The 60,948-nt window shown below is 42.7% G+C and overlaps 1 pseudogene; it reads right to left on the minus strand.

The window, feature by feature from the left end:
* Positions 1-19,136: 19,136 nt before the first annotated feature.
* On the minus strand, positions 19,137-60,525 carry LOC147420478 (uncharacterized; annotated as a pseudogene).
* Between the last annotated feature and the right edge of the window lie 423 nt (positions 60,526-60,948).

The raw sequence follows: 60,948 nt of genomic DNA on the forward strand, positions 1-60,948 counted from the left end.
TCTGCAACCCTAATTGCAACAAAGCCATGGAAGAGGTCTGTTCTAGTGCTACTGAAACAAAAGATGTACTCTCAAAGATCAGATCTTTCGTGCGATCAAGCCATGGTAGAGGTCTGTTCTAGTGCTACTGAAACAGAAGATATTAGATATTTTGTGCAGGGAGAGCGTCCCGTTGCTTTAGTGAGAGAGTGCAATGGACACAAACAAAGTGATGAACACTGTGAATGAAGGTGCATGAGATTGAGAGATAGAGAGAGAAGAGAATACGACACCAGAGATGTTGTCAAACCCTCCTCCCAAGGCCCCACTCTCTATGGCGAGAGCCGTCTACTTATGATTGCACAAATCTCTACAATGCTTGGACTTGTCGACGATGTCGACGACGATGAGGACGACGACGAGACGGGCTGAAATCTGAAAATGCTAAGGGCTGAAATCTACAAATATTTATCTGCTGAATTTTGACTCTATGTCGGTGACGATGTCGATGATGACAATGCGACGATGACGCGCTGAAAACGCAGATGCTGAAATCTGCGTTTTCCGGACTGAAACTGTAAACCTGACCGTGCAGCGAGGAACCGCTACAGGAAGGTGATATCTACGAGGTTCGGGACTTGATCTGCGGTGTCTAAGGGTTGAAAGCTGAAAACCCTAATGGTTCTTGAGGATGTGGACGCACCTTGCCAGAACACTTCTAAATCTAAACTGACTGGATTGACTAAACCCTTGTCGTGCTTTAGCTTGTCCACGGACACATAGGGTTGGATGTGTCACGTGACAATCAGATAAAGGTAGACTAGAAAATCGACATCATGCTTAGGTAATACAAATTCAGGGCATCAGTAAAGTTGCACATTCCATCCAACAGGTCAACACGAGACTTACTCAAAAGTTCAATCAAGTTACAGCGAGAAAATCAAGGTCAACTTGGCAACATTACATTTGCACAATTTGAACAATAGTGTAGGGTCTGCGGATGCACATACACATTGAACACTATGAATGGAATTCTAATGGTTAAAGTTGATAGCAAGACATTTGAATTTTATACACATTCTCATTCAATGCCACTGACTGCGACCTTTGCATGGTGGACGTTTACTGGAACTTCCGGGGCAAGGAGGGGACTAGGAATTACTAGAGGTCCCACTACAATGATGGCCATATTGAAGGGGACATAGTGCGTCACTATACTGCCCACCTCTGTCAAGATTGGCCCAACCAGAGCAAGTGTAGGAAGAAGAGTAGTTACGACGATATGAGGAGAAGGATTCCAAACCGGAGTAACTGCTAGATCCACGTCCCCCAAGCTGGAAGCCCAATCTATAAATAGTCCCCATGCGGGAGAGTCTACTTCTGTTCACCTAATCCTTACCTCAAACTTTTTCTCCCATATATCCTCCCCTCACCATCTCAGAAATCACAGAAGGTGGAAATCTCACTTGACAAGTTCTCACCATCTAAGAAATCACTGACGAGCTTCTCTGTGGAACCCCTCTCACTAACTCTTCTGTGATTTCTGAGAAGCGAGGACTTGTCAAGTGAGAATTCCACCTTCTGTGATTTCTAAGATGGTGAGGGCAGGCTATACGCGAGAAAAAGTTTGAGGTGAGGATTTGATCATTTTGAGAACAAAAGTAGACTCTCTGACGTGGGAACTATTTGCAAGTTGGGCTTCCAACTTGGGGGACGTGGATCCAGCAGCTCTCTTACACGACATGTGGATAAATTATGAAAACGTGGTTTAGGACCTTTTGTGATAAAAAGACATATTCAAAAGTGGAGCGCTTAATCTAGCTAACCTTGATTGCGAGGAAATGCCCAACTGGATTAGTGGATGCCGAGTAAAGAAGTATCGTGAACCACTAACCACGGATATGCTTGAGGGAATGCATGCAGGATTGATCTAGGAAAACAACTAGTGCAAGAGATCAAACCACAGGTTGGAGATGATGAGGACAGTGAAGGTGGACTAGATCTATATGTTCTTGTCCAGCTTGGCACAAACAAAAGATCTCAATACGCACTACTAGATTCAAGTGCTCATCCACAACTCCATGGCTTACAAACATTCAAATACATTGATGGAGTTCAACTCGTTGTAGCTAACGTGACATTAGTGGGCTTCTCACGTGAGAAGGTCTATGGGTTATGCAGACATCCCAATGTCTATAAATGACGTTGAGTGCAGTCACAACATCCACATGTTTCATATCCTGCCACCACATAGTAGTTGCAGAAAGTATTTTAGGAAAGTTGTAGGAGAGAAAGCATCATGCATACCTTGATTGGGAGGATGACAATGTATATTTTAGCAGTGGATCTCAAAGTTTTATCTTGAATTATCTCCCAAACACATGTATGAGATGCTGGAAAAATTAGAGGAAGAAGACAATATTCAAGCTGAAGAAAAAGACACTCTTTTACCACATTATTGTGACTAACAGGACGTAGTGGAAGCACAAAAAGACCCAGCCATGCCGACATCCAAAGCAACCACACCAGCCAAGGTTTCACAAATATGGATACCAAAGCGGTCGTCCATAGAACCCACGACAACCTTGCCTCCATCAATAACAACCTCTTCACAATCTGAAGCTCCAAACAAGGTGGTGAAGCAAATTTGGACGCAAAAAATCAAAGCCAATAAGCAAAATACACACAAAGCTTCAACCACCACCTCATTGCAAGGACCGAGGAAAGCAACAACTCTAAAACAGGTATGGATAGATAAACAGATGCTAGCAGAGAAACCTAAGTAGATTTGGATTCCCAGATCTATCCACATTCCAAACCAACCTATGAAGAAACCACACATAAGTTATTGCAAATCAACTTCAAAGAAACAGTCACGATGCCAGAAGCATAAGGCAAATCACAAGCGCACACGTACCAAACAAAATATTCAAAGGAAGCCCATCATTTGGGTCCCGACAAAGGTTGTTCAAGCACAAGAAGGACAAGGTACGATTTGGATTCCGAAACGGGATCATACACAAGTCAATGAAGTCCCACCTTCTTGCAACAAGTTTTCAACAAAGACTTGGAAACTGTCCAACAAGAACCCGCCAATCGCAACCACAAAGCTTTGGGTTCCTAGAAAATTGATAAACACTCAAGCAAGCAATGAGTAGTTGTGGATCCGTAAATGTCGTCGTATGCCACCAACTCGCTCACGGAATCCAAAACTCAAGACATCTTCTATTGCTAAGAAGCTGCCAACTAAGAACCCACAGGTTATACAAGTTTGGAGGCCCAAGCAAACGAAAATAGCATCTCCAAAGATGATTTAAAAAAAAAGGGTACCCAAACTGGTGTTCTCTGTAGGGAATAAAGGCATTTTGGCCTATTTTCAGTGTGCGACCGTGTGAACGGGGATTTAAATTAAAAAGTCAAAAGTCATTTCATGCGTATAATACTAAGGCTGCCCCAAAGACTCATGAATCGTGGGCTTCCAAAAAATCTCAACGAGCTCTCTCTCTCTCTCTCTCTCTCTCTCTCTCTCTCTCTCTCTCTCTCTCTCTCTCTCTCTCTCTCTCTCTCTCTCTCTCTCTCTCTCTCTCTCTCTCTCTCTCTCTCTCAGCAAGCGCTGCCTCTTCTGCTGATCTTCACCTCCGCTACCTCCTTTCTCTCAGCGCTCCTTCTCCTTCTCCTCCTATTGCGCTAAGAGCCTACAGTCATCGCCCTTTCTTTCTCCTCTTCCTCACGCGAAAAGATCACAGTCGGACCAATTGGTATCAGAGCTTGGCTTCATCGCGAGAAAAGCAGGAATTGTGCACTTCTACGCGTGCGTAGTGATCATAGACGTGTGCACGCAAAAAGAGGGATATTTCGAAAGTTGCAGAGCTGAAAACATGAAATTCAGCGTGCAAATCGAGCGGACATCAATGAATTAAAGGTCTACGACAGTGGAAAATCAACAAATACAGGTTTCTACGCAAGTTCTCACTCAATTCGAGTGGTTTTGGTGCCGATTAAAAATCAGAAATTGGGGTTTTTGCTGAAATTTCTGAAATCCAGAAATTCTGGAATTAATTTCAGCAAATTAAGCGAGTTTGATCCCGTTCGCATTTGGGGGTTTTGCTGAATTTTGATAATTCACGCAAAATTGGCCCTAGCAATGCATTAGCAGGCAATTTTTGATGCGATTTGTGGCACATTGAACCATAAATTTGGGGGTTTTGCATTTCGAAGCAAAATTAATGCAATTTCTTATCGTCGAATGAGAAATTGATGCTGAATTTTCAGGACTGTTTCTGAAATTGATGTATTGACACTGTGGAATTGGCAAATTGATGACATTTTGGGTCTTTTAGCATATGTATGATCAGCTTAGGTGCTGAATTTGTGTCATTATAGGTTAATTTCAATGTTTACTGCTTGTATTTGAGTGCTTTATTGGTCTTTCGTGGTAACACATGGCCTCCAACAGTGATAGTAGCAATCTGTTTCACATCAAAAAGTTGGAAGGCGCCCATAACTTTGCTATATGGAAGAAGTTGTGCTACAATGTTCTCTTACAGAAGAGGCAGGCGAGACCGATTAAGGAAAAGGGAGTTAAACCAACAGTCATTGATGATGAAGAATGGGAAGAGATGGATGAGCTTGCCCGCTCCACAATTATGCTTTCCGTGTTGGATTCTCTTTCTTTCAATATCGAGAAAGAAGAGAATGCATGGAATATGTGGAAGAGGCTCGATGAGTTGTATGCTCAACAAAGTGCTACTAGCAAAGTATATTGGTTGAAAAGGATCATGGACCTTTGTATGAAGGAAGGCACTTTAATGTCGGTGCATTTGAATGAGCTCAATTCAATTTTCAGCCAGCTGAAAAATTTGAATTTCAACATCGATTATGAATTCAAAGCTACATTTTTGCTATGCACATTGCCTGAAAGTTGGGACACTTTTAGGACAGCTTTGAGCAACTTGAATGCCACACTTGCATGTGCCGATGTGCAAAGTTCCCTTCTTATGGAAGAGATTAACATGAAGAATACTATTGCGAATAGTTCTTCCAGTGCTTTGAATGCAAGAGGTAGGTCCCAACACAGGGGAAAACCTGAAAATAGAAAGGCACGCAGTAAATTTCGTTCTAGAAAGGATGTAGAGTGCCATCATTGTGGCAAGAAGGGACACTATAAGCGGGAATGCTATGAATGGAAGAAAGAGAAGAACAAGAACATTGATGACAGCAACAAGGATAAAGATAAAGGCAAAAGTAGTGTGAAGATAGAGGAACTCAATGTAGTCAGCTATGACAGTGACGCAAGTGAGATTCTCTATGCTTCTTCTTTTGATGCGCACTTCTTGGTTGCTGATTCCGATGTTGACATGAATAATTGGATACTTGATTCTGGTGCCTCATTTCATGTAACACCTCACAAAGAGTGGTTCTTTGAGTATAGATGTGGAAAACTTGGCACTGTCTACCTTGGTGACAACTATGCATGTAACATTGATGGAATTGGCAGTGTGCAATTGTCCTTTACTGATGGTTCGATGTTTATGTTACATAATGTACGAAATGTACCACAAATGAGGAAGAGTTTGATTAGCACATGTTAACTAGATGAAGCGGGCTATCACACAAGTTTTTGTGATCGCAAATGGAAGATATGTAAGGGGTCAAGGATTGTAGCAAAATGGTCTAAATCTGACACCTTATATCCTTCGTATGTATCTAGTTCATGTAATCATGTGTGATGACCATAACTGAGCAGCCAAGTGTTTCCTTGTGGCATGGCCGGTTAGGACACATGAGTATGAAAGGAATGCAAACTCTGTCTCGTTTTGGTTATGTGCCGTGTTTGAGGTTTTCAGATTTTTCTCATTTGAACATTGTGTTTATGGGAAACATGCTCAAACACCGCACAACAAGTGTGTCTTTGAAGTCATCACCTTTAGATTTGGTACATTATGATGTATGTGAAATCCCACAGCTATCTTTAGGTGGTAGAAAGTATTTTGTCACTTTTATTGATGATACTTCATGTAAAGTGTGGGTGTATGCAATCCGTTTGAAAAGTGATGTTTTGGCATTGTTCAAAAAGTTTCTTGCATATGTTGAAAATCAGACTGGCAAGACACTTAAATGCTTACTCTCAGACAATGGTGGCGAGTACACATCAAACGCATTTAATGCATTTTGTGACTCGAAGGGAATTAAGAGAGAGTTGAGTGCTCCTTATAATCCTTCCCAATACGGTGTTGCAAAGCGCTTGAATCGCACTATTCAAGAGAAAGTGCGAAGTATGCTGTCACATGCTGCATTATCCCATGGTTTTTGGGCAGAAGCTGTGCAAATAGCTGTTCACCTTATTAATCGCTCACCAAATAGGGTTTTGGATGGAAAAGTGCCCAAGGAAGTGTGGTCCGGCAAGCCACCTTCATATTTGCACTTGAGAGTGTTTGGTTGCTAAGCTTATGTGCACGTGCGGCGAGAAGATCACAACAAACTTGAACCAAAGTCATGTAAATGTATTTTCCTAGCAAGGTAGGACCAATACCTATATATGGTACGGATCCGTATGGACGTTTCGTTCACAATGTATTGTGTACATACAGATCGTACCGTACGTGCATCATTTTTTTTTTTTTTTGGGGATTTTTTCAGCTGGTTGTCTTCGCTTGGGGCCCATATGTTCATGCGTGGCCTAAATTTGCCTACCTTAGGCCCGAATCCCAAAACGCTTAAATTTTAAGAAACCAGAGACTTACTGTCTTGACTGATGGAGACATGCCTTCTTCAGTTTCCTCATCCTCTGCCTCTGATGATGAGTTTTGAGGTCACCATTTGCTAGACATTTTAGTTGGCAGCAGCCAACTAGTTATTTTCATTTGATGTATGCTCTATTAGGAGCTATCTTGACTATTGACTCCACATTTGTGATTTGTGACTTGTAGCTGAGTCGTGACAGCCGTTGTCAGTTGTGACATTCACATTAGTATGGACTCTGTTTGTTCATTGTCTTGTGACTGTCCAGTTGTCTTAACTCATAATTGTCTTGCTCTTTTGGTGTCATGACTCATGATAGCAGTCTATAAGTGATGAGTCTAATAGGTAAATAGGTACACCATACAAGTTCAAACTTCAGTGCCCGCAGGCGCATATCGCATGTCAGGTATGCGATTCTTGAGTCTCTAACTGTTGTATATAGAATTTAGACATAATCAAAGTTGTAAAACATCAAATTGACAAATTCTATAGCTTTGTCTCTGAATTTGACAGTTATTTTTGTGGTTTCTATTCTTTTTTACCAATGCCACGTATGTTTCCGTACATAAAAAATTTACCCATATGGGACTACGTACAGTACGTACTTCCATGTACCGTACAACACGTATGGTTCCACCTTGTTTCCTAGGATATGGTGAGGATGGTGAAATGGGGTATAGGTTGTGGGATACCGAAAAAAGACAGGTTATTCACAGCAATGATGTAATCTTCTGTGAGGATCACATGCACAAGCGACCTACTTCTATTGAGGAATTAAAAAGGCTTGTTTTCAGGGAAGATATACCGATTGGATAGCCGAGAATTCCCGCTGAACAGCAGCCTGTTGAGCTGAAAATGATGACCCAAATGGGGGAAATGAAGTTGCCATTGATGCACCACATGTTGAGGAACATAATGGGCAAGTAGAGCAACCTTTACAGGTGGAAAGAATGGTTGGACATCCAGCTGTTCATCATGATTTGCAGGCTGAACAGTCTCTAGATGTTGATCATTGGGTGAAAAGGTCTACCCGGGTCACTCGACTACCTGACAGGTTTGTTCCAGGCACGGATTATGTAATGTTAATTGATTGTGGTGAGCCTTCTTGCTATAAAGAAGCTATGAAACGCAAAGATAGCAAGAAATGGCATGGAGACATGGTATTTGAAATGGATTATTTGGACAAAAATTGCAGATGGAAGTTGGTACCATTGCCACCCGGGCAAAAGGTGTTTCCATGTAAATGGGTATACAAGATGAAAGTCACTTCTAATACCTCTCCTAAGTACAAAGCACGTTTGGTTGCTAAAGGGTACAAGAAGAAGAAAGGAATTAACTTTGATGAAATCTTCTCCCCAGTTGTGAAATTGACTACGTTGCGACTTCTTCTTGCTTTGGTTGGTAGTGAAGACATGGAACTCATGCAAATGGATGTAAAAACAGCGTTCTTACATGGTGATTTGCATGTAACCATTTATATGTAGCAGCCCAAGGGTTTTGTAGTTGCCGGAAAAGAGCAGATGGTATGTGAGCTTAATAAAAGCTTGTATGGATTGAAACAGGAATCACGTGAGTGGTATCATAAGTTTGATGCATTTATGAGGTCTCAAGGTTTCAAGAGATGTCATGCAGATCACTGCTTATACACTAAAAAGGCTAAAGAAGGGAGTCTTTTATTGTTGGCATTGTATCTCGATGATATGCTTCTTGCTGGCCGAAATGTCAATGAGCTGAATATGTTGAAGCAAAGCTTACATAAGCGCTTTGAAATTGTTATATCCCGCTCTTGGGAGAGGGGATCTAGCCCAGACGCCGTCGAGATGGGCGTCCACTGTCCGGGTGGACGTAGTGTGAACATGGCCAGTGTGGTCGGCCATTATTATAAAAGGGAGGCCAAGGCCTCATTTGGAATTATCGACCCCCACTGGCAGAGTGCCAGTGGTTAGCCCGCGAGGGTAGGAGTGCGCGAGGTCAACTCGAGGAGGTAAGGCCGGGTGGTATGGGACGCTCGGTCTTACAGGTGCATGTCTACGTCCTTAGACGTTGGCCCCAACACAGGGGAGTTGCTGGATGGTGGCTATGGTCGGGTGGTTCGTCTGACACGTGTCTGTAGGAGGTCCGTGTAGCCGGGAGGTCCACTCTCCTTGATCGTTTCATGGTATGAGAGCAGGCTTGGCTGCACGATGGAGTATGTGCATACCTACGAGTTGGTTAAAGTCGGATAATTACTATTTCATGCAGTTTTTGATGAATTAACTGTTTAATCGATTATTTTCTTCTCATAAGCTTATGTGCAGGAGAAATTTAATGTGCTGCTCGCTGATTTTTGATAAAATTCAGCAATCTAGCAAGTGCAAGTGCTAAAAATCAAAGGATTTTTGTCAACCTTGCTCATTTTTGATGAAAATCAGTCATTTATTCATTGATTTGCTGATTTGAGACTGAAAATTCAGCTTACTGTACTCTTTTTCAATCTCTCTGTAATGTTCTCTGTACGAAGCACACACACACACACACAGAGAGAGAGAGAGTACCTCTCTCTATTGAGTAGAGAGCGAGGCCGTTGCTATTTCTTCTGACGTGGAGAGAATTCTCCAACGTGGGAGTTTTTTTTTGCAGCGCTGGCTCTTACTTGGCATCCTTTTCGCGTGTTGGACACAGGCTTCCACAAGTCAAAGGTTCTCCCTTGATTCTTACGCGTGCGCTCTTCTCCCTCTTCCACGCGGCATGGACCAACGCTCGTTTCTTTTCCTTCATTGAAACTTGCGTTGAGTTTTTTTACGCCATGTGCTCTAATTTATTAAGGGTGACCTTTTTTTTAAAAGGCCTGGTCACTTTGGGGTTTTTAGAAAATAAGTGTGAAACCTGCTGGTTGATAAACACTTTTTGAGCTCCCTGCTCCTCTCCTGCCACTCCTCTCTCCCACCTGCTCGCACTCCTACGCTCCCGCCATCACGTGCTTGCCTTCGAACGCATACGCCGATGCATAGCGCTCTTCGGAGTTCGACTTTTCGAGATCGAAAAGTACAGAAAAGGTCTAGTTTTACGTGATACCTTCAATTTTTCACGCACTTTGCCATGGATTCCTCTAGTTCAGATGTGCAACGTGATGACGCGCGAGGTAATGTTCAAATTCCATTCACGCATGCTCTCTACACATGGATTACAAGTACTTTCCAGAGTTTTGACCAGCGTGTTACCGCTCTGGAAAATGCGAACGTTCATACGAACATTCGCTTGGCCTCTCTCGAAGGGGTCGTGCAAGGGCTTAGTTCCCGACTTACCGCTCTAGAAAATATGGCTCAGTCGACGACTACGCGTATTTTCAAGGGTGAAACCCATCTCCAGCAATTGCGGACGCAAATTGCTGCTTTTGGGCGTTCATAGGGTGGTCCAAATGCCACGATTCCGTATAAAACTACAAATTTTTCAGGGGAGGAGAAAGAATGTACGGAATTGGCTGTAAATAACTGGCTGCATCAGTAGACCACGTATTTTGATCTCCATGGGGAGCATGATGAATGGAGGATTCATACGATTCCTCTCTATCTGTGCAGTAAGGTGCTTACCTGGTGGCGCGACATGACAGAGAAGCCTACGACGTGGGCTGATTTCTGTGTGAAATTCAAGAGGGATTCCGCCAAAATTGATCCTTTGAAAGCTTACGCCAAACTGCAGAGTCTTTCTATGAAAGCTCTATCTTTTGATAAGTATACGATAGCTTTCAAAGAGGCGCTCACCTTCTGCAAGGTGGATTCTACGCACGTTGTGCACATGTACTTGCTAGGATTACATGAGGATTACCATTGGGCCTTAATCAAGGACAAAGCCCCGACTGACGCCGAGGATGCAGTGGCAAAGGCCAGGACGTTCCATTTGATAAATGGAGCGAATTATGAGAAGAAAAGAACTGCGGACTATCAATTCGGTGAGGGCGCTTCGAGGAAGCGACCCAAATTCCAGCATAAGTCCAAATCACCGCCGAGATCTTCTCAAGAGAAGAAGAAAACCAAAAATGCTTCAGTTGCTGATGTAGTGAAGAAGGAGGCTTGCTTTGAATGTGGCTAGACGGGTCACCAAATCAAGGATTGTCCCAAGAAGAAGAAGACACAGAAACCGCAAGGTCGTCCTTTGGTTCAGATTCACGAGATCTCAGGTAACTCTGATGTCATTCAAGTTGAAATCCATCATTTAGCGCACAGTCCATGTACTAATTGTACTTTTAGCACCAAAGTGTTTGGTAAGCACGATCTTCTTCGTTTCCCCGGGAAGATCAATGGTCACGACGTGACCATACTCCTTGATAATGGAAGCTCACACAATTTTGTGGATGCAAAATTGGTGCAGAAACTGAGCCTGCGGCGGACGTGGGATAGTGACCATCAGTATCGCGTGAAGATGGATCGTGGCGAGCACACGGATGTATGGAATCGGATGGTTTTAGATTTGTCGCTAGAGCTGGATGATTACAAAGAGAACCTGGATTTCCACATCATGCGCTTGGATAGAGCAAATGTTATTTTAGGAATTCCATGGTTTTATGATAAACAAGACTCATTGTATATAGACTATGTACATCACTCTCTTGTTTTTGTTAAGCAGGACATGTCTCATGTATCTGTGTCACTTTATAATCAGAAGTCTGTAAATAATGGTTTTGTAATACCAGTTATTACTGCTTTGAAAATCTATAAAGATACAAAGTCTTCTGATGTTGATTTTTATCAATGTGTACCATTTGCTTGGTTTGACTAATTAGTGCTTGGTACTTTCGTCACTGAATTTCGTAAAAATGTTACATGTTCTTCTGTTGAACTTGGGGATTCCGACGAATATGACCTTATCCGAGAAATCATGACTAATTTCAAGGATGTTTTTCCTAATGATCTACCTCCTGGCTTGCCGTCTTCTAGAGGAGTAGATCATGGCATTGAGTTGGTGGCTGGTAGTCATCCCTTCTCAAAGCAACCCTATCGGTTTAGTAAAACCGAGGAAGACGAGATTTAGCGGGGCAGCTGAAAGATTATCTCGACAGGGGTTTTGTTCGGCCAAGTAAATCCCCATGGGGAGCACTAGTGTTACTTTCGCTAAAGAAGGATAACACTATACGCTTTTGCGCATGGCTGACAAACACTTTTGAAGTGGATGTGATGACAGAATGGCACGAGTTGAATGCTAAACAGTGTGCGAATCTGGAAGAGTACAATAAACAGCTTTGGGCCGCACTGTTGCCAGTCACCTCTTACAGGTTTGTGCCATTGTCAAAACAGATTGAGAAGTACTGTTGCAGATTGCCCAAGAAAATCAGGGACTATTGCACAAAGACTACTGTCATGAATATGTTTCAGTTGATAGAGAATGCAAGAGTGGCCAGCAATGTGTCGAAGGGAGATTCCGATGGATTTAATAGCCACAAGAAAGGGTCCCAGGGCAAACAATTTTCAGCCAAGGGCAATGTTGCAACAAATCCTTCTGAGCCTCCCACAAAGAAGCCCTCCACTGAAGAAGGTGATACGTCCAAGAAGCAGTCTAAATCTTCTTCGGGATGAGGACAAGGGCAAAAAAGGCATTTTTCGAGCCAAAATTTTGAAGAAAGGAAAGCTCTTAAGGAGGCCAAGAAATGCTACATTTGTGAATAGGAAGGATATTTTGCAAATGAATGCCCACAGAAGAAGTCACAGGATAAGGATGACAAGTCAGACCATAAAGGGAAGAAGCCAAAGCCAAGTGCAAGACTTGTTCTAGATTTGGTTGGAGACCAGCCAAACACAGATGCAACGGAGCTGCGCAGAGCTTGGAGTAAAGTTAGAGACAAGACAATGCTGATTTTCTTTGATCGAGGAGCCCATGAAAATTTCATATCACCAGAATTGGCATCAAAGTGGGCATTCTTGTAGAGGAGATGGGTATGGCAGGGGAAGCAGGTTTGGCATGCCCAGGTCATTCAAAGCCTGCTACTCCCATTTTGGGAAAGCTTCGTCTGCACATTCAGAGCTATGTGGATGTGGAAGAATTTCATATTATGCCACTTGAGGGCTGTGATGTGTTACTGGGTATCCCATGATGTTACAAGTTGCATGCTATGGTGGATACTTACAACAAAAAGATTACCCTTGTACATAGAGGAAAGACTCATGTCCTTGATGTAAAGCTTAAAGGCGAGTCTGTTCCAGTTGTTTTTGCTTCTGCTATTTCATATGTAATAAAGAATCATCTTTCTACGTACTTGATCTTTGCAAGTTGTATCTAATTTTTCTACCTTAGATAAAGACATGTCAACTTTTTTGAGTGGTTTCAGTGATTGTTTTTCGGACTCTTTGCCAGGGGAGTTACCTCCAGAGAGACCTGAGGATCATTCTATAGATCTTGTGCCAAGTTCTAGTCCACCGAATAGACCACCATACAGGGTTAGTGCAGCCCATCAGAAAGAGATTATGAGTCAGGTCAACGAGCTTTTAGAGAAGGGGCTGATTCAGCCCAGTTCATCCCCTTTTTGTTCGCCTATACTCTTAGTGCAGAAGAAGGATGGTTCATGGCGCGTGTGCATTGACTATCGCGCCTTGAAAAACTTTTTCTTTCTACGAGAGGGCTTGCGATAAGGAGCTTGCGCATCTTCAAGCCCAGTGCCCACCATGTGCTCTGACTGGCCCTTCAACTCCATCGTGCGCTCCAACTGGCTCGTCTTCTACATCCTCAAAATCCTCTACATTCAGTAACCCATGATCACGTCTAGGCTCATCTGACGGCAGATCTCCCAAGCCACATGGCAATGTCTTCCTAGCCGGGACTCGATGATTGCTTGGGATCTCCTGTCCGCTCCATGGTGGGCTTGGTGCTTCGCTGTTCATCTCAGTTTCAGTGTCTGAAGTCACTACCCGTTTCTTCTTGCGTAAAGGTTGTCCATCTTGTTGCTCTTCACCTAACCATTCCCGCTCCATCTCTGCTAGGAGCTCTTGTTCGTGTATCCAAGGTGGTTTTTGAGCACCTTGGACGGATGAGAGAGGGTGAGCAAAAAAAGGTTGATCTTTCTTGTTGTTTGCTTTGTGCATGCCATTGTGTAAGAAGGGGAAATATTGAAAATGAGACTCCCTCTTCTCTAAAAGCCCCCTATTTAAAAAAAAATAGGTCTCTTCACACTTGACCAGGCCACTTAAAAAAACTCTTAATATTATCAAAATATAAAAACAAAAAATGGATAAATGGAGAAGTATTATATGCAACTTAACAAAGACAGCTACAAACATAAACATTACATTGCATAGCATCATTTGTTTTACATGTTGGGTAACCAACGTTTGCCCACTCTATGGCGATTTTCACGCCACCTAGCATGATTAAGGGGTCCGGTGGAGTTTCTCTATTTCTCTTTAGCATTAAGTCAAGATTGTCTCCTAGCCTCCTTGGCAAGACTTTACTTTCGCGCTCGCTCTATGGCATGACATCTCCCCAAAGAACAACGAAAGAACCAATCAAACATCTCCTTCATGTAGTTGGATCTCGTAGTTCCACCACCGTGATGTGTATTTTTAAAGTAAACACCTTTGGCTTGATAATGTGATTTCTCCATTCCTTGAGTGCTCCACATGTCTAATGAACCATATTTTGACATAAAGAATGCTCAATGCGCATACAAAATATGTTGCATCAAGAAAAAATGCTTAGATCAAATAAATGTTTATGTATAGCATCAAAATTTGAACTGAACAAAGTAACTTACCATGTAGTGTGTGATATTTCTCTCTCCCCACGCTTGCACAAATGCTTTAGTGGAATTAGAAATGTGATCTTTGAAAAAAATTTGTTGCTTGCTTGTGGTTTGGGGTTTCCACATAATTTGAAGCGCTAACTCGAAGTGGTGCCACACTTGCCTACGCAAATTTACAAGCACGGGATTTGAATCTTGATCGGTCGTACACTTGCAAAGTGCTTTCCATAGCTCCCATGGAGCATCCTCCTCACCCCTCTCCTTTCGCATCTCTGGTTTCTTGAAAAACCTACATGCTTTCACACCATTCATAGATACTTTTTGTGGCACTTCATGCATATTTTCCACCTCACCGATGATAGAAACATTGCCACCAAGACATCCAATCAAATTTAGAATTGCTTCAACATTCCAATGGCTTCCACGGATCTGGAAAGTAGTTTCATTGTGAAAGCGTACTCTATATGAAGCTTTAACAAGCGATCAAATATACGCATGAAGGTATGCAAAGTGCAAAAGTGTACATTTGTAAGTGGAAAATTGATAATGGGATGCCATGTTCTATCTTTTGTCGACCGATTGCGGACCTCCATCATAGGACACTTCAACACCGAGCAGACCCATTCCCTTGCATCATCATCCATTGACCCTGTTGCCTGACTTCCCTTGACACTTTTCTTTGAAGACGTGGAGCCACGAGTACTCTCCTTGTATCCTCGTACACAATATGGACAAGGAAGAAGTGATGAAGCACCTTGTTTACACCCAAGTATACATTTGATTGTTTTTAAATCACCTCCTAAGTGCCACTCAACATCAAATGTACCTACTCCATCTACTTCTAGCTTTTCTCCCTCTAGTTGTGCCTTAATAACCTCTGTGATCCACGGGATCATAGAGAAGACCCATGCCAACACCTCATGAGTCTCTTTCGGAACTTCAAAATCTCCTAACCACCATATTTCCTTTTCCGATTGTACACTAAATGATGGTTTCTAAGAATGGTCACTGATAGCATCGACTTTTGCAAAAAAACATTGCCTCATTCATGAGTGTCACACTCATACGTTCCAATCTCTGTCTTTTGACAATTTGACATTCATCTAGCTTAAGAATAAATATGAGCTTCTCTCCAAGTACTGAAACAACACAGGAATTGAATTGTTATACTAAATGATATTCAATATAGATAAAAAATGACATTACAATTTGTATTACCTTGTGGAGATAATGCATAAAATTTAACCATAGCTCGTTGTAGTCGTTTCAAGTCAACAAAAATATTATTGAATTGATGATAACAAAAAGACTTTGCCCATTAGGAATAGTATTGCCCCCCTTTGTATTACCACATGACTTGGCACTTGTGGAAGAGTACATCATGGATCCTTCAATGTGTTTGTATTCGCCAAGGGATTCTTGAACAAGATCATTGTTTGCTTTTTTTGCAAGTCGGACCCTATGTGGAATAGGAAACAAATTCTCGGTGATGCCTTGCTCTCGTAATGCATATTTCATCAATCCATGAAGTGCATGGTATGCATTTGTGCTGATCCCAACCTCATCACAAGCTCTCTGGACATCATCCTCAGACACAAGGTAGAGATCTTTTTTAGGATCTCCTTTATGATGGCATCTTTCATGTGTTTGGCCTTTTCGCAACCTATGATGTAAAGTATATCTTCCTTTGAGATGCATCCTAGGAGAATATTGCAACGGTCCTCTTGTCTAACACTTCCACACACATCTTGTATATATGTCCTATTTCAAAAGGTGAACCGAGTTACAAATTGATGGAAATTATTATAAGTGATGAACACTGTGAATTAAAGAAAATACCTGGTTGACGTGATCCGCTTCTTACGTGCCCCTCCATTAGAGGCTAAGTTTTCAATGGAAGAGAACTCCCTCTTATACTCACGCATGCCAAATGGAGTGGCTTTTAGGTGCATCATTGCAATCTGTAGCTTAGTTACCTCTGTTTCTGTAACTTTCATCTCCTCTTTAAGATCTTTGAGTTGTTTCTCTGTGGAATGTAGTTGTTGTTGGAGATTTGTGGAATGAATGTGTAACACTTGACATTGTTGTCGGAACCATGCGGACGCACCTGCGTGATTGGAGGCCAATTTCTTACAATACCCAAGAAGACCACGTTCTCCTTCTCCCACATATTTGATTAAGCTTGGGAGTGTACGGAATATCGGATGACAGCCCACGAGCGGATCTTTTGGATACAACCCTCCATCAAGCCACAAGTCAACATTGGTTTCTCCTCAAAACCGTCGTACGGATGCCGGTTGAGATGCTTTCTCATCATTTTTTTTGTGGGAGCAAATTCGATCGGTAGACGCAGACTGACATTAGTTGACCTAGTAGATGACGGCACAGGTGATTCATTGGTTATGTCATGAAGAGACATGGTGGAAAAATATGATGGGGGAAAAAATAGATAAGATATACTTTTTGTGATAAACAGACAATTTTTGGGATAAAAAGACTTAAAAATATATTTTTTCATATGTAGATATATATAGGTTCAATTTTTGAGCTCAAAGGAGGGAATTTTAAATTTTTCAATTTTTAGGCTTTATTAGATGGACGTTTTGATGATGTGGAATTATCTATTTATTCTTGGAATTAATGTAGAGAGGGACCCAAGGAATTTTAGATTTGGAGCTTATAAAAGCTAGATTCTTCTAAAAAAATAATGTTTTATATATATGTATATATATAGGGACCTTTTTAAAGCTTAAAAGATCCATTCTGAAGATTTTATAAAAAAATCATTTTTTGGGGTGAATTGATGCACGAGCTGAAAAGGGGATTTTGTCATAACTACTTACTCTTTTTGTTTGGTGATAGGTAGAGAGAGAATGGTTCTTCTCTCTACTTTTACTCCTCTCTCTCTTTTTACCCCCCTCTCTCCCCTACTTTACCCCCTCTCTTCCTCCTACTTTACCACCCTCATTCCCTACTTTCCCCCCCTCTCCTATCTAGAGAGAAGTTAGAGAGAGCTAGCTACAAAAGTAGCCCTATTTATTGTCTTTGTTCCCTCCATCCCCTACAAAATTAGCCTTAATCCCTTAAAATTAGGAATCCTTACATGGCCCCAAGGGGGTCCAATTTTTTCCTAATGTATGATCTGTCTGCTCAGCCTTCTCACGAGGTGATACATGCACTTTATCAGAGAATCATGTTTTTGCCTCCGTATCACCTCCAGGCTTTTGAAGAAGCCTTCTACACCGGCTTCTTCACCATCAACACAGATATATTCGGCCCGACATTACTGGCTCATCATGCGCGATATGAGTCCCTTGTAAAGATGCGCGAAAGCCTCCACTAAAGAAGCAGCTCTACTGCCATGTCAGGGACGACATGAACTAGGAGGGGGGGAGTGTTAGCAGCTGGACACACCCAACAGAGAATGATTGCTTGGCAGGATATTATTTTTTGTAATTATTCTTTAATTGAGAAAAACCATCATTTTACCTTTGTAAATAGTGGGGCTTGCAGAAGCTTCTAGATTGTATCCCATTTTTGACATTTAGTTTGAGTGGATGGTTAAATTGGAACCTTAGGGTTTGAGATTGTAAGGTATTTATATCACTTTTGACCTTAATAAAAAAACCTTTGTCATTTTTAAAAAGTTTTGTCTGTGTGAGTGAGCGTACTCTATGTACGAGAGAGAGTGAGAGTTTTATCTTGACGCTACGCGCACACCGGTGGTCGGAATCGAGTGTGGAGAAGTGCAACGCGTTGCCCCCAAAGAGAGCTACAGACCAATACCTACATTGCGTGTGTACAACCTGGGTTTGCGAGCTCGATCCACGAGCTGCATCTGGTGATTCAGTGAGCATACGTTGTCTGTTTTCGCATTTCAGCATATCCACGCGTTCGCAATGAATAGAGCTACACATTAGGCACTTTAGTTTTCGAAAACGACGACCTGCAAATTTTGACCAGACATCCTACGTGATTTTGCACCAGGTGTTTAGGGTTGGGGTTTTGGTTCATGGACCTTAGGGAGAGCGACCTATGTTCAGTGGCGTTTCGAGAACGTTTGATGGGTATTTGGCTCTTGAAAGCATTGTAGGAAATCTCCTCTTAGGCACTCCTGAAGGCTGTAACTTAGACATTGGGTAGAGACCTCTGTAGGAAGTAGTCGAGAGTCGGTCGAGTGTAGGTTGACAACCTATGCTTGCTTTCACGCGCCTGCGGGTCGAGCTTCGTCCTTAGCTGACAAATCTTGTTAGGTGAGTTCTCGTTGTGCTGACGTCCGTCGCGGCGTATCCTCCAACACTACCATCCCAATACAACATCTCCCGCTTCATAACCACTAATAGGAGCTCTAGAGGGAGTTCTGTTAGTTACTCTCTCTTCAGGTCTTGCGTCTCTCACTTCAATCCAAGCATCTGGAACCCTCGTGGTATGGATAGTATATGGCACATCACTATCCTTCTACATAGTCATGAGAACTCTCAAATTCAAGGATCCCATTGGTCTAGGTACAAAAAAGTGTGGTCGACTGAAAAAATCTTCCACTCTAGTTCTCATAGGAATCGCTCTCACCGTTTCTGGCCTCATTTCAGAGAGAGCTGGTCTATGAGTGCCAGGAGTGACATAGTACGGTCCTCCAAAATACAGTATATCCTTCCAACTCCTTATGACTCACGGAAAAGTACCTTCGTCCATACTTATCAAGAATTATCACCTAGGTATCTCTACCTTCTTCATGCGTAAAGACATACAAGAATTTATAATCTGATAATTCTCCAACATTGGGCTTGTCACAATTATAGTAGAGCATCTGCTCCCCATTGTTGTATTTGTACAAACCCACATGTATATTGTCAGTGTTGACTCGAGTTGCCATGTTCACTCGCCTTAGCTTTGGATTGGGGATGTCCAGCCTTGGCGGCTTCACTTCAGGCTCGACAACAACTTTCTCCTTAGCACCTGTTAATCCCCACTTGTCCACAATATAGGGATTTTGCACAACTAAATACATGGTTACCTCATCATCAAAGTATCGATCGCCACTATAGTCCACATGAACTATATCCTTGAGCTTGGTATGTCTCTCTTCTAGTTTAACACAATAGCGATCCATACCGTTCTTGTAAATCTTAGCACCCTATTTGTTTTCCAATTGAAATTTCAAGTGCAAAAGTTTCATGGTTGGTGCTGGTTGGATGGTCCCACTTCGATGGTCATTTCTTCCTTAAAGCTCACACTCTTGAATTTGTCAACCATATAGGTGTATGATCTCTCTAAAGAACTATCGAAAAGACTTTCCTCTATGATTGGCTCTAAGGTTGGCAATGATCCTTGATTGAAACTCTCCTCAGTTGAAATGTGACTAACTTGGTCTCTAGCGATAGGGTTTCTAGTATGGTATAATCTACCTAATTGCAAATACATCAAGAATCTACTTTGCAAAACCCCCTTTTATGATGCATCTGTATCCTCCAACTCTAAGCACCTTGAGCCGCACACTCTAGCTCTTGCATTCTGTATAAAAAACACTTGGTAGCTATGAGTTTGTAGTTGCTCTATTAGTCAAAATCTGAGGTCAGGAAAAATTTATCGCACTTTTGGTAGAAAATCTTGTTTTTCTTGTAAAATCCACAATACAAATCCAAATTCACTTTTGACAAGGCCACTATGCTCCTAGGGACAAGTGCTAGCTTTGATATGAATCTGAACTCATTTTGTGACAAAGAAACATGGATCATGATCAATGTACCTTTGTATGAGATGTCACTGAAACTTGTCACACATCTTCCCCTCAATCCACGGATCCTTGCTATATGGTTTTTATGTGACTTGGATCATTTTAGGTCACCCAAAAAAACAACCTCTAGGTCTGTCTAGCGATTGTTGGACTGAAATTTTGTTCCCTTTTGACCCCCTTTTGGAAGTTTTTTCTCTACCTTGCTTTTGGATATTTTTTTTGTATTGGTCTCTGCTACAAGTCTGTATGGTCGCTGTCCAAAAAATCAATAAAGGTACATGGATTGCGATCCATGTTCCATCAAATCTGGAGCCCAAATTTGGCTTGATGATTACTTGCACTTTAAGTAGTCCACTCCACCACTTGCTTTTGGATTTGGAAAACGTTTTGTCAAGTCAAAGCAAATTTTTGTTTCTGCCCTGCAATTTTTGACTAGCTAATTTTTGGCTACTGGTTTCTTGATAATTTGGTCTACTTTTTTGCACTTTTTGCTATGGTGCCCTTTGCAAAAGGTGTTCCAACTGTCGTCAACTATCTACTACTGCTCAAATCTTAGCCTTAGATGGTTAAAAGATACATGGATCGCGATCTATGTTTGACAGCATTTCGACATGAAATTTGGCAAGCAGAATGCTTGACCCCTGTAGAGACCATTTTTTCACTCCTTTTTTAATTTGGGTCTCTAAAAGTTTAAAAAGACCAAATTTTGGTCAAATTTGAAGGTTTTTGTACCTTTTGTCCAATTTCTTGATTTTGAGTGTGTTTTCAGTGTCACTTTCACCATATTGTGTATTCAATGACTAGAAACCACATTGGACCCAATGGTATTAGTTTATATTCAAACAATCACGGAGATATATGGATCGTGAACCATGTGCCTCCACCAAACTCGATGAAACTTTTAAAATTGCTTCTCTTGGGTTCGATTATCCCTTTTTTCTACAAATTTTGGGTTTTGATCAACTTTTAGGCTCTAACCATCAACTTTTCCTATTTTCGAAGTTATGGTCTCACTTACCAAGATATGGTTTTCCCAAGTTTTTTCCCTAAAATTTTCAACCCAATTTGATGGTAAAGGTTGCTAATTAGCCTAGTCCTAAGTGATGAGATGAATCTAGGAACAAAAACAAACAAACAGTGCCGAATTGAAAGTAAAATGGATGGTGGACCATTACTTTCCAAGCATCAAGAAAAATACAGAATGAAATGCTTTTAGTATCTCACTCACAACTCCTTATGCCTCTGAAGAGTAGATCTAGCAAGCCCTCAACTTCTAGCCTCTACCAAGAGACACGAAAGCTACGGCTATGACTAGATCACTCACCGCCTAAGGATCACTATGCCTGGCAACGGCGCCAATGTTAGCGGGTCGTCACAATCAAACGTTTGTCTGCAGCATAACTGTCTGACACTAACATAATACCAATACTCAGGGAAGTGACTCGGATGGGGCACGAAGACTCTTTTGAGGGTGTCAACCTCAAGAAATGAACCTACGGAATGAAGCTATCTAGCACACTAGCAAATCTATCACTCTCTACTCAGGCAATCTGTATATGTCGTCTCACCACTCTTGATCGTCACACCATTTTGACACTCAAACAAAGTCGAAATGCAACAAAACTTTAGGAGGAGGTCTAAGATGTCTAGAGGCACTAGCCTACCAAGTCTAGTCACAATCCAACAAGGTACCAAAATCACGATCCATCATGATCAAGGTCTTGAAAACTGCAACAGAACTATCCAAAAAGGTTGCCCTATGGTCTAGGAACACTCTCCTATGGTCCAAACGTCAAAAACAACCATTTACACACTCAAAGAAACATATTTAGCTCATCAATCGGCCACTGCAAACCACAACAAAATTGAGAATGGTTACACTTAAAATAAAGAGTACAAGACAAAGAACACAATGCAATTGTAGGAAGCAAAATTGGATTACTAGATCTTGAGAAAGAAGTTGCATGAGAGTAGCCGCTCTCAGTTGTAAGCTTCAAACTCTCCAAAAACTTTAGATAAGATACAAAGGTTGTGTTCAAACTCAAAAAGTTGTGTTTTATACCTAGGGCTCTCTTGGCCAATGTCCGGGTTACAAGGCTCAAATCCCATAATCAGGCATTACAAGTTAGATTTACAAAGGTTGGGATCAATAATCACTCGGCAAAAAAATCAGGTTTTCTCTTATTTACAAGGCTTTTCTCAAAAAATAATGAGAGCACAAAATTGGTGGCTTTATGAAGAGTGGTCTACTAGGAGGGCACCCGTCTGGTTCATCTGCCAACAATGACCTAGTGCTTATAGACGACAATGGAGATATATATTTTGATGACGATGGAATTGAGTATCGAGCCGTGTTTGACCGATACATAGTCGATAAATGGGGGCATTACGGGCACCAAATCCAAGGTGGATGATGAACCAAAGGAGGAACCTCCTTTAATCAACAAATCAAATGCTAGATTCATCAAGACCAATGAGGCCACAAGAGTTCTGATGGACTATGTCTATGTGGTACTTTATAGGTTTGCAAATGGGGATCAACACATCTTTTAAAAGTGTAGAACCTAATGCTAGGGACTTGTTAGCCCATAAAGTGTCTTACATGTTTACATACACAGATGCTCAAGGAGTGCAGGTCTTATTGGTAGATAGGTATGAGCAAGAGTACAGGACCGTTGAATTGAATGAATCAACAAGGTACACTTATATGGGAACTCTGATCTCTACAGACTACATTTAGTTGAGTGTAAGTCCACCAAGGAGATATGAAACCAATCCACAGGGATTCAAAACTCAAAATGTGGGAAGAAATGGGGTTCAACGAGCCTAGACAACAGAAACACGTTTTAGGGACTCACCCAATAGGATCAATGGATCACAAACCTCTAGGATCGTTGTACATGGGAGCCAAAATTTGAATCGTATGAGCCAAACAAGAGGATATACCACTATTATGGGGCAACTTTAGGATAGAAACTTAGGAAGAGTAACATAAAGAATTTCACTTGGATTCCCTCCACAACTCCATGAGATTGAAAAAGAAGCCTTTGTAGAGATCCTAAATTTGTAGGTATATAGATAAGACCATCACGAGTTGCCAAATGCATCATCAAAAAAACATTTTGAAAGAAATATTTTAAAGTAATTAAAATTTTCTTTTCCAATTGTTTTTAAGTAATTAAGGGCGGGTTTAGACTGCTCGCCATCTCCCTCAAGTTCAGGTGTGTCTTTAGGCGTACGAGTTCACATTGCACAGATACACTCTTTTTTGTTATTGCAGATTAGCAAGCAACAGGTTCTGACTGGTTAGATGGAATGGTTGTGAGGTCTTTGATTTCGTGATCAAGCCTCACCCGCGACGCTCGATGAAAAGTGCACGAAATTCTGCGGGGGTGAAGTCGCCCGCAAGGAGGGTGGTGTTAGAGTTTTGGCATCTCAATTGAACTTCCCAATGTGATCCCATTATTTATTTTGGCTTTTAGGTATTTATTTTACTTATTTGTCAATGTCTATGTAGGGCAATTTACTGAGGTGGATATATATGTGACCCCCTTTCCCCCATTGTTATTCATTGCAATGGTTGATTGGTTCAGGAGACTCTCTCTCTCTCTCTCTCTCTCTCTCTCTCTCTCTCTCTCTCTCTCTCTCTCTCTCTCTCTCTCTCTCTCTCTCTCTCTCTCTCTCTCTCTCTCTCTCTCTCTCTCTCTCTCTCTCGTGCTCACTATCCTTGGTCTCTATGCTTCTACATCATCAACTTTGACATGGTATCAGATTCATGTTCTTGAAGAGCCTTGGAAGAGGAGGAGTTGTACCATGGAATAGTTGTGAGAAGAGCTCATGAAGACTACCCCCTCGATCGGCAACACTCCTCCCTTCGCTGTTGCGTGTGTTTCAGAATACTCGCCAACGTAGCCCAATGGAGATGACGCCCGACACCCCCCCTTTCGCGCCTACATTTTAGAATGCGTTGTCGACAACCTTGCTTGACTATGGCACTGACCTCTACCTGCAACAATGTTTTCAAATGCTTTTGTGCCCCATGACCTTGCTCAATCCATTTGGGTCCCTACATGCACCGTTTTAAAACGCTGCAAGTGCCTAGGCCCTAGAAGCTTGGATATCAAGGAACAGACATCAAAGGGATTCTTCATTTGGCTTTGGGAAGTGGAAAGTGCATCGCAAGGGCATTTTTTGGGGGTCGTGTCAAATCTTGCAAAGAAATTTGGAGGCGAGGACCAAGGGCATAATTTTTTTTTGTCAGCAGCTTGGTGCAAATACCTATGGCCCGTTTTGAAGTGCCTTGAGGAGCAACTTGGGAGAAGTGCAGATTGGAGCTCAAGAGAGGAGGATAGTAGATTGTGTGGGCCGGCTTGGGAGTTGGTATGGCAACTCTTGGAGTGCGAGAAGGATACTCATCTTCCCAATCTTGCAACTTCAACATAGCCTCCCCTTGCTGGAGAGCCAATGACAAACTAAATGATGATAACTATGATTGGAATTTGATTATGTGACTCTGGTTCTCACAGAAAGGCTCATGGGACATTGTTGATGGCTCAAAGCCCCATTCTACAAAGGATCCTAACAACAGGTACACCCACCTTCAAGATGACGAGTATCTCAAATTGTGTGTCGATTAGGATGTTTGTAATGCAAAGGCAATGTCGGCCATTGTGGAATCTCTTACAAAGGAAATTTCTTTAGCCATTCAGACTTTGAAGACTCCCAAAACAAAATGTGGTTCAAGCTCGTTGGAATGTTTGATTGGGATTCTACGATGCGAACAGTCACCCTTCTTTGACAATCATTTGCCATCAAGTTTCCACGTGAAAGTTCAAGGCAATCATTTCTTATGAAGGCTACAGTTATTCATGATCAACTATTGGCTATAAAAAGTGCACTGACCAGTACTCAATTAGTTGCTTTGGTTCTCACGAAGTTGCCTGAGGCATATGAAGTGATGTCTACGACACTTCGACTACAAATCACGAAGGAAAAGCTGAAATTTGATAATCTCATCTCTTTTCTCATCGAGGAGGAAGACATGTAGATAACTCAAGGCAAAATTTAAATTTCTAAGAAAGGTGTCCTTCAATTTTTAGAAAGAATACCAAGAACAATTGTTACAACTGTGGAAAGCATGGTCATTTGTCTAAAGATTGTAGATTCAAAGGCAAAGACATAGGTTCTAAAAAGGATAAGGGTAAAAGCAACCATCATGAGGAAAGTAGTGATAGTGACTAAGGGAAGGACAACAAAGAGACTACTGGTGTAGTGGAGTCTACACTGGCAAGGACTCCCACCTTCTAGTCACATGGAGACCAGTGCTGCCACCAGCTTCAACCAGAGAGAGGCTCGTGAGTGACAGAGAGGGGCAAGCAGTGCTCCCTATAATTTATTTGGGCCCTTGTGTTGGAGTTCAACTTATCGATGTTTGAACCCATGAGTCGGAGTTCAATGCACATACATTTGGTAGGGAACTAATCAGACGTATCTAAAACACCATGGATGAGTGCACCAACCCATTGATGTTGGTCGGGTCATGGACAAGATGTGTTCCACATTTCATTATCTTGGAGTATTTGTTGGATGTGATGTGTTCACGAATGGAGATTCTTGGACGTAGTGTGGTCTACAATTCAAATTTTCTAAAAGGCAATTGATGCTCAAGATGGCATTCTTCTAAGGTACAAAGTTGAGGGTAGCAAATTTGAGGTGTATCTAGCATCACCGGTGTTGTTGGGGTGGCCATAGTAGCTTCTTCATCAACTTGGTCTCACTATTTATGTCCACTATGAGCTGCAAAGAGGGTGTTAGAGTTTTGACACCTCGAGTGAACTGCCCAATATTATCCCATTATTTATTTTGGCTTTTAGGTATTTATTTCTTATTTGTCAAAGTCTGGGTAGGGCAATTTACTAAGGTGGGTATATATGAGACCCCCTTGTCCCCATGTATTATGTTCAGTTATTCATTGCCAAGGTTGATTGGTTTGGGAGTCTCTCTCTCTCTCTCTCTCTCTCTCTCTCTCTCTCTCTCTCTCTCTCTCTCTCTCTCTCTCTCTCTCTCTCTCTCTCTCTCTCTCTCTCTCTCTCAGGTTCAGTTTCAAGAACCTCAAACAAAGCTATGGATTTTTGACACTCTAGTGGTAGCTATACTTTATGGGGTTCAGATTTGGGGACCCTCACTTGACCACTATGGAAGCTCTAGTAGCACTGATAAATGGAGATGTATGGAGAGGCCTCTAGTCTCTATGATCTCTTGGCTGATGAGTGAAGGCCTCAGTGCCACATGAGATTATTTGAGCTGGAGTTGAGGCCCTTACATGAAAATGGCCTATGAACTTTGAGAATAGCGGAATTAGAAGAATTAGAGTGAGCATTTTTGTGAGACTACTTAGAGAATATATAGGTGAACTTAATTAGTGGTAGCAACATAACAATAATACTTAATTAACTTGGCATGAACAATACTTTTGCAAGAGAGAGAGTTTAGAGAACTTGACAACAGTTAAGGATCAGATTTATGTAGAGCCGTCCCCCCTCCAATAGGCTTTTGTATTATAGATTCTCCCATCAAGAGAGACTTGGTACAATACAATCTTTGTGTTCCTTGTGACCTAGGTGATGCAATGAAGATGGAAAGCTTCATGCATCACGAGCATAACATAGACTTTGTAAAATCATTAACCATCCCCGGCCTCAGTCCCAAGGTCTCAAACACCTTCAAAGGTGGAGAGAGCTAGCGGGGAATGAGGGTAGGGAAGAGGAAGAAGAAACATTCATAGGAGAAAGAAATAGTTCTTCACTTATCATCACTCTTCTTGCTTAGCATACATAATAGCATAGTAATGAACATGGAGAAGATGTCAAGCTTAAGCATTGGAGCATGTCTCTTGGTTGGATTTGCATTCTATAGCCAAGAGTGTTGGTGTAGGCTCTCAACTTCTCTACAAGCTTGGAGAAGGAGATGGAGCTCTTGCACTTTGCACCTCACACAATGAGAGAGAGAGAGAGAGAGAGAGTGTGTGGGGGGGGGGGGGGGGAGTATACCCCCCAAGCTAGCCCCCTCCTTGCTTTGTTCGACCCCCTTGAAAGCTCATTGGACCCCTTCAAGCGTGGCCAATCACATACAGAGTGCATATCAAGAAAGCATGCTAGCCTTGGGTCAAGTGTCCCCCTTTCCCCTTTGAGAGAGAGGACTTGATAAATGCATAAAAAATTAATTTAATTAACTAAATTATCATTGGACCCCTTGAGAGGCCAACCAATAGGCTTTAGGCACACTATGAGGGCAACATGAAGAGAAACTTGACGAGTGTCCAAGTTGCTTTCTTTAGACCAAGCTTGCCTTGTGTGAGGGTGTGTGTGTTCTCTCTCTAGCTCCTACAATGAGGGCTCGCCCCCCCTTGTGTAGGGACGTGCTTTGACTTTTTGAACACCTTAACCCCTCAAGCACCTTGGTCATGGAGCACCTTAGCACCTTAGTCATTAAGCACCTCAAGCACCTTAGCTAGCAAGCGTGACAAGCACCTCAAGCACCTTAGTCAGCAAGCATGACAAGCACCTCAAGCACCTTAGTCAGCAAGCACGACAAGCAATTCATGTGTTGATCGTGTTCCCACCTCAAGCACAGTCCTCGCTTGCCTAAGGTCAAAGGACTTTTAACACTAACCTTTGGAGGTCTTTAATGAAGCTAATGCTAAAGTCTTTAAGCTCCATTAACTAGCCTTGCTCTTTGACAAACCATCTCTCATTTGGACCCCTTTAACATTGGCCCCATGTTGAGATAGATCCAAAAAGCACATGTCTATATCCTAACCCTTGTTCCCGTTTATTCTCCCACATTAAATGATCAGTTTAATATGAGAAAATCATTTTGGTTGGTTAGATATTAGATTTTATGGCATTACCTCTCTCTTGAAATCATAGTCATCCTTGACTATGAGGTAGAAGAGATAAAGCCTTAGTCATTAGTCAATGTTTCTTAGCAGGTAGAGGATCCCTTTATAACTTACGATATCATTCCAAGATGAATGACTAATCCATTTGGTGCTTGGAAGACGTAGCTACCGTGAGCATGTCTATTCTTTAGTCCATTTCATTCTCCCAAGTAGAGTGACGAATTCTACTTGGTGTTTGAGAGACGTCGTCATCACAAACATGATCCTAAGCATGCATATTACTTAAATTTGTGTACAATAAATAGAGAATTATTCTTATAAGACAAAAGGATTAATCATTTAAAAGAAACATGTACATATGCTTACTCTAATGTAGCATTGTAAGCAATGACAAGGTTCATACTATCCTTAAGTTGTATTCCTTGCATCCATCTAGAATCTTCAAAAAGATAATTATTGAGCTTAATAAGATACTGTCAGATAATCTTACCATGTCATAGTACCTTGTCTTCATGCCGAAGGATAGCTTTGGGTTGTAGCACCTCTTCTTGGTCTTCGATTTTTGGAGGGTCTTCAATAATTGGTTCACTTGGGGGCTCTCCTTTGTAGGGCTTAAGTAGGCTCACATGAAAAGCATTATGTATGAGCCAATGGTTGGGAAGCTTGAGTTGATAGGCCATCTCATTGATTAGCTTTAAGATTTGAAAAGGACCATAGTATCTTTTTGCTAGTTTAGCATAATACTTTTGATGGCCCTTAGGATTTTTGCCCGTCGTTTGCTTCAATCGAGCCTTGGGAAACTTAAGTAAGACCCAATCATTTTCCTTGAACGTTATAGCCCTTCTGTGCTTGTCAGTACAGCTTTTTGCCTTTGTTGAGAGATGGATATAGCCTCCGTAATCTTTTGAAAATATTCTTGTAGGTCATGGCTATAGTCATTGGCAGCGAAGATCTCCCCATGTATTTTAAGTAGCAAGGGACTTTTAGGTCTTTCCTCTATGATTCAAAAGGTGTCTTTTCCGTAGTAGTATGGACAATATTATTGTACGCATACTCTACAAGGGGTAAGTACTTTTCCCATTGTGAGCATTGGTCTACTTCTGTAACATAAATCTTTAGTAGATCAAGTATCATAAGATTGACTATCTCACTTTGGCCATCCGTTTGTGGGTGATAGGCCAAAGAGAAATTCAATCTTGTACCTAAAGGATCTCTATCTAACACGATGGATGTTGGAATTCCATGGTGTTTGAAAATCTGAGATATGAAGAGAGTTGCCATTTGGTGTTCCTTGATAGTCTTTTTGACAGGAATAAAGTGTGCTTGCTTGCTAAACCTGTCGACTATTATCCAGATTCTCGTATTCCCATATAAAGACTTGGATAATCAAAATATAAAATCCATGGATATACTCTCCCATGGTGAATTAGGGATTGGCAATGGCTGGAGTAATCCAGGTTGCTTCCCTTTATCATACTTGGTCTTTTGGCATACCACCCATTTTGAAACATACTCTTGTATGTCTACTTTCATGGTAGGACAATAGAAGTACGTCTCTACTCCTCGCAGAGTAGGTTGAATGCCTCTATGCCCCACATAGGGAGGAGCATGGGATTCATACATGATTTTCTCACGAAGAGAGTGGGTAACACATAGGCTATTGCCATGGAGAAGATAACCATCCTGCAAGGTGAATTGTTCTTCTTTCTTCCCCAATTCAAGGGCTAACATTATATCTTTAAAGTCAGGTTCGGTAGCATACTCGTCTATCATAGAAGATAGATCATTGTGAGTTGATATAGACACTGCATTAGCTTTTGGTCGTCGTGAAAGTGCATCCGGGCCACTTGATTGTCCTTACTAGCAATGTGAGCAACATGAAAATAAACTTACGAAAGAAAAATTTCCCACCTCACTTGTTTTCAGAAAGCTTGGTTTGCATCATGAAGTACTTGAGACTTTGGTGGTCTATTCACAAAATAAATGGAGTCCCCAGTAGATAGTGCTTCCATGTGTCTAGGGCATGTAAAATAGCTAAAAGCTCTTTCTCATAAATGCCCAAGACCCATTCATCTGTATTGAGCCTTCAACTCTCATATGCTATGGCATGCCCTTCTTGAAGCAAGACTGCTACAAGGCAATCACCACAAGCATCACATTGGACCTCAAATGGCTTTGAGCGATATGGAAGCATAAGGATTGGTTAGAAGGTAAGCTTCTTTTTTAGCTTGTTAAAAGCATTTTTCTCCTTAGCGTCCAGGAGTACTTAACGTTCTTCTTTGTTAAGTCATGTAATGGTTCTGCTATTTGAGAGAATTTTTCTATAAAGCGTCTATAGTCATACCAATAAAGCTTCTTAGCTCATGTAGATTCCTTGGATTAGGACATGCTTTTATTACCTTCAACTTTGATGGATCCATACGGATACCATCTCGAGAGATAATATGACCTAAGTATTGAATCTCTTGAAGGAAAAGTTCGCTTTTCTTTTGATTAATAAAAAGTTTGTTCTCCCTCAAAGCTTGAAATATTACATGGAGATGTTGCTTGTGTTCCTCCAAGGACTTGGAGTAGATGATGATATCATCAAAGAACACTCTAGTGAATTGTTTATAGGGTCTAAATATTTTCTCCGTTAAATGACTGAACGTGGTTGGTGAATTATTCAAGCCAAAAGGCATGACTAGATATTCATAAAGACCAAACGTTGTACGAAACGCGGTCTTTAGAATATCTTCATTCACTATCCTTATTTAATGATAGCCACTTTTAAGGTCAATCCTACTGAAGTAGGTAAAGCATTGTAGCTTATCAAACAAATCTTCTACCCGCAGTATGGGAAATTTGTTTTCGATAGTGATATGGCTTAGTGCTCGATAGTCCGCACACATGCGGTATGTACCATCTTTCTTTTGCACTAAAAGGATGGGAGAACAAAAGGGAGAGGAGTTAGGCCTCACCATCCCTTTGTCTACCAATTCTTGTACTTGCCTCATGATCTCCTCTTGTTGAGCTTGAGAAACTTGATAAGGAGGCTTGTTAGGTGGTGAGCTTCCTAGTAAGAGCTCAATTCGATGGTCATCATCCCCTTGTTTTGGAGGTAAGTCCATAGGGATATCATCGATGAGCACATCTTGGAATTCTTTTAGAAAATTAGACAAGTCTAACTCTTCTTGATTCCTACCATTTATATTTGGTGAAACATTAGGACATTTCAAAAATTGTGTACGCAGAAACTGATCTTTTCATTGATTTATCAAAAGCAGGAGAATTTACAAGTGGTATAGTACTCACTAGCATCTATATACATGCTTTTTTCCCTGTAGATGAAGTAGATTCTCCTTTCAGAGAACTTCATGTTGGCAGCCATGTGGTTGAACTAATGGTACCCCTAGGATAATATCCTCATGTTGGAGAGGAGAGATAAGTCTTCTTTGTCAACGTAGCTTTGAACATGAAGACTCAACATCCCAATCAAGGGAGTAACGGAGGCTTGATGTCCCTTGAAAGCTGCATCGGCAGTTACAGTATCTCCCATCTCAAAATCTTGAATGCCCAACTTAGTGGCCATGATATGAAGTTGTGAGTAGAGCAAGGGTCAAACAAGATGAAGGCATCATGCTCCCTTACCTTTCCCCAAGCATAGGAGAGAGGTGATCCTTTGCAATGAGCATCCTCTTTTGGGGCTTTGATAGTGGAAGCGCTAGGAGTCTCATTACGGGCATTTCTCTTGGGGCAAGAACGATAGCCATGTCCTTGTTTCCCACACTTAAAACATTTATGGTCCTTACGAAAAGCTTCAAGCTCTTCAGGAGAGAGTGTATTTTTACCTTTGTAAACTCCCTTCTCCTTGGACCGATTGTTGTTGTTGTTGTTGGAATTGCCTTGGGAAGAATTATAGCGACGCTCCAGAGCCATAAATAGCGACGGTTATAGCAACGCCTGAGAGAAATTTTTTATGGTGACAGGGCATTGAATGCCCTGCCACCCATCAACCATATTGTACTTGATTCACTTTTTAAAAAAAGTGCAAGGGTAGATAATAGACCCAAAATAGTCACCCACAAGACGCATTGTTTGCAAAATTGACAAGCGTAAAATTGACAATTGTACACATCATAGGCAAAATGAATTGATTGGCAAATGTAATAATGACAATTGTACAACATCATAGGCATAAAGAATTGATTGGCAAAATGAACTGCGGTGACAAATGTAATAATATACATGGTTCAAAAAGACGTATAAAATCCGTCTCATGATACATAAGCTATGAGAAACCCTAAACTAATGCTATCTAGCTACGGCTAAACTGACGTCGTCTAGTCAGACGTCTCATCGCGTCCAAGCGGCGTATCTGTCGGATTCTGCAAAAAAAGACAATAAGACAACTTTCAGTAAGTATAAACATATAACGACATTTATAAAACAATACAAAAAATAAAAAAGATTAAACTCTAATACTAACCATGCCGCCGCGAGAACTGAGAATGTCCATCAGGGCGTTTAAGCCCTTCCTGCCTGCGTACTCGCGCTCGTACGGTGTGGGATCACGTCCTGTCATCGACCACTGTCAAAACATACAAAGATTTCATTATGTTAGAATTAAAAAACTCATAAACCCTAAACTATCGAACATAAAGAGCAATGCGAAAACACTTACAAAATCGGTCTCAAATGATTCCCATCCACCGCTCCCCAAAAGGTGCGAGCTCCCTGCCTCTACTCGCGCTCTGGCTGCATCCTTTTGTTGCTTCCACTTGTCGGGATGCTCGCGCGCTGCTTTCTTCGCATTCTTCCAATCTTCTTTGGCCAGCCAATCTAGCCTGTTCCACCCATGCTTGATTGCTTTTTGCACTTCGGAACGCTTATGTTTGCAGTATTCGCGCATTCGAATCTTCATCAGGTCTTCATTGAAGCGCTGATCCCGTGTTGGAACGGGAAACTTATCATGAAGTATGCTGATGACTCTGTTTTTTAAATCACTTGGTACTTCACTCCATTTGTTTAGTATGTAGTGTCTAAATAGCTGAGAGCAAAGACCACGCATGCGCGAGATCACCTTCTTGCCGTCATCATCCATGATGATGCCGCCGCTGAAGTCGACGGAGTAAGGCAAGCCCTCTGGCCGGTGACGCGTGAACCTGGGTGTCCCGGCAGGGGTCTCTAGTGGCGTGTCAATGGGGGTACGGACGTCAGGTGTCTCCACCGGCGTCTGGGCCCCGAAGCGAGGAGTGTCGAGTGGGGTGGCTCCTGGCGGAGTAGGTAGAGGTGTGTAGCTGCTAGGAACAGTCAGCTGCGCAAAACCTGGCGTAGATGGCGATGCTGTGGCTGGTGTGAGGACGGGCAAAGAAGGGGAGGGTAAAGAGCCTCGTCGAACACGAGGCGGTGTGGAGGCATCGGCGGCGGAATCCCCACAACAACCGCCACCGCCACCACTAGAGCGCCGGTGTCTAGACGAGTGTGAAGATCGTCTCGTCGACGCCGAAGCTTCGGAGCGCGCCGAATGCTCCGAAAGAGAGGGAGATGCGGATGGAGTAGGAACGCGCGATGATGCGCTAGAGCGATGACGCTCCACGTACCACTGTCTCTGCTGCGGTGACAAAGAAGAAAGAAACTCCTCATCATCCATACCTGCATTAAACACACGAATATTTAAACTTAATATTGAATGAATAGAGTAGACAATGACGCAAAGACCATTAAATACAATGACGCATATAAATACAATGACGCAATGAATTGAGTGATAGAAGAGGCAAGTCGAAAACTCAGAATTTTCAATCAAAAGATGTGAGCGCGAGTAGAAAAGAGCGTTATACACCAAGGAAGGTACTTAGAGAGCCAGAGCTTTTACAACACGGAGCAAAATTGTTCAAATACAATATTTGTGGCTTTAAGAGATCTCTCTCTCATCCTCGCATAACTCAGCATAACTTCGTATATCTATATAGAGCTCTCCGTTTAAACACATATCCTCCATTTCATTTTGTAGCTCCTCTGCATGCACCCCATATAGAGTAGTAGCATCTTGATGCTCGTTTGGCACCACCGCAGCGGCTTCTGATTGAGCATCTTCTCTAATCTCCTGCATTGATGCCGTTGTGATTGGCACATGGTAGCCTTCATACGTCCTTCCACTACGAGGGGCTACCTCTATCACGTACCACCAGTTTGATGTAGACTTTGTAGGATGAAATATTACCTGCCAGAGCCACATAACTTACATGAGAGCGTTCAAGCACATATTAACTTGTAAAAGGGGGATGTTAACTATTTACATACTTACTTGTTCACAATGCTCGGGTAGTACGAAAGTGTCTCTTAGGTCAGTCCATTTCTTAGTAGAATCCACCTCAAGAAAACCAGACTCTCCTCTACGCACAGTAGCGTTGCGACCCTCCATGATTATCTTGAACCATTGCACGTCGAACAAGTCAACAAAAAATCCTCTGTAATCGATCCTCAAAATCTCTTCTAGCGTGCCGAAGTAAGTGAGTTCCGCCACCACAGGATCTGCATCAGAGGAACGTCGTCGACTAGACTGTTCAAATTTTGCCATGATTCCACAATCTTGAGTAAAACGTTTTTTGTCGATCCGTTCCACCCTAAAATGTCGACCGTTACACCATGGTGCTGTGTATGACTTATACTACACCGAACAAAGATTATGAGTGGCCGTTCAAACGTTTAGAAATAAAGTCACTAGCTAGTCGTACATTGCAAACTTACCTTGGTCGCGCAACCCCGACAGTACTCCCACTCTTCCTCAGTCACTTCGTCACCGCATTGTTGTGCGCTTTTCAATTGGTTGTGCAACCATCTTAAGCTCATGAATGTTGGTAGGCTCTCCAGAACCGTCGGATAGTGCATCGGTGGTCGTCTTCCCCGTCTCCACTCGATTCGTGCCCTTTGTCGCTCTTCCTTTGCATCCTCATATTGTGAAATCCACTTTTGCATCACTGGATTGTGAAGCATGCAAAATCGGTTGATTTTAGCCTCTAGATCTTCCGTCATCTTCTTCTCAACACCGAGATTGCACATGACAATCCCAGATATGCTCTCATCATCTATGGTTCGCCATAGCGTATCCCGGGCTTTATCAAATCCGTCTAGCCACTCTCCAATGTACACTAGGGACTCTGATACCAACCAACCTTCTGCCATGCTACCCTCCGGACGTGCCTTTTGACGCACATATCCCTTAAGCGTTTTCATGAAACGTTCTAAGAAGAACATCCATCTGGAATGAACTGTGCCAACTATTTCCACCTCATCAACTATGTGAACAAGAAGATGCACCTGAATGGTTAGCATGGTAGTAGGAAAATGTTTCTCAAACATGCACACAAGCTCCGCAGCATTTAGTTTGGCGAATGGTATGGAGTCTACGTTGATCTCCTTTTGTGAGATCCATTGCACCAGCTTTGCAAGTTTGTAGATTGTGTTACGGATGTCGAGAAACAAACATCCCTCAATGGAAACCGGTAAAATAAACTGTAAAGTATGTGCAGCAATGGTATTAAAGTCCACATTTTATGCAATGATATTAAAGTCCACTATGAACGTACCTGACACATTTTATGCCAATCGTGTGACTTCAAACCGGTAAGCTTTCCTTCTTTAGTAAAACACGTTCGGAGCGAGTGCATTACGCCAGTGGGGGTCCGCAAAGATCGAATGGTCTCTTTTACTTTGCGTTCTTGGGCTCCTGTGAAAATCCATGGTGCTTTAGGGAGTTTTATCGATCCATCAGACGCTGTTTGCGGCCAATATTTCTCCATACGATCCACATTTCTAAGGTCAACTCTGGCTCCCAAAGTATCTTTCTTGCCGGTCAGATGGTCCCATAGTAGATTACCCACATTCTTGAATATGTGCATTGGATCGAGCAAGTGATTGATCATGAGTCGGGGCCAGTATGGTAACTCGTACCATAGAGATAGTCTCTTCATCCCTGGAGGCAATCCGTCATCGCACATCTCCTTCTGCTCTAACCATGCTTGTGCAGACATCCTTGGTGGCTCTCTTCCCAAAAAGCCGTCGCGTAACACATGATTCTCTGGAAGATACGCTTGATGACCTTTGTAGATTTGCTTCTTCAGTGAGGGCGCCCTACGTGCATTCAGCCTAGGTCCACATGTGACACATGCTCTGTATCCGCTTGTTTGAAGCCCTGCATGTATACACATGATAATAGATCAACTATGGGAAAAAACAAGATTTACAGTGTCTAAGTGAGGAGTGTCAATAGATCACCTGAGCATTCTGTTAGCCCGGGATAGTCATGCATGGTCCACATTAGAATGCCTCTGATCAAAGCATTCCGTCGTCTTGTGTGTCGGCTCATATCCACCACCTCTATGCCAATCCACAATTGTTGTAGCTCTTCCAATAGTGGACGAAGATACACATCCATATTCTCCACTTTATATCGCCCTGGCACAATCAAGCTTAGCCATAGGTGCCCCTTCTTCGTAGTCAACCACGGGGGAATGTTGTAGTTGACGATGACAACGGGCCATACACTGTAAGATGTTGATCTTTGACCAAATGGATTTACGCCATCCATAGCCAGGCCTAAGCGCAAATTTCGAGCTTCCCTGGCAAAATCCGACCATGTTCCATCTATATGTTTCCAGGCTGCGCAATCTGCAGGAATTCGTAGCACACCATCCGAAGATTTATTCTCCTCATGCCATGATGCTAGGGTGGCCATGGACTTACATTCGAAGAAATGCTTGATGCGAGGAAGCAGAGGAAAATGTCGCAAAACCTTTTGTGGAATTTTTGTATCGTGGAGATCTACTCGATATCTTTCGGAATCACATTTCGGACACTTCTCCATGTCTATGTATTCCCCTCTGAAAAGAATGCAGTCATTAGGACAAGCGTGGATAGAATTGTAATCCATCCCCAAGTTTCGCAAAATCTTTCTTGCTTCATCTCGGGAATCTGGCATCACATTGTCAGCTGGTAGTATGTGCTCTTTAAGCAATCTACACAACATAAAAATATGATACAGTCGTGTAAAAATCTATCAGATCATTATACATTTAGAGTTTTATTAAAGTAAACTAATTGTAATAGATCACCTGAAAAGCGTTGTGACGCTAGTGTCACTCCATCCAAACTTTGCCTGCATGTTGAGAAGAACCAGGAGTGCTTTCAATCTAGACATACGTGCTCCATTATACAATGGCGTATCGGCTTCACTTTTCATATCATCATAGATAAGCCTTTCTGAATCCATGATCGTCTTGATCATTTCATCAATCTCAGGTTCAAACATTGCCTCGTTGGGAATGTGCTCTGCATGATCATCCCCCAAGCTGTCAGAGGCTACATCTTGTGGCCTCACATATGCTGCTTGACCAAAGCGCCTGCGAACACGTCTATTGGGTTGCAAGATTGCTGCTTGTTGGCCAGCGTCACAGTCCGACGAGTTATAATTAGCAACAACTCGATCTATAATAGATGGATCGAACTCGCCAAATTTGCGAACGTGCTGCAAAGAAACACGTCTTGTCCGTCGCACAGCATGCTTGCATTGATTACAAGGACATAAGACCCTCGTTGAGAGATAGGTGTTTTGGTTGGACGGTCCCACATCCTCGTCACTACTCATAATGAGGATAAAAATCTTATAACATGGACAACAAATTTAATATTCTGTTGGCATCTCTCTCTCTCTCTCTCTCTCTCTCTCTCTCTCTCTCTCTCTCTCTCTCTCTCTCTCTCTCTCTCTCTCTCTCTCTCTCTCTCTCTCTCTCTACCTCACATTCTCTAGTCATGTCCAATCCCCGCACACCTCGGTCTAGAGGTGCACGGAGATCAGAACCACCGGGTTATAATCTCGTCTTTATTGGTCAATACCTATATTTGTGGGTACAAGAAATCTACAGACCCACGTCTACATGATACTGCATGTAGTGGACAAAACCCCTTTGCCTCTTTTCTAGCTGTAGCACTTCACAGCATCTTAACATCTTTTCACAGTAGATCTTTTCACTGTTCGTCTAACCCTAAACCCTAAACCGTAAGTAATTCTTGCATGGACTCGATCTAACGTAAATAAGCGTAAATCTAAATAAGCGTAAATCTAACTAAAAATAAACCTAAATCTAATTTAACGTAAGTCTACATCTAACCTAATCTTTAACGTCTTTTGGGATAGTTTCCTACGACGTTAAAACTCTCTTCTTCTTGTGTGTGTGTGTGTGTGGGGGGGTAAACCTAAATAAACCTAACTCTAATCTAATATAACATAAATCTAAATCTAACTTAAATTATGTTATATTAAAAACAAAGAACTAAACTAACAGGGATTATAAGAACCTTAAAACTGATTTAACACATAATTTTTCACATAACTCGGCAAGAGTTGGCATTCTCATCACTAAAGATGTGAGAGTTAACTTCCGGCGGTGACGCTGCCTCATCTCCATCCACATCTGACGACAGCAATTGGCCCTTTGGACCGTTCTTGCTCTTGTTACTAACTTTGAAGTTGCTGTTGAATGACTAGAGGTTGTTTAGATGGTCATTGTGTCGGGGATGTAGTGACTCTTGCCGCCCTGAAGATCCACCTTCTTCCCTATCTTCTGAAGACATTTCACCAGTACTTTTGGATCGACGGACCCACCATGAGTGAAGGCAGCAATACCCTATATTCCATTGAGGGCTTTCTTCACCCGCTTCATGCAGGCATCGCAGTCTATGGAGACCTAAATCTAATCTAATATAACAAAAATCTAAATCTAGCGTAAATAAACGTAATTATAACTAAAAATAAACCTAAATCTAATCTAATTTAACTTAAATAAACCTAAATCTAATTTAACGTAAGTCTACATCTAACCTAATCTTTAACGTCTTTTAGGATAGTTTCCTACGACGTTATAACTCTCTTCTTCTTGTGTGTGTGCGCGTGTGTGGATGTGTGTGTCAATAAAAAGAGATAAATGGTATAACCTTTCTATCACCCATGCCAAGTATGATAGATTGGTTATGCCATTTCCCTCTTGAATAATAGGTCTTGAGTTCAACTCCTCGTCGGCTAGATCTTTAGGTCTTTTAATTTTAATTAGTTTCCTACGACGTTAAATTAGTTTCTCTCTCTTTCTCTCTCAATGTGTGCGTTTTTTTGTTTATGCATGTTTTCTCTCTCTTTTCCTCTCTCAATGTGTGCGTTTTTTGTTTATGCATGTTCTCTCTCTCTTTTCCTCTCTTAATGTGTGCGTTTTTTGTTTATGCATGCTCTCTCTCTCTCTCTTTTTCTCTCTCAATGTGTGTGTGCATTCTTTGTTTATGTATGTGTGTGTGCGTTTTTGTTTATGTTTGTACTCTCTCTCTCTCTCTCTCTCTCTCTCTCTCTCTCTCTCTCAAAAACACTATGTGTGTGTGTGTGTGTGTGTGTGTGTGAGAGAGAGAGAGAGAGAGGGAGAGAGAAAGAGGGGAAGGGAACATGAGAGTGAGGAGCGGGAAGGAGCATACCTGGCTCTCCTTCCTCTCCTCGTGTGTGTGTGTGTGTGTGTGTGTGTGTGTGTGTGTGGAGAAGAAAGGCAGAGAGAGAGAGAGAGAGAGAGAGAGAGAGAGGGAGAGCGTTACCTGCTCCTTGCTTGAGGGCGCCGAAAAACTCAGATCTGAGATCTGAGTTTTTGGGCGCTCTCTGTTATTTTTTTTAGCCCAACCGGCATCGCTATGAGCGTCGCAAATTTACTTGTAAATTAGCGACGCTCATAGCGACGCCGGATTTATTTTTTTTGAGAGTCGCTATATGAGCGTCGCTAATATGAATAGCCTCTTGTAGTGTTTCTTGATGCTTGCTTTAATCCATACAAGCTCTTCTTTAATCTGCAAACCATTTTCTCCTTACCTTTTATTTATACCCCTTTGGTTGAAGCATGTAGATTTCCTTCTCTAAGTCACCGTGAGGGAATGCCATATTTACATCCATTTGCTCGAGATTTAGATCATGAGCAGCCCCCACAAGGCTTAAGACAAGCCTAATTTAGTTCATTTTTACAACAGGAGAAAATATTTCATTGAATTCAATGCCTTTCTTTTGAGAAAACCCTTTTACCACAAGCTTAGACTTGTACCTTTTCTTCCCACCTTCTTCTTCCTTCAGCTTGTACACCCATTTGTTTTGAAGTGCCCGCTTACCTTTAGGCAACTAAACCAACTCCCATGTTTGGTTGCGATGTAGTGAGTCCATCTCCACTTGCATGCTCTTCATCCATTCTTCTTTGGATTCATGTTGCATAGCTTCTTCGTATGATTCTGGCTCTCCAGAATCTGAGATCAAGAGATGGTTGAAGGAAGGAACAAATATTTATAGAGGTCTACTTGCTCTTGTAGATCTTCGGGGATTAGGTTGAGGCTCCTGATTTGGTTGACGTTGTTGCATATTGTCACCGTTTGCAGTCCTTGAGTCTTCATCGTCCTCAAGCTCCATGTACTCATCACCTGTTTCTTTTGTTTGTTTTCTTTCCAAGTAATCTTTGTACATATTTTGTTCGTTAAAAATTACATCCCTACTCCTTAAGATTTTACCATCTTCAAGATTCCATAGGCGATACCCAAAGTCACCTTCTCCATAGCCAATGAAGAAACACTTTTTGGACTTTGCATCTAGCTTTGATCTTAGGTTTCTATCTATGTGCATGAAAGCCTCACACCCAAACACTTTGAGAAATGCATAATTCATCGGTTTACCTGTCCATGCCTCTTTTGGAACTCTCCCATCCAATGCCGTTGAGGGTGACCGGTTGATCAAGTACACAGACATACTTATAGCTTCCGTCCAAAGCTCAAGCGGTAGGCCTGTATGTAGCCGCATGCTTCGTGCTCGCTCCATGATTGTCTTGCTCCTCCATTCCAAAATCCCATTTTGTTGAGGTGTCCTTGGGGTTGTCCTTTGCCTCCGAATGCCATTGCTAGCACAAAAGCTTTCACAAGCTTGGCTGCAACATTCACCTCCATTGTCGGATCTGAGGCATTTAACCTTGGTACCTGTTTCATTCTCCACAAAAGCTTTCCACCTTTGAAATATGGAAAATACATCGGACTTATTCTTCATGACATAAACCCATGTTTTTCTAGTCGCATCGTCTATGAATGTTACATAGTACAATGAGTCACCAAGTGATGGTCTACTTGTAGGACCCCAAACATCAGAATGAACCAACTCAAGTTTTTTATTTTTTCTTTCATTTCCTGATTTTTGAAATTTTACCCTCTTTTGTTTACCATAAATACAATCTTCACAGAACTCTAAGTCCACTTCTTTCAAACCTGGCAGAAGCTTATTTGTTTGAAGGATTTGCATTCCTTTGGCACTCATATGCCCAAGCCGGTAGTGTCACACCGAACTGTCAACTTTTGTAGTTGCTGCACAAGTAAAGTGTACCGACCTTTTCTCCCTTGGCAACCACCAAAGATCCCTTTGAGATCTTCCACCGTTTGTTTCCGAATGCAATGTTGTGACCTTCATTGTCCAATTGTCCTGTAGAGATCAAATTTTTTCGAAGAGAAGGAACATGCCTAACATATTTAAGCTTCCATTCATTTTCGTTTAGCAGTTTTGACAAAAACTGTACCTTTACCGACAATCTCACAAGCTTCATCATCTCCCAAAATTACCTTTGGTGTAATCTTGGAAATGTTGCTTGTGTGGTGTCGCATGGAATGAAGCCTCGGAATCTACTATCCAGGAATTAGACACATTGTCTAATGAGAGAATTAGAGCATCTTGCTCTACTTTACTTGCCACATTGGCCTCTGATGTTGACTTGTTGTCTTGAGACTCAGTCTCCTTCTTCTTGGACCAGCAATCCTTCTTGACGTGGCCCTTCTTGCCGCACTTCCAACATTTAAGAACTGACTTTGTGCGTGACTTGCTCTGTCTTGAGCGATCACGACCCTTTTGGTTTTTGAACCTCTCCTTAGGCCTTCCTCTTGTTTCCACTGACAATGCAGACTTGATGATTCTCCTGTTCTTCTCCTTCGTATTTCCTCACTTAGGAGAACACCCACAACATCATTAAACTTAAGAGTATTTGTGCCAGAAATAGAATTACTTACAGCCATCACAAGGCTGTCCCAACTATCTGGTAGAGATGATAGTATAAGGAGAGCTCGCACTTCGTCATCGAAATTGATTTTCACCGATCGAAGTTGACTTATGTTTGTGTTAAAGTCATTTAGGTGGTCTGCAACTGAACCATTCTCTGCCATCGGTAGATTGAACAAGCGCTTCATAAGAAATACCTTATTGGATGCTGATGGTTTCTCATAAAAGTCGTCAAGTGACTTCATCAAGTCCTCCGTGGTCTTCATCTCCGGAACATTGAAGGCCACCGTTGACACCAAGCTTAACCGGATTGTTCCCGGTGCCTTTCGATCAAGGACAATCCATGCTTCATCTGCCATCGTTGTGGGCTTCTTTGCAAGACCGCCTAGTGGCAGATAGAGGTCCTTCTGGTAGAGATAGTCTTCAATCTGCATCTTCCAATGTTGGTAGTTTTTGCCGTTAAACTTCTCAATCTTGAGCTTCCCTTCCTCCGCCATAACTCACACTCAATTCAAGGAATCCTTTCCTTGAGATAATTTAGCTACGAGCAAACCTTGCTCTGATACCAGTTGTTAGGAAATATGGCATAGCTAAATAGATATTTGAGTAGATTACTTAATGGAGAGAGATAGATTTCACACACATGAGATTATAGAGTAGAGAGAGAGAGAGAGAGTACACACGATATACGTGGTTCACCCAATGTGTGCTACGTCCATGGGAAAGCAGTCACTCAATGGCTTTAGTACTTCAAAAGAAGAAGTAGTTTACAAAGGGATTATGCCCTTAATAGAGCTCCCGCCTTGCTTCACTCTCACCACCTCACACTCACCTTGTTGCATCAACTTCACACTATGAAATGTGTGTAGAAATGGCCTCCTTTTATAGGCCAAAAGGGTTGCCCTCTCTCATGAGAGGTAGCCATGTGTAGCCGCCCTTGTGTAGATAAGTCCAAATCGGACCCTCCAATCCGCCCATGTGTGGCCGTCCTTGAGAAGACAAGTCCGCTTTTGAATTCGGCCACCGGCCACCGGCCAACCGGCTTACCGACCGGTTGTTTTGCGACCACTTTCCGGCCGGCCGCCGTTCGGCCATGATATTCCGGCGAAAAGGAATATTCCTATGAAGGAAAAAAAAAGTCTTAGGGGCTTCCGCCCCCGAGGCCCCTAAAGTTGCCCCTGATTTTTGGCCGTGAAAATTTTGGTTTTCGGTGAGTGATTTTCCTTCACGCATGATGGATTCTCCTCAAACTGGGGGCCTTAGAAATGTGCGCTTTTACCACAGAAAATTACAAGGGGTAAATCAGGCTCCATACTTAACATGCAAGGCATGGTTTTTAAATAAAGCTACTCTGACACACAAAGCTCTCTCTCTTGATTCTGAGTTGTAATGCTCACCACACAGAGGCTCGCCATCATTTGGATGGGGATCAACGTGCTCATCCGGTTCGGCCTCCCCGCGCAGCTGCACAAAGTTGTGCAAGAGGCAGCAAGCGCCTATTACTGTGGGTGTTATTGCCAGATCGACATTCAACTCACGAAGTATGTGCCATCTATTCTTCAAGATACCAAACGCATTCTCCACTTTTGCTCTGCCTTTTGAAAGATGCCTATCAAAGTGCTGCTTTTGAATTAAGTGTTGCCCACCTTTCAAACAAAAGGGCTTCACCAAAAAAGTTGTGGCTTTGTAAGATGAGTCTACAATCAAGTAGGGTCGGATACATTCACCTTACAGTTGAATTGTGGAATTGGCGATGGCTCGACCACTCTTCAATTGTTGGTAAAGACTACATTCTTTGAAGTGTGTTGAGTCGTGCGTGCTACCGGGGGCAACCCATACCACACTTCAAAAAAGCTTACGAGAGTTGACTATTCCTTGTAGAAGAATGCCAGGGAACCCATGTCTGCAAATGTTCTGTGTAGCACTACAAGAGGCTATTCATATTAGCGACGCTCACACAGCGACGCTCAAAAAAAAAATTCCCGGCGTCGCTATGAGCGTCGCAAATTTACAAAGAAATTTGCGACGCTCATAGCGACGCTCATAGAGACGCCGGCTGAGCTAAAAAAAATAACCGAGCGCGCCCAAAAACTCAGATCTCAGATCTGAGTTTTTCGGCGCCCTCAAGCAAGGAGCAGGTAACGCTCTCCCTCACTCTCTCTCTCTCTCTTTTTCTTCTCCACACACACACACACACACACACACACGAGGAGAGGAAGGAGAGCCAGGTATGCTCCTTCCCTCTCCTCATTCTAATGTTCCCTTCCCCTCTTTCTCTCTCCCTCTCTCTCTCTCTCTCTTTTTCTTCTCCACACACACACACACACACACACGAGGAGAGGAAGGAGAGCCAGGTATGCTCCTTCCCTCTCCTCATTCTCATGTTCCCTTCCCCTCTTTCTCTCTCCCTCTCTCTCTCTCTCACACACACACATACACACACACACATAGTGTTTTTGAGAGAGAGAGAGAGAGAGAGAGAGAGAGAGAGAATACAAAAAAAAACAAAAACGCACACACACATACATAAACAAAGAATGCACACACACATTGAGAGAGAAAAAGAGAGAGAGAGAATACAAAAAAAAACAAAAAACGCACGCATTGAGAGAGGAAAAGAGAGAGAGAACATGCATAAACAAAAAACGCACACATTGAGAGAGGAAAAGAGAGAGAAAACATGCATACGATCCAAAAAAACGCACACACATTGAGAGAGAAAGAGAGAGAAACTAATTTAACATCGTAGGAAACTAATTAAAATTAAAAGAACTAAAGATCTAGCCGACGAGGAGTTGAACTCAAGACCTATTATTCAAGAGGGAAATGGCATAATCAATCTATCATACTTGGCATGGGTGATAGAAAGGTTATACCATTTATCTCTTTTTATTGGCACACACATCCACACACGCGCACACACACAAGAAGAAGAGAGTTATAACGTCGTAGAAAACTATCTTAAAAGACGTTAAAGATTAGGTTATATGTAGACTTACATTAAATTAGATTTAGCTTTATTTTTAACTAGATTTACGTTTATTTACGCTAGATTTAGATTTACGTTATATTAGATTAGATTTAGGTCTCCATAGACTGCGATGCCTGCATGAAGCGGGTGAAGAAAGCCCTCAATGGAATATAGGGTATTGCTGCCTTCACTCATGGTGGGCTCCGTCGATCCAAAAGTACTGGTGAAATGTCTTCAGAAGATAGGGAAGAAGGTGGATCTTCAGGGCGGCAAGAGTCACTACATCCCCGACACAATGACCATCTAGACAACCTCTAGTCATTCAACAGCAACTTCAAAGTTAGTAACAAGAGCAAGAACGGTCTAAAGGGCCAATTGATGTCGTCAAATGTGGATGGAGATGAGGCAGCGTCACCGTCGGAAGTTAACTCTCACATCTTTAGTGATGAGAATGCCAACTCTTGCCGAGTTATGTGAAAAATTATGTGTTAAATCAGTTTTAAGGTTCTTATAATCCCTGTTAGTTTAGTTCTTTGTTTTTAATATAACATAATTTACGTTAGATTTAGATTTATGTTATATTAGATTAGACTTAGGTTTATTTAGGTTTACCCACACACACACACACACACACAAGAAGAAGAGAATTTTAACGTCGTAGGAAACTATCCCAAAAGACGTTAAAGATTAGGTTAGATGTAGACTTACGTTAAATTAGATTTAGGTTTATTTTTAGTTAGATTTACGTTTATTTAGATTTACGCTTATTTACGTTAGATCGAGTCCACGCAAGAATTACTTACGGTTTAGGGTTTAGAGTTAGACGAACAGTGAAAAGATCTACTGTGAAAAGATGTTAAGATGCTGTGAAGTGCTACAGCTACAGAAGAGGCAAAGGGGTTTTGTCCACTACATGCAGTATCATGTAGACGTGGGTGTGTAGATTTCTTGTACCCACAAATATAGGTATTGACCAATAAAGACGAGATTATAACCCGGTGGTTCTGATCTCCGTGCACCTCTAGACCGAGGTGTGCGGGGATTGGACATGACTAGAGAATGTGAGGTAAAGAGAGAGAGAGAGAGAGAGAGAGAGAGAGAGAGAGAGAGAGAGAGAGAGAGAGAGAGAGATAAGACGAAGAATGTCATATTGGCCTTTAAATTTGTTGTCCAGGTTTTAAGTTTTTTATCCTCATTATGAGTAGCGACGAGGATGTGGGACCGTCCAACCGAAACACCTATCTCTCAACGAGGGTCTTATGTCCTTGTAATCAATGCAAGCATGCTGTGCGACGGACAAGACGTGTTTCTTTGCAGCACGTTCGTGAATTTGGCGAGTTCAATCCATCTATTATAGATCGAGTTGTTGCCAATTATAACTCGTCGAACTCTGACGCTGGCCAACCAGCAGCAATCTTGCAACCCAATAGACGTGTTCGCAGGCGCTTTGGTCAAGCAGCATATGTGAGGCCACAAGATGTAGCCTCTGACAGCTCGGGGGATGATCATGTAGAGCACATTCCCAACGAGGCAATGTTTGAGCCCTAGTGTACATTGGAGAGAGGCTAGACGGATTTGATAAATCCCGGGACACGCTATGGCGAACCATAGATGATGAGCGCATATCTGGGATTGTCATGTGCAATCTCGGTGTTGAGAAGAAGATGACGGAAGATCTAGAGGCTAAAATCAACCGATTTTGCATGCTTCACAATCCAGTGATGCAAAAGTGGATTTCACAATATGAGGATGCAAAGCAAGAGCGACAAAGGGCACGAATCGAGTGGAGACGGAGAAGACGGCCACCGATGCACTATCCAGCGGTTCTGGAGAGCCTACCAACCTTCATGAGCTTAAGATGGTTGCACAACCAATTGAAAAGTGCACAACAATGCGGTGACGAAGTGACTGAAGAAGAGTGGGAGTACTCTCGGGGTTGCGCGACCAAGGTAAGTTTGCAATGTACGACTAGCAAGCGACTTTATTTATAAACGTTTGAACGGCCACTCATAATCTTTGTTCGTTGTAGTATAAGTCATACACAACAGCATGGTGTAAAGGTCGACATTTTAGGGTGGAACGAATCGACAAAAAGCGTTTTACTCAAGATTGTGGAATCATGGCAAAATTTGAACAGTCTAGTCGACGACGTTCCTTTGATGCAGATCCTGTGGTGGCGGAACTCAATTACTTCGGCACGCTGCAAGAGATTTTGAGGATCGATTACAGAGGATTTTTTGTCGACTTGTTCGACGTGCAATGGTTCAAGATAATCATGGAGGGTCGCAACGCTACTGTGCGTAGAGGAGAGTCTGGTTTTCTTGAGGTGGATTCTACTAAGAAATGGACTGACCTAAGAGACACTTTCGTACTACCCGAGCATTGTGAACAAGTAAGTATGTAAATAGTTAACATCCCCCTTTTACAAGTTATGTGCTTGAAAGCTCTCATGTAAGTTATGTGGCTCTGGCAGGTAATATTTCATCCTACAAAGTCTACATCAAACTGGTGGTACGTCATAGAGGTAGCCCCTCGTAGTGCAAGGACGTATGAAGGCTACCATGTGCCAATCACAACGACATCAATGGAGGAGATCAGAGAAGATGCTCAATCAGAAGCCGCTGCGGTGGTGCCAGACGAGCATCAAGATGCTACTACTCTATATGGGGTGCATGCAGAGGAGCTACAAAGTGAAACAGAGGATATGTGTTTAAACGGAGAGCTCTATATAGATATAGGAAGTTATGCTGAGTTATGCGAGGATGAGAGAGAGATCTCTTAAAGCCACAAATGTAGTATTTGAACAATTTTTCTCCGTGTTGTAAAAGCTCTGGCTCTCTAAGTACCTTCCATGGTGTATAACGCTCTTTTCTACTCGCGCTCACATCTTTTGATTGAAAATTCTGAGTTTTCGACTTGCCTCTTCTATCGCTCAATTCATTGCTTCATTGTATTTATATGCGTCATTACGTCATTGTATTTAATGGTCTTTGCGTCATTGTCTACTCTATTCATTCAATATTAAGTTTAAATATTCGTGTGTTTAATGCAGGTATGGATGATGAGGAGTTTCTTTCTTCTTTGTCACCGCAGCAGAGACAGTGGTACGTGGAGCGTCATCGCTCTGGCGCATCATCACGCGTTCCTACTCCATCCGCATCTCCCTCTCTTTCGGAGCATTCGGCGCGCTTCGAAGCTTCTGCGTCGACGAGACGAGCTTCACACTCGTCTAGACACCGGCGCTCTAGTGGTGGCGGTGGCGGTTGTTGTGGGGATTCCGCCACCGATGCCTCCACACCGCCTTGTGTTCGACGAGGCTCTTTACCCTCCCCTTCTTTGCCCGCCCCCACACCAGCCACAGCATCGCCATCTACGCCAGGTTTTGCACGGCTGACTATTCCTAGAAGCTACACACCTCTACCTACTCCGCCAGGAGCCACCCCACTCGACACTCCTCGCTTCGGGGCCCAGACGCCGGTGGAGACACCTGACGTCCGTACCCCCATCGACACGCCGCTAGAGACCCCTGCCGGGACACCCAGGTTCACGCGTCACCGGCCAGAGGGCTTGCCTTACTCTGTCGACATCAACGGCGGCATCATCATGGATGATGACGGCAAGAAGGTGATCTCGCGCATGCGTGGTCTTTGCTCTCAGCTGTTTAGACACTACATACTAAACAAATGGAGTGAAGTACCAAGTGATTTAAAAAACAGAGTCATCAGCATACTTCATGATGAGTTTCCCGTTCCAACACGGGATCAGCGCTTCAATGAAGACCTGATGAAGATTCGAATGTGCGAATACTGCAAACACAAGCGTTCCGAAGTGCAAAAAGCAATCAAGAATGGGTGGAACAGGCCAGATTGGCTGGCCAAAGAAGATTGTAAGAATGCGAAGAAAGCAGCGCGCGAGAATCCCGACAAGTGGAAGCAACAAAAGGATGCAGCCAGAGCGCGAGTAGAGGCAGGGAGCTCGCACCACTTGGGGAGCGGTGGATGGGCATCATTTGAGGCCGATTTTGTATGTGTTTTCGCATTGATCTTTATGTTCGATAGTTTAGGGTTTATGAGTTTTTTAATTCTAACATAATGAAATCTTTGTATGTTTTGACAGTGGTCGATGACAGGACGTGATCCCACACCGTACGAGCGCGAGTACGCAGGCAGGAAGGGCTTAAACGCCCTGATGGACATTCTCAGTTCTCGCGGCGGCATGGTTAGTATTAGGGTTTACTCTTTTTTATTTTTTGTATTGTTTTATAAATGTCGTTATATGTTTATACTTACTGAAAGCTGTCTTATTGTCTTTTTTTGCAGAATCCGACAGATACGCCGCTTGGACGCGATGAGACGTCTGACTAGACGACGTCAGTTTAGCCGTAGCTAGATAGCATTAGTTTAGGGTTTCTCATAGCTTATGTATCATGAGACGGATTTTATACGTCTTTTTGAACCATGTATATTATTACATTTGTCACCGCAGTTCCTTTTGCCAATCAATTCTTTATGCCTATGATGTTGTACAATTGTCATTATTACATTTGCCAATCAATTCATTTTGCCTATGATGTGTACAATTGTCAATTTTGCAAACAATGCGTCTTTGTGGGTGACTATTTTGGGTCTATTATCTACCCTTGCACTTTTTTTAAAAAGTGAATCAAGTACAATATGGTTGATGGGTTGCAGGGCATTCAATGCCCTGCCACCAAAAAAAAATCTCTCGGGCGTCGCTATAAGCGTCGCTATTTATGGCTCTGTAGCGTCGCTATGAGCGTCGCTATATAGCGACGCTCATAGCGACGTCTATAGCGACGCATATAGCGACGCTCTCGTAGCGACGCTCGTAGCGACGGTTTTAGTGATGCCGGGGGTTATAAAAACCCAGTGTATTTCCGTCGCTAACAGCGTCACAAGAGCACACAACCTCTTGTAGTGTTAGGAGTTGTAAATCGGACCAAGGGTGGGGTATGAGCAAATTATGCGATACACTTTGCGATGTGGAAAATAAACACAATGCAACATTGAGAGAGCTAGAGGCATCAAGGCATGCGGGCAGGGGGTTTTTTGGACCTCATTTCACTGTAGGCTATGGTCCGAAACCAATCTAAATAACCGGCACAAGTATTTATTTGTGTATTGCATGTCTTATGTCTTTCAATGCACTCTTAGATATAGTGGAGCCTTTCTTACCTTGCACTGGTGATTTTTTTGTCCGTGCTCCCGTAGTTGGTGATTTAGCACTAGCATGTGTATTGTGGAGACTAGCACATGGTCATTTTTCCAAATCAATGACTTGTCTTTACCCTATCAGGGAGTCCACTATACGAAAGTACACCATGATTATATGTCGTGTTTTAAGCTAGCGTAGCATGTTGAAGCGCTTTCATATTTGCATACCTGAGGGTGCTAGGCTTAAAAGCATAATGGATGGATTTGAATCTATTACAGGGCTTCCACAAGTAGTAGGTGCCATAGATGGAACACATATTAGACTGCCAAGGAAGCCATCAAAGGATAAATTTCCTACACTACAAGAGGTTGTGTGCTCTTGTGACGCTGTTAGCGACGGAAATACACTGTGTTTTTATAACCCCCGGCGTCGCTAAAACCGTCGCTACGAGCGTCGCTACGAGAGCGTCGCTATATGCGTCGCTATAGACGTCGCTATGAGCGTCGCTATATAGCGACGCATATAGCGACGCTCATAGCGATGATTATAGCGACGTTTTCACAGAAGACTATAGCGACGCTCATAGCGACGCTACAGAGCCATAAATAGCGACGCTTATAGCGACGCCCGAGAGAAATTTTTTTTGGTGGCAGGGCATTGAATGCCCTGCAACCCATCAACCATATTGTACTTGATTCACTTTTTAAAAAAAGTGCAAGGGTAGATAATAGACCCAAAATAGTCACCCACAAGACGCATTGTTTGCAAAATTGACAATTGTACACATCATAGGCAAAATGAATTGATTGGCAAATGTAATAATGACAATTGTACAACATCATAGGCATAAAGAATTGATTGGCAAAAGGAACTGCGGTGACAAATGTAATAATATACATGGTTCAAAAAGACGTATAAAATCCGTCTCATGATACATAAGCTATGAGAAACCCTAAACTAATGCTATCTAGCTACGGCTAAACTGACGTCGTCTAGTCAGACGTCTCATCGCGTCCAAGCGGCGTATCTGTCGGATTCTGCAAAAAAAGACAATAAGACAGCTTTCAGTAAGTATAAACATATAACGACATTTATAAAACAATACAAAAAATAAAAAAGAGTAAACCCTAATACTAACCATGCCGCCGCGAGAACTGAGAATGTCCATCAGGGCGTTTAAGCCCTTCCTGCCTGCGTACTCGCGCTCGTACGGTGTGGGATCACGTCCTGTCATCGACCACTGTCAAAACATACAAAGATTTCATTATGTTAGAATTAAAAAACTCATAAACCCTAAACTATCGAACATAAAGATCAATGCGAAAACACTTACAAAATCGGCCTCAAATGATGCCCATCCACCGCTCCCCAAGTGGTGCGAGCTCCCTGCCTCTACTCGCGCTCTGGCTGCATCCTTTTGTTGCTTCCACTTGTCGGGATTCTCGCGCGCTGCTTTCTTCGCATTCTTCCAATCTTCTTTGGCCAGCCAATCTGGCCTGTTCCACCCATTCTTGATTGCTTTTTGCACTTCGGAACGCTTGTGTTTGCAGTATTCGCGCATTCGAATCTTCATCAGGTCTTCATTGAAGCGCTGATCCCGTGTTGGAACGGGAAACTCATCATGAAGTATGCTGATGACTCTGTTTTTTAAATCACTTGGTACTTCACTCCATTTGTTTAGTATGTAGTGTCTAAACAGCTGAGAGCAAAGACCACGCATGCGCGAGATCACCTTCTTGCCGTCATCATCCATGATGATGCCGCCGCTGATGTCGACGGAGTAAGGCAAGCCCTCTGGCCGGTGACGCGTGAACCTGGGTGTCCCGGCAGGGGTCTCTAGCGGCGTGTCGATGGGGGTACGGACGTCAGGTGTCTCCACCGGCGTACGGGCCCGGAAGCGAGGAGTGTCGAGTGGGGTGGCTCCTGGCGGAGTAGGTAGAGGTGTGTAGCTTCTAGGAACAGTCAGCCGTGCAAAACCTGGCGTAGATGGCGATGCTGTGGCTGGTGTGGGGGCGGGCAAAGAAGGGGAGGGTAAAGAGCCTCGTCGAACACGAAGCGGTGTGGAGGCATCGGTGGCGGAATCCCCACAACAACCGCCACCGCCACCACTAGAGCGCCGGTGTCTAGACGAGTGTGAAGCTCGTCTCGTCGAGGCCGAAGCTTCGAAGCGCGCCGAATCCTCCGAAAGAGAGGGAGATGCGGATGGAGTAGGAACGCGCGATGATGCGCCAGAGCGATGACGCTCCACGTACCACTGTCTCTGCTGCGGTGACAAAGAAGAAAGAAACTCCTCATCATCCATACCTGCATTAAACACACGAATATTTAAACTTAATATTGAATGAATAGAGTAGACAATGACGCAAAGACCATTAAATACAATGACGTAATGACGCATATAAATACAATGACGCAATGAATTGAGTGATAGAAGAGGCAAGTCGAAAACTCAGAATTTACAATCAAAAGATGTGAGCGCGAGTAGAAAAGAGCGTTATACACCATGGAAGGTACTTAGAGAGCCAGAGCTTTTACAACACGGAGAAAAATTGTTCAAATACTACATTTGTGGCTTTAAGAGATCTCTCTCTCATCCTCGCATAACTCAGCATAACTTCCTATATCTATATAGAGCTCTCCGTTTAAACACATATCCTCTGTTTCACTTTGTAGCTCCTCTGCATGCACCCCATATAGAGTAGTAGCATCTTGATGCTCGTCTGGCACCACCGCAGCGGCTTCTGATTGAGCATCTTCTCTGATCTCCTCCATTGATGTCGTTGTGATTGGCACATGGTACCCTTCATGCGTCCTTGCACTACGAGGGGCTACCTCTATGACGTACCACCAGTTTGATGTAGACTTTGTAGGATGAAATATTACCTGCCAGAGCCACATAACTTACATGAGAGCTTTCAAGCACATAACTTGTAAAAGGGGGATGTTAACTATTTACATACTTACTTGTTCACAATGCTCGGGTAGTACGAAAGTGTCTCTTAGGTCAGTCCATTTCTTAGTAGAATCCACCTCAAGAAAACCAGACTCTCCTCTACTCACAGTAGCGTTGAGACCCTCCATGATTATCTTGAACCATTGCACGTCGAACAAGTCGACAAAAAATCCTCTGTAATCGATCCTCAAAATCTCTTGCAGCGTGCCGAAGTAAGTGAGTTCCGCCACCACAGGATCTGCATCAGAGGAACGTCGTCGACTAAACTGTTCAAATTTTGCCATGATTCCACAATCTTGAGTAAAACGCTTTTTGTCGATTCGTTCCACCCTAAAATGTCGACCTTTACACCATGCTGCTGTGTATGACTTATACTACAACGAACAAAGATTATGAGTGGCGGTTCAAACGTTTATAAATAAAGTCACTTGCTAGTCGTACATTGCAAACTTACCTTGGTCGCGCAACCCCGAGAGTACTCCCACTCTTTTTCAGTCACTTCGTCACCGCATTGTTGTGCGCTTTTCAATTGGTTGTGCAACCATCTTAAGCTCATGAAGGTTGGTAGGCTCTCCAGAACCGCTGGATAGTGCATCGGTGGCCGTCTTCCCCGTCTCCACTCGATTCGTGCCCTTTGTCGCTCTTGCTTTGCATCCTCATATTGTGAAATCCACTTTTGCATCACTGGACTGTGAAGCATGCAAAATCGGTTGATTTTAGCCTCTAGATCTTCCGTCGTCTTCTTCTCAACACCGAGATTGCACATGACAATCCCGGATATGCGCTCATCATCTATGGTTCGCCATAGCGTGTCCCGGGATTTATCAAATCCGTCTAGCCACTCTCCAATGTACACTAGGGACTCTGATACCAACCAACCTTTTGCCATGCTACCCTCCGGACGTGCCTTTTGACGCACATATCCCTTAAGCGTTTTCATGAAACGCTCTAAGAAGAACATCCATCTGGAATGAACTGTTCCAGCTATTTCCACCTCATCAACTATGTGAACAAGAAGATGCACCTGAATGGTTAGCATTGTAGTAGGAAAATGTTTCTCAAAGATGCATACAAGCTCCGCAGCATTTAGTTTGGCGAATGGTATGGAGTCTACGTTGATCTCCTTTTGTGAGATCCATTGCACCAGCTTTGCAAGTTTGTAGATTGTGTTACGGATGTCGAGAGACAAACATCCCTCAATGGCAACCGGTAAAATAAACTGTAAAGTATGTGCAGCAATGATATTAAAGTCCACATTTTATGCAATGATATTAAAGTCCACTATGAACGTACCTGACACATTTTATGCCAATCGTGTGACTTCAAACCGGTAAGCTTTCCTTCTTTAGTAAAACACGTTCGGAGCGAGTGCATTACGCCAGTGGGGGTCCGCAAAGATCGAATGGTCTCTTTTACTTTGCGTTCTTGGGCTCCTGTGAAAATCCATGGTGCTTTAGGGAGTTTTATCGATCCATCAGACGCTGTTTGCGGCCAATATTGCTCCATACGATCCACATTTCTAAGGTCAACTCTGGCTCCCAAAGTATCTTTCTTGCCGGTCAGATGGTCCCATAGTAGATTACCCACATTCTTGAATATGTGCATTGGATCGAGCAAGTGATTGATCATAAGTTGGGGCCAGTATGGTAACTCGTACCATAGAGATAGTCTCTTCATCCCTGGAGGCAATCCGTCATCGCACATCTCCTTCTGCTCTAACCATGCTTGTGCAGACATCCTTGGTGGCTCTCTTCCCAAAAAGCCGTCGCGTAACACATGATTCTCTGGAAGATACGCTTGATGACCTTCGTAGATTTGCTTCTTCAGTGAGGGTGCCCTACGTGCATTCAATCTAGGTCCACATGTGACACATGCTCTGTATCCGCATGTTTGAAGCCCTGCATGTATATACATGATAATAGATCAACTATGGAAAAAAACAAGATTTACAGTGTCTGAGTGAAGAGTGTCAATAGATCACCTGAGCATTCTGTTAGCCCGGGATAGTCATGCATGGTCCACATTAGAATGCCTCTGATCAAAGCATTCCGTCGTCCTGTGTGTCGGCTCATATCCACCACCTCTATGCCAATCCACAATTGTTGTAGCTCTTCCAATAGTGGACGAAGATACACATCCATATTCCCCACTTTATATCGCCCTGGCACAATCAAGCTTAGCCATAGGTGCCCCTTCTTCGTAGTCAACCACGGGGGAATGTTGTAGTTGACGATGGCAACGGGCCATACACTGTAAGATGTTGATCTTTGACCAAATGGATTTACGCCATCCATAGCCAGGCCTAAGCGCAAATTTCGGGCTTCCCTGGCAAAATCCGACCATGTTCCATCTATATGTTTCCACGCTACGCAATCTGCAGGAATTCGTAGCACACCATCCGAAGATTTATTCTCCTCATGCCATGATGCTAGGGCGGCCATGTACTTACATTCGAAGAAATGCTTGATGCGAGGAAGCAGAGGGAAATGTCGCAAAACCTTTTGTGGAATTTTTTTCTAGTGGAGATCTACTCGATATCTTTCGGAATCACATTTCGGACACTTCTCCATGTCTATGTATTCCCCTCTGAAAAGAATGCAGTCATTAGGACAAGCGTGGATAGAATCATAATCCATCCCCAAGTTTCTCAAAATCTTTCTTGCTTCATCTCGGGAATCTGGCATCACATTGTCAGCTGGTAGTATGTGCTCTTTAAGCAATCTACACAACATAAAAATATGATACAGTCGTGTAAAAATCTATCATATCATTATACATTTAGAGTTTTATTAAAGTAAACTAATTGTAATAGATCACCTGAAAAGCGTTGTGACGCTAGTGTCACTCCATCCAAACTTTGCCTGCATGTTGAGAAGAACCAGGAGTGCTTTCAATCTAGACATACGTGCTCCATTATACAATGGCGTATCGGCTTCACTTTTCATATCATCATAGATAAGCCTTTCTGAATCCATGATCGTCTCGATCATTTCATCAATCTCGGGCTCAAACATTGCCTTGTTGGGAATGTGCTCTGCATGATCATCCCCCGAGCTGTCAGAGGCTACATCTTGTGGCCTCACATATGCTGCTTGACCAAAGCGCCTGCGAACACGTCTATTGGGTTGCAAGATTGCTGCTTGTTGGCCAGCGTCAGAGTCCGACGAGTTATACTTGGCAACAACTCGATCTATAATAGATGGATCGAACTCGCCAAATTCACGAACGTGCTGCAAAGAAACACGTCTTGTCCGTCGCACAGCATGCTTGCATTGATTACAAGGACATAAGACCCTCGTTGAGAGATAGGTGTTTCGGTTGGACGGTCCCACATCCTCGTCGCTACTCATAATGAGGATAAAAAACTTATAACCTGAACAACAAATTTAAAGGCCAATATGGCATTCTTCGTCTTATCTCTCTCTCTCTCTCTCTCTCTCTCTCTCTCTCTCTCTCTCTCTCTCTCTCTCTACCTCACATTCTCTAGTCATGTCCAATCCCCGCACACCTCGGTCTAGAGGTGCACGGAGATCAGAACCACTGGGTTATAATCTCGTCTTTATTGGTCAATACCTATATTTGTGGGTACAAGAAATCTACACACCCACGTCTACATGATACTGCATGTAGTGGACAAAACCCCTTTGCCTCTTCTGTAGCTGTAGCACTTCACAGCATCTTAACATCTTTTCACAGTAGATCTTTTCACTGTTCGTCTAACTCTAAACCCTAAACCGTAAGTAATTCTTGGGTGGACTCGATCTAACGTAAATAAGCGTAAATCTAAATAAACGTAAATCTAACTAAAAATAAACCTAAATCTAATTTAACGTAAGTCTACATCTAACCTAATCTTTAACGTCTTTTGGGATAGTTTCCTACGACGTTAAAACTCTCTTCTTCTTGTGTGTGTGTGTGTGTGTGTGTGTGTGTGGGTAAACCTAAATAAACCTAAGTCTAATCTAATATAACATAAATCTAAATCTAACGTAAATTATGTTATATTAAAAACAAAGAACTAAACTAACAGGGATTATAAGAACCTTAAAACTGATTTAACACATAATTTTTCACATAACTCGGCAAGAGTTGGCATTCTCATCACTAAAGATGTGACAGTTAACTTCTGACGGTGACGCTGCCTCATCTCCATCCACATTTGACGACATCAATTGGCCCTTTAGACCGTTCTTGCTCTTGTTACTAACTTTGAAGTTGCTGTTGAATGACTAGAGGTTGTCTAGATGGTCATTGTGTCGGGGATGTAGTGACTCTTGCCACCCTGAAGATCCACCTTCTTCCCTATCTTCTGAAGACATTTCACCAGTACTTTTGGATCGACGGAGCCCACTATGAGTGAAGGCAGCAATACCCTATATTCCATTGAGGGCTTTCTTCACCCGCTTCATGCAGGCATCGCAGTCTATGGAGACCTAAATCTAATCTAATATAATGTAAATCTAAATCTAGCGTAAATAAACGTAAATCTAGTTAAAAATAAAGCTAAATCTAATTTAATGTAAGTCTACATATAACCTAATCTTTAACGTTTTTTAAGATAGTTTTCTACGACGTTATAACTCTCTTCTTCTTGTGTGTGTGCGCGTGTGTGGATGTGTGTGCCAATAAAAAGAGATAAATGGTATAACCTTTCTATCACCCATGCCAAGTATGATAGATTGATTATGCCATTTCCCTCTTGAATAATAGGTCTTGAGTTCAACTCCTCGTCGGCTAGATCTTTAGTTCTTTTAATTTTAATTAGTTTCCTACGACGTTAAATTAGTTTCTCTCTCTTTCTCTCTCAATGTGTGTGCGTTTTTTTGGATCGTATGCATGTTTTCTCTCTCTTTTCCTCTCTCAATGTGTGCGTTTTTTGTTTATACATGTTCTCTCTCTCTTTTCCTCTCTCAATGCGTACGGTTTTTGTTTATGCATGCTCTCTCTCTCTTTTTCTCTCTCAATGTGTGTGTGCATTCTTTGTTTATGTATGTGTGTGTGCGTTTTTGTTTTTTTTTGTATTCTCTCTCTCTCTCTCTCTCTCTCTCTCTCTCAAAAACACTATGTGTGTGTGTATGTGTGTGTGTAAGAGAGAGAGAGAGGGAGAGAGAAAGAGGGGAAGGGAACATGAGAATGAGGAGAGGGAAGGAGCATACCTGGCTCTCCTTCCTCTCCTCGTGTGTGTGTGTGTGTGTGTGTGTGTGGAGAAGAAAAAGAGAGAGAGAGAGAGAGGGAGAGACAAAGAGGGGAAGGGAACATTAGAATGAGGAGAGGGAAGGAGCATACCTGGCTCTCCTTCCTCTCCTCGTGTGTGTGTGTGTGTGTGTGTGTGTGGAGAAGAAAAAGAGAGAGAGAGAGAGAGAGAGAGAGAGTGAGGGAGAGCGTTACCTGCTCCTTGCTTGAGGGCGCCGAAAAACTCAGATCTGAGATCTGAGTTTTTGGGCGCGCTCGGTTATTTTTTTTAGCCCAGCCGGCGTCGCTATGAGCGTCGCAAATTTCTTTGTAAATTTGCGACGGTCATAGCGACGCCGGGAATTATTTTTTTTAGCGTCGCTGTGTGAGCGTCGCTAATATGAATAGCCTCTTGTAGTGTAAGAGAGACAACTTTGACTGCTTTGCCTTGCTACCACTCACTCCCTCCAACTCTATGAAGTCCATGGAGCTTATAGGATTTTGGGATGTACTAGCACTCACTCCAGAATTCGTCCCCATTTCCTGTTCAAGCTCATTCAAAATGTCTTCATTTCCCTTTGTTGCAGGCCCATCGCTGTCCAAACCCCCCACCAAGCCAGTACATCTAGGGGTCTTGCACCACATCACATCCAGGATGTCAAAGAACAACCATGTGCTTGGACTTGCACCAGTTGAAGATGATTTCAACTTCTCCTTTTTGTACATCTCCTTGAGGGTATCATTTTGATTTTTTGCATTCTCGGTGTTGTAAGTGGCATCCATCTCAACATTCAGATTCAAAACTACAGCCTCCTAGTCCTTGAAGCGGAAGTTGCCCTTGTTGATGTGATTCCATTGTTCGTCGTAAATCCTTATTAGAGCATGGGTGGTGTCATCATCCCATGTGACTGGCATTTGCCTAGGCCGCTTGCTTGCCTTTTGAGACACATTGCCACTTGGTTGCTCTTGGCTAGTGCTGCTAATTGGCTGCTCAATATGAGTAGCACTTGGTTGCTCTATCCCAGTTATCATGTCCACATCCTGTGATTCGATCATGACCTTAACAACCTTAGTAGGCTTTGGAGGAGGAGGAGCTGTTGTCCCTCATGAGGTTGACCTCATGAGACAAAGGGACAAACTCCTCACAGTCATCGTTCAATGGAGAGCATGTGCTACCCGAAATGGGCCATGGCAGCGGTGTAGGCAATATCCCATATATAGGAACAAGTCTGGCAATTGTTCCTCCACTAGGAGGACCCTAATGCCAATCTAGGAATGAGTATTTCGACAACAAATTATGAAAAGTGATACGCAAGCAAGCTCACTTGGACAAATGCGTTGAGTGAATACATAAAATGAAAAGTAGACGTTTCGACAAAACATTAGTGGAATGTAATGAAATTACGCTATCATCTACCTGAGGCAACTCTTGTTGAGGCACTCACACACCACGCGAAGCGTTTGGGATGGCGTTTTCTCAAGGAGGGGGACGTTGTCTTGCGTGAGCGTTCGTTACAGGCAACATCTGTTGCATGTCCACGATTGCATTTCCCATTTACAACCTAATTAGTAGTGCACTACACAGTAGCTCTTTGTAGCATTATGGTAATTCAATAAACAGAAGAAAGGATTGCAGCAGTGAACATCAACTTGAATAATATTAAGAGAGAATAATTAATGTTGAAAATACCTTGCGAAACCTCATATAACTAGAGCACAACTGGGTAAAGGTAGCGCTGCTGAGTCAATCAAGAAACTGCTACGCTCACTAATTTTGAAGTCCGCCTTGCTGAGGGCCGCTTGTGGAGAAACTGCAATCTGGAGCAGCAAATGATGTGGAGTTATAAGCATGGAAAGCAAAACACATGTATGTTATGTATTGCAGCAGTATAAGTAGACTCGCACAAGCTTGAGATGGTGCAGTTACCTTGACGTTTTCGCAGTAGCAGTTTCAGCTTGTGAAGGAGAAGGTGCAGCCACTATAGCGCTATTGAGGCGAGTGCAGCAGAATTCAGACCCACGTTGCCGAGGTAGGGAGTGGAGAGGAGGCACAACCTTTGGCGCAGTATGCCTCCATTGCACTCCAGATAAAGCTGCCCGTATGATTTTGCAGTGCATTGCAGCTCGAGGAGGCTGTTTATGTACATGCGATATGGCGAGCAGGCTACGTCACATAATTGGAGCTTGCACATGCAAATGGAGGTAAAAATAGAATGGCACCGCTTGTGCACCGTTGCAAATGGCTAGGGGAGAGGCATTGCTTTCCGATACCTGCGGTTGAACCACGTTCCAGGCGCTGCGATACGCTAAAGTCCAATTTGGAGGTGGGGTAGCTAGGAATCTTCACCGGCTGCCCGGTAGTTGATTTTGACTGCATGTGTGGAGCCTAAGAGAAGCTTCAAACTCCGCCAGTCGATAAGCACTTTGTCCTTTGCATCGCTTGCAAGGAATTGCTTCATGATGGAAACTCGTAAAGTTTTCCATGTCTTTGGGGCTTTGCCGTTGCCACGAAGGCTAGCCCACCATTGACGAGCCAATTTC

This window comes from Adiantum capillus-veneris, chromosome 28, assembly GCF_014529385.1.
Source record: "Adiantum capillus-veneris isolate H3 chromosome 28, ASM1452938v2, whole genome shotgun sequence".
NCBI lineage: Eukaryota > Viridiplantae > Streptophyta > Polypodiopsida > Polypodiales > Pteridaceae > Adiantum > Adiantum capillus-veneris.